The sequence below is a fragment of the Papaver somniferum genome, chromosome 3, assembly GCF_003573695.1.
Source record: "Papaver somniferum cultivar HN1 chromosome 3, ASM357369v1, whole genome shotgun sequence".
Lineage (NCBI taxonomy): Eukaryota > Viridiplantae > Streptophyta > Magnoliopsida > Ranunculales > Papaveraceae > Papaver > Papaver somniferum.
This window is the reverse complement of record NC_039360.1, coordinates 98,129,341-98,201,429: the sequence shown is the minus strand read 5'-3', so window position 1 is coordinate 98,201,429 and position 72,089 is coordinate 98,129,341. Positions and strand designations below refer to the sequence as shown.

At 37.4% G+C, this 72,089-nt stretch overlaps 3 protein-coding genes and 2 long non-coding RNA genes across 5 annotated transcripts; 4 read left to right on the top strand and 1 right to left on the bottom strand.

Annotated features, from left to right (window-relative positions):
- Positions 1-8,397: 8,397 nt before the first annotated feature.
- LOC113361507 lies at positions 8,398-9,561 on the top strand. Its single transcript, XR_003365154.1, has 3 exons — positions 8,398-8,612; positions 8,701-8,832; positions 9,405-9,561. It is a non-coding gene; the product is annotated as an uncharacterized LOC113361507 (long non-coding RNA).
- Positions 9,562-12,182: 2,621 nt separating this feature from the next.
- LOC113361506 lies at positions 12,183-13,360 on the top strand. Its single transcript, XR_003365153.1, has 5 exons — positions 12,183-12,292; positions 12,381-12,429; positions 12,532-12,801; positions 12,880-13,201; positions 13,304-13,360. It is a non-coding gene; the product is annotated as an uncharacterized LOC113361506 (long non-coding RNA).
- Positions 13,361-39,183: 25,823 nt separating this feature from the next.
- LOC113356928 (G2/mitotic-specific cyclin C13-1-like) lies at positions 39,184-41,871 on the top strand. The gene is made up of 8 exons (XM_026600167.1): positions 39,184-39,753; positions 40,031-40,263; positions 40,353-40,428; positions 40,523-40,599; positions 40,718-40,751; positions 40,845-40,994; positions 41,078-41,212; positions 41,316-41,871. Exons 1-8 carry the CDS (start codon positions 39,430-39,432, stop codon positions 41,385-41,387), a joined length of 1,101 nt encoding a protein of 366 aa, XP_026455952.1. The 5' UTR covers positions 39,184-39,429; the 3' UTR covers positions 41,388-41,871.
- A 1,051-nt stretch (positions 41,872-42,922) lies between these two features.
- Positions 42,923-49,628, top strand: LOC113356929 (TIP41-like protein). The gene is made up of 9 exons (XM_026600168.1): positions 42,923-43,139; positions 43,213-43,398; positions 43,906-43,993; positions 44,471-44,584; positions 44,676-44,735; positions 44,836-44,877; positions 45,044-45,172; positions 45,847-45,947; positions 49,302-49,628. The coding sequence occupies exons 1-9, from the start codon at positions 42,988-42,990 to the stop codon at positions 49,306-49,308; spliced, it is 879 nt and encodes a 292-aa protein (XP_026455953.1). The 5' UTR covers positions 42,923-42,987; the 3' UTR covers positions 49,309-49,628.
- LOC113356930 (zinc finger protein 4-like) lies at positions 47,266-48,307 on the bottom strand. Its single transcript, XM_026600169.1, has one exon. It carries the CDS (start codon positions 48,201-48,203, stop codon positions 47,628-47,630), a length of 576 nt encoding a protein of 191 aa, XP_026455954.1. The 5' UTR covers positions 48,204-48,307; the 3' UTR covers positions 47,266-47,627.
- Positions 49,629-72,089: the final 22,461 nt, after the last annotated feature.

Below are 72,089 nucleotides of genomic sequence, written 5' to 3'. Positions count from 1 at the left end.
CTAGGTGATTCCTTGAAATTGGTCTCCACACACTAGACTTAGGTTTATCAGAATTATTTTTATAAACACAGGACATACTTCCATTCTGAGAAAAACTCTTGTGATGATTTCTACGAGAGAGATCATTTTTATAAGCTGCCTGGTTTCTTGTGAAAGGAATCTTCACTGCATTGGTTGCCAGATTATTTACTCCATTAATAGTAGAAAGAAGCAGCATGTGAATCTTAGAGACACGTTCCTTTATAGAAAAACAATGGATTGCAAAGTGATTTCCTTTCCCACATAAGGTACAAATTCGAGGAGGAAAAGTAACAACAGGTACTTGTTTAAACTTCATAGCCACTGGAGAAGATTGTAAGTTGTAAAACCTTTTCTTGACACAATCTTCATCTGGAGAAAATCTCATTCTGTACAAAGGCTCATGAGAGTTAGATTGTGCAGAAGAACTTTTCTTTAAGACAGAGTTTTCCTTTTCCAAGGATTCACACTGTTCATGGGATATGACAAGAGATACATCAAGTTTCTCCTTCTCAAAACGAAGTCTGTCTATATCAGATGAATACGTCTTGATCAAACAATTTTCTCTAATTGAGTCTTCTTTTACCAGCTTTTCAAGATAAAGAATCTTTTCACGTCGTTGGTTGTTTCTTGAAGAATTTTCTCAATTTTCTTAAAGAAGGACCCTATAATGTCATAGAGAACTTGCTCACGATCAATAGACTTTTCAAATTCATCAATGAGTTTTCCATGATCCTGTAGATCAATACGCTCATTAGAATTTTTTGAAATTCTGGTGAGCTCCTTTTCAGCTTTAGCCATTATGTCCAATGTCTCATTGGAGGAAGAATGATACACACAAGATGGAACATTCTTCTTACCTCGGGATTCGGAAGAATCATCTAAGGAGTGACGCTTTGAGGTATTCCCGAGACCTTTGACACAGTTGACAGCTTTAGGAGGCATATTGGTATGCGTATGAGATTCTGTCCACAGAGTCAGATCGCTACAAACACAGACTGATGAGGTCTTAAACGTGTTTACCTGCTCTGATACCAATTGAAAATGCGGGGGTCGAACAACACCACCCAATAAACTCGAATAAACTTTAGCAATCTGTATGGACAAACTCGAATAAACTTTTAAGAGAATCGACAAGACTCAATCAATTAAAAGTATATCAATGAGTTAATATCTCTATCTCTCAAATATATTGTTACTCAAACAAATAGAAATCTGTGAGTCAAATCAAAAAGAGATAACTTGGACGGTATCAAAGACTAATGTCCAAGGATCAATCAACTTCAATCAACAACCAAAGGTCCGATTAGAGAAGTTGATGATCTTAACGCACAACCTGTATTATTTCAATTATATAAAATATAATGCGGAAAAGAAATAACACAGACATCAGAAGTTTTGTTAACGAGGAAACCGCAAATGCAAAAAAAACTCGAGACCTAGTCCAGATTAGATACACACTGTATTAAGCCGCTACAGACACTAGCCTACTGCAAACTAACTTCGGACTGGACTATAGTTGAACCCCTATCAGTCTTCCACTGATACAAGCTACAGTTACACCTCTACGCCTCTGATCCCAGCAGGATACTACGTACTTGATTCCCTTTGTTGATCTCACCCACAACAAAGAGTTGTTACGACCCAAAATCGCAGGCTTTGATAAATAAACAAATGTGTCTCACACAGAAAAGTCTATCAAAGGATAAATATGTCTCCCACAGATAAACCCTAGGTTTTGTTCCGTCTTTAGATATAAATCAAGGTAACAGGAACCAATTGATAATCTGGTCTTATATTCCCAAAGAACGTCCTAGATTAATCAATCACCTCTCAATAATCCTTCCTGACTACACAGGCGGATTATCGAGGAATCACGAACAGTGAGACGAAGATGTTCGTTACTTCTTTATCTTACCTATCGGAGAACTCAGACGTTCTCAAGCCAATCAATCGATTGTACTCGTACGATAGAAAAGTAAGATCGGATCACACAACTACGATAAAAGTAGTATCGGTCTGGCTTCACAATCCAAATGAAGTCTTTAAGTCGTTAACCCGAATTTAGAGAATAAACTCAAGGGTTAATGGAGATCGACTCTAGCGAGCGCACTAGTATCACACAGACGTGTGGGGATTCAGTTTTGCTCTAGATAGATGTCTCTTATAAATGTCCTTTCAAATCAGGGTTTTGCCTTAGTTACAAAGCAATCCATATCCACCGTTAGATGAAACCTAATTTAGATTCAAGCCAATATATCTCAACCGTTAGATCGAAAAACATAGCTTGTCAAACACACTAGTGGTAAACACTTTCCAGGTTCGTGAAAACCGGCCCAAACGTGTACACTTATGTTGGTTCAACATAGTAACCAAAAGGCAACCATATGAGCTTCTCATATTAACCTGGTTCCTCATTCATCATAAATACACTTGACTCAAACGAACTAGTTAGAGAGTCATTCAATTGCTATGAGATCTTATGTAACTACACAAGACACATTTGAAATTAAGATGATTCGATTCGATTAGAATCGGCTCAATGAAAATTATAGCCACGGTTTGCATAAAGCATTTCTTAGTAATTTAATATCTATGTTCGGAGCACATCTTTAGACCATAACCCCTTAAGTACACAAACAAGTTCGCAGACTTAAGTTTAATCGGTTGAGTTTTCCAAACTCAGCAGAAATTCTCGGGTCGAGAACTTCCGCCAGTTCGCGGACTGAGTTCGCGAATTGATCACGCAAACGAGTTAGTGGAAAAAGCCAGCAAAAATTTTCGGTTCGAAAACTTCCGCCAGTTCGCGGACTGAGTCTGCGGACTGGGTTTGCGGACTGGGTTTGCGGACTTGGCAAGCCAATTCCATAATCCACGCGACTCTTCTTGCTCAACAAAGTTCGAAAACTTCGGATCAAGGAATACATAGTTATGTAATCTAAACTCTCATTTCAATCATTGGGACATTCTAAGAGGACGCTATCCCAACCGTTATTCACAGATCGTATTCGCGTCGGAGCAATTCTCAAATATGATTGAAAGATGAAGATAAACCTGATCAAAGCGAGATACTTTACCAACACATGAATTTCGAGAAAAAGATAAGCATTGAATACTCAGCTCGAAATATGAATGTGTTTGATTTAGTCTATATAGCATACGACTTTTTTCTCATAAGAAGTAGGAGATAGAATATATAGACTTTCGAGTGATAGATAAGTTCAAGTCTTCACATACCTTTTTGTTGATGAAGTTCCACGGTTCCTTGGTGTATATCTTCGTCGTTGTCGTTGAATTGCCATGAAGTCCTTGAGCTCAACTATACTTTTCCTATCCTAGTCCGAGACTTAGCTAATAGGCTAGAAATCAAGACTTATAGTTTTGATCACTAACATTAACAAACATGCTTGATACAGCAACGCATGCGAGTTCGACCGAGCTATGCTCTAACAGACTGCCTTGGCAAACCAACGAGTATCGCTTGAAAATCGGCCCTGCGAAAGATTTTAACTACATATGCAAGTGGTAGCACAAAAAACATGTGAACTCATGCTTTCATAAGTACGTGTCAATTAACATTTTTCGACGATCGTATGCTTAAATATTAAAACTTTCAATAAATAATTTAACGGCATTACTCGATAGTAAAAAATAACTTTCTTGTTAAATTTGTATTTTTATTATTGATAAATTTCATTATATCAGTAAGTACTGATACAAGATTCTTAAGGCAATCCAAGACTCATTCATTTAGATTGCTCTACGGGATGAACAAACAACAAAAATGGATATCCAAACCAAATCAATATACTAATATTTAATGGCTTGTACATCGAGTTGCAACATTTATCACGAGATAAATGTTCTCACACAACTTGCACCGCTCAATAGCGCACGCTCAGACGCCCAAGGTGCATGAGTCGTAAAGATGACGCCTCGCCAAAGCCAAAGGCGCAAAATATATGAGCTGTTACACTTAATTAATTCTTTTATAGTCATTTTTCGTGTCTATGTGAGGATAACACCAAAATCCGTGATTTTTCTCTTGGCAAACTGGACGCGGGTGAATTTTAGAAACTCGCAGTTTACACGAATCGGACAGGGAAGCAACATCGCCCATCCAATGAACACCCAACCCTATTGATTAGGGATTATCTTTTCTCTCCAGAGAACTTTATTACCCGCTTCCCCCATCCAACGATTTTCTCTCTTGTTCTCTCTAGAAATTTTGTTTTTCCCACATTAAATCGTCATTTATTTTGTTGTGAGTAGAAACTTTCATTTTTTTTCTATAAAAAATTTCTTAAATTTTGATAACCCAAAAGAGTAGTTTAGTATGGCCCATGCTTGAATTTTTTTTTAGCCACAGATTAAGCCAAACATCCACACACAAAGTACAACCTAATATAAATTAGGTTATATCAAAATATGGACTTGGACTCTTTTAGGGGTGGCTTCAGCCAGGAGAAGCCTGGCTGTATAGTTTCGCCCCTGCTCTACATGACATAACATTAATGCAAACCTTGGATCTCAAAATGGTAAATTTTTGGTACTCCTGATAGTGTTGGATTTTGTGGCCCACTGACCCTAACCCGTTATCCATATCCATTAGACTTGAGTTGAGAGTACTGGCCATTTGGATTTCTATGAGAGTCTTCTTCTGAGGCGGCAAAGGAAGTCGCTGGTATGTCGGCTATGAGGCAGTAGATAAGTTTCGAGTTCCTTTAATGGTAAGGAAATTTACTGCTATAAATAGCCATTAAAGAGGTACTAAACCTATTCCTTGCCCTAGAAAGTAGTTGCTAAAAACACCATCACTTAGGATAGCAACTTGAAAGCAGTGGCGAGAGGAATAAAGTTTGCACTCAATATATTACATCATAACATCCACTCTTTACAGGGAATTGAGGTTTCAAATATCATCCCTGATTTTGTTTTTTAAAGAACTCATGAAGGATGGAAGAAATCAAACTATAAGCAGTTCATGGAGATGGAAAATTTTGATCACGTTCATGTCTTAACCAGGTATGTCACTCGACTTGTCTCCTTGAAATTAAAAGAGTAGCAAACATGAAGATCCTAGATCGTGTTGTTTATGCTAGAATTGTTTACAATCATGCACTACACCATATCCTGTATTTTCCAACCTATCAATGTCAGAGGTGTGCAACGGATATTGGAGTTGCAACACTGTGCAACTTCAATATACGTTGCACACCAGAAAATACGTTGGAAAAAATAAATAATGTTGATTTGTAAAATAAAAATTAATGGAGCAAATATCGTTGGGAATCGTCGGCAATTATATAATACCAATTTTTCAGACACAAAATATTTTATTACTCTCTCTCACTCACTTATTTCCCCAAAATTTCATTATTCTGGTTTTTTACTCTCTCTCTCTCTTTTTTCCGAACATACTCTCGGCTCAGAGAACCGAACCCCCCGATACCAAAACCCTTCTCTATGAATCTAACTTCTCTCACAATCAAATCTAAAATCTCTTTAGCTTTCCTAACCAAATCAAAATCTGAGTTTCAGTAATCAAAACCTAGAAATCTCTATTTCGAGAACCTTAAAAATTCCTAAACCTAGAATCCAAAATCAATTTTGTTCTGGAAATCTGAAATCAGTTCATCTGACAGTTGATTATCATCAGGTATAAACCATTATTTACTAATACTGTTGTTTAATTTTGATGTTGTTGGTTATCTTTTGATCTATTTCTTGACCTAAATCTGTGAAGTTTGAGTCCTGTTGTATGTACAGATTTTGGTGGTTCTTTTTTTTACTTTTGAAGCATGGGTGTATTTAGATTTCAGTTTAATGTGTTTATTGAAGTTGTTTTGGTGTTTTGAAGTTAGGGATTCTACTCTTGTCCTTTGTTTTTTTTTCTGTAGAAAGGCATGGGTGTGTTTTGCTGTTCCTAGGTACTTCCCTGGTTGGAGAAGTTGAGCTCCAACTGCTGCTTGATATGTTGATTGAAACTTGCAGCAGATTGCTTGATGTGTTCTTAGTTTTAGTTTCGTATTTTCCTTTAGAGACTTCACTCTCTAGGTTTGTGGATTAAATATGAGACAATATTGTTGGTGTTCCTAAATTAGGTACTACACTGGTCGGAGTAGTTGAGCCCTAACTGCTGCTTGGTATGTTGCCTAGATAAGAAATCTGAGATAGAAGTACTATTAATCCAACCCTGTGTCTGTCTGTATGCCTGCATCTTTTTGTTTAGGTTCCTCTCTAGGAAGTTGGATGGTTCCTTTAAAATGAGTTGTAGCATGCAGTTGATTTTTTGAGCACTGAGTTTCCCCTCTCTATATAGTGGATAGATGGGACTTCATTAATTTTTTTCTATCAAACCCAAAACTGGAGTAAGCAAAATAACTTCTTCAGTTCAGCTGCAGTAACATGAGTAAGAGCTAATCCAGCAGTTTTCATCTACGCTTTATAAAAATGATGCTTCTATCTTGACTGGCATTTGACGACATTGTTTTCGATCTAAACAAGAACTGTCAATAAAAGAATAAAGCTTCTTTTGACAGATGGACACTTCCAAATCGATTTTAAAGCTTGTCTGTGGGTACCATAACATCGGAGTTTCACCTCTTCGATACGATACACATTACCGATTGTCCAATCTTTGGTGATTTACTGAAATTTTCTCAAGTGTCAGAATTTGGTTCATATAGGGATATTTTGACGGAGCCCCTAGTTATGTTAGTGTTATGTAATTGTCACACATGGGAAAAATAGAATTTGGTACTGGTTGAGTATGTTTCTACTGGTTCTTGTCGTCTTATATGTGATTACATTTCGTCTTCATACCAGAATTTTGAATGATGAGATGGACTATCCTTTGTGAATCTATGCAGAGTTACAAGATAGTTGTGTAATCTTTAGAATATGGACACTAATAGCAATGTTTAGGTGAGAGCTAGTGTTTTTCTGCTACATACTCTGGTTGCAGTATATTGGGAAAATAGAATATGGAACAAATTACCTTTTTTTGTTTTTTATCTACTACCCATCGTCTACTACTCAGTTTACTCTTTTTTTTTTCTTAATATAAATTGATCTTCCCCAGGCCTCGTTTGAGCCTGTTCCTGGGCATGTTACCGCGGTTTTTTGGTTGCTGGAAATCAATAATGGCCGTAATAGTATTAACCTATACCATAGCTATCTTAGATATTGCAACTGTAAGGATTAAAATAATAAATTGAATTTGCTGGTAGTATTTGTGAATTATGTATAGTCACTAGCTTAATTAGATATAATGAGTTGCTTAATGTTTCATGTTAGTTAAATCGTGTTGCACCAGGGGATAAGCCTTCCATTAGTTAACATTTTAATCAAAATAAATGTTTTGTATCTTGACTAATATAATAGGTTGGATACGTGTTGTGTCTTTTTCCTTAAGAAGGCATCTATGGAAACTCTAGGGGTAATTTTTTTTTTTAAAAAAACAAGGGATAAAAAAGAGGGGAAACGTACAGATAAGAATGGGATTATAAATTTGCTTTCCTTAAAATATTTTTGAGGTGATATCTAATTACCATTTTCTTATTTTAGCTGTCATCTGTAACTGATAACGTTAATATGTAAATTCCCGCTGGGTTGTACTCATGTCGATGTCCTTTTTGGTGCCAGGTGAATCTACTACAGCTGAGAACGGAACAGGGGAAGGAGAGTAATACGTCTGGCTCGAGTGAGGGAGAAGGTTGGTATACTCCTGTCATACAATATGGAGTTGCTATTTTCTTTTCTTTTTCAGGTAACGGGTTTCCTTGCACCATTTTGGTACCAGTTCTTGACATTGATTTTCTATCATTCTTACTGGTAAGGGTTCTCTACTTTTCACTGTTTTTCTATATATCGGGATGATGTTTCAAGTCTGATATGGTGATTGCAGTTCAGCTACTTGTGGAGTATTGAAGAGTTGCTGTTCAATTCCACGTTAACCGAACGGTGTTCCTATCTGATTTGTTTTTGAAAGGTATGCATTTGAATCTATAGCAACAATGAACTAACTCAGTATGAAGGAGAGGAAAGCTTTTTTGAGGCATATAAGAGTTTGGGCGATGTCATTGACAGCCCTGCCCAAACCCGTGGAAATAAGAGTCCTAAATCTCTGCTTAAAACTCCCAGCTTTTGTCGTGTTTGTGGCTTGCTTCCTGATTACGAGCGTCAGGAAGAAACAGCGGACTCCATAACTGAAGCTTTGGATAGTTTTGTCAAAGCTCAGATAGTTATCTATGATTTGAACTCTTCACTCTATAATAATATTGACAAGCGGGTGATCACTCCATCCTTTTGTTTGAACTTCTGCCACCACTTCAATATGTTTATAACTGACTAGCATACCTCTTCTGTGCAGGTGGAGGTGACCCTGGCTACCTTGTCATTTTTTTGTTATAGACCAACAGTTCTTGCGTGATTTCGTGGCTGCTGTTAATATTTTGGTGATAGTTCTGATGCTTCTAATGAGAAGTCTGCAGTTCTTTTATTTGACATTGAATATGGCACGTGCAGAAATTTTATTGATGAATGAAAATGGAACTCGGCTTGCACAAAACAATTTGCTCACGGATATCAAGGTTCACTCGAGTTATCATCTATTCTTGAGTCCAGATCCTTAACTTTGTGCTTTTTTTAGTTTTACATATTTAATTTTGTGTTCCGCAGGTGTTCCCGTCTTCCTTCAGCATAAAGGCTGCTTTAGGAAACCTGAAAATTAGCGATGATAGCCTCCCCGGTAGCCATTCGTATTTTTGGATGTGTGATATGAGAAATCCTGGAGGCAGTTCATTTGTCGAGGTATTTATGTTTCTTGTTTCTTTTTATATCCAAGTTTTCAATATGCTATTAAAACAGTATGATCAGTCTGATTGAATGTGCGGTAACCAGACTTCTATATTTATTTACCTAAGTTTTAACATTGTCATTAGTTGAATTCAACCAGTTTTTCTGTTCTTCAACTTGTACCAAAAGCATCTGTCTAGAAATTTGTTCAATGAATGTGTGAAAGTGCAAGAAGTCAAAATTAAACATGCACAGTTGCAGAGTTTCTTATATTAATGTCTCTCGTCTTTCATAAACTTGACGCTTTAGCTAATGTGCGGAGAAGTCTAAAGTTCTATCTGATTTGCTTCAGATAGATTCAAATTGAATTGATCTAAGTTAATCTTTAGTAAATCAGGTCAAACATGCATATATAATGACAATGAATAATCACAGTTTAGATACTAACAGAGAGAACCACAAGTGCCGCACTTAGGACCTTTCTACATGCACGCAGCAAAGATATTATTTTGAATTATTCAGCTTTTTTATATCCGTTTTTTTCTTTCACTTTTATATACTTGACACTCTCAATCGCTCCTCGACAGAATGTTCACCTTGGAGGTCAGCCAAGGCCTGGTGACAAGCAGGATGACATCATAATGACCAGCACCTGACCAACATTCTGAATATCATGTCCATAAAGTGGGAAGCTTATTACTGAAGTACAGGATCCTATGCAGAGGTATCATTTTGAATATCATACTCCCAATCAAACTCATATTATCGAAGTGGCAGTTCCTAGATAGGTATATTTATACAATTGCAAGTGCATTTTAAATATTATGCTCAGTGGCTGCTATTTGATCTCCAGATGTTGTGTTCTTTCAACAATAAGAACTCTTTCCCCAGTAATATAACAAAGTTGTGTATGTGTATACTGTGTATTAGCATGTGCTGTCATGTATACATTGCTTACATGCTTTAGCTGAACCATCTTCCAGGAGATGATCATGATGGGTCTTCAGTTCTAATTGGCACAATGTATATATAAACAACTGAAGGTACTCTTATGAGCTAATATATGTTGATGGATTGTGATGACCAACCATAATATGAAAAATTGGGTCTTTTAGTTGATCTACAATGGTATATGAAGGTGCTGAATATATATTCAGGTGCAGAAATCTGCCGGAATTGTCGTCGGAAAATTTATTTTTTACCTGGAATTATGGTCGGATTTTTTTTAATCTGTAAGCGGGTTGCAACGTATATAAGTGTTGCTCAAATTAGAATAATACGTTGGCTTAGTTATTGTAGTCGTTGCACAAATTAAAGAATCCGTTGCTCCACAAACGTTGGTAAACCAACTTACCAACGTTTATATGCGCTCACAAATTAATTTGCCAAACAGATTTTAACGTTGCACACAAATTTGCTACGCCAAATTCAACGGATATGTGCGTTGGTGAAATTCATTGCAACGCTTATATACGTCCCAAATCGGATGTTTTGGTGTAGTGATGATGAAAGTCTAACAGATAGGTCATAGACTCTAGATGAATAATGTTGTTTTCGGTTTTCTTTTAATTTTCCAGATTTATGGACAGATTTGGGTGCCCTTACCGGGAACAAAGCTTTCTTTGTGCGCTCGACAAAAGTGGATGATGGTTACCGCTGCCAACTTTCAGTATCTAGTGACGGGGTGCTGAGAAGATTGTGACTACTGACCGCATTCTTCATGAGTTTCAAGGGGAGGTTAGCCAAACTCCTTTACCTAAGTCATATGCTGTGTCCAGTGAACTTCCAGATATTGTCCATTGGTTAAGTATTAGAAGGGAGAATGAGCGTTACATGACAAATGTGGCTGGTGTATCTTCTGAAGGTGATTTGTTGAAAGTTAAGTACCTGTCAACAAGAATTGAAAGAAATTTAAAAAATTTGTGAGGGGTAGAGAGGAAGAGCAGGAATGGAAGCTTGATGTTTCCAGTTTTATTCGTATTTTTGGGTTACTTGAATTAGATTGTAGGCAAGCAAGACTCTCTTGTTACGTAAGTAATGGCTTCATTATGGCACAATTTAAGCGTGGTGATCTTCAATTGGCTAAGATTGTGTGTCCACTTGAATACATGGGTGAAGTTTAGGAGTATGATGATGATGATTTTTCTGGTCGATTTGTACAAAGTCCACGTGAAAAAGTAGATAAATATGATGAAAACTTGTTATCTGATGGTAACGGTACACCCGAGAGTCACTATTCTGGATCTGATGGGGAGGCCAGTCCCTTTTTAGACGCAGCAGGTCGCAGGATTCCTAGTGATTATGTGTACAAAGAAGGGTGTTATAATTTTAACGAGGTATGTGATTTACATTAGTTTGTCAGTTAAAGCTACATTAATTCTTTGAATTTTAGTTGTTGAGACTCTGCTTGGTTCAGTTAGTTAAAGTATTAAATGATGATTGTACAATCTGATCTAGTTAAAATGTTGATTTCTTCTGATTCGTTCATGTCGAAACTAGTGAGTCAAAGATGATAGAGGCATAGAGCAATACGATAAGTTATCATTAATTGTGTCATGAGAGAGAGGAGATCAGAAGCTTGATAGTTTATAGATTAGGTAATATCAACCTTACATATAGAACTGCATCCTAACTCCAAATTAGTTTGAAATAGAAGAACTCCAGGAACACACTAGATCCTTAATACCTTGTAATGTCTAGAAAGTTGTGTATCGTTATATATAGCTGATGATCCTGTGGCTGTGGAACATAAGAAATCTTGTGGCTGTGGAACATAAGAAAACCTTCCAGCAGTGTGATCATTAGTTGTCGTCCCTCTTTTGCTATTTAGTGTGATTTCTATATTGAATGTAACAATATAATTTCAAAGTTAATTCTGAACATCAAAGTTGTACTTTTCAAATTATTGTTTCGGGGTTGCTCATTGTCTGGTTTTGCTTTCGATCGGGAAGCAATTACACAATGTTATTTCTCGTAAACCATGCTTCTTCTTAACTGAATTTCAACTGTTCTACGTGTTTCATGTGCTTGATGATTGGCTCCAGGATGATCATAAAGTTAAGTATGCAGCAAAGAAGAATGCTTAGAATGCTGAGGACGCTGATGATGAGGTATGTGAGTTTGATGAATTGTACAAAATAAAGGAATTAAAACATTCACTATTGAATTACCTTTTCTCACTTACAATTATTGTTAATCTGGAATTATGGTATTACGCATTAATTGGTTGTGCATTAACTATTGAATTACAACCATATTCCATACTGCTTTGAATTTAGTTGATGATTTGCAGAATTTATCTGTTTTTTATTTGGAAATAACTGACCCGTCGTTGTTGGCAGGACGATGATCCCGATCAGTAGAAGCTGATGATCTATTTGGAGGGTGAAGAAAGAAAAAGAACTATCTCCTCAGAGTTTGGAAAGATCTCTTAGCATCTAGCTTTTCAGTGTTCTAATCATCTAATCGTCGTGTGGTAATCTCAGTCCCTCTCTAAAACGCACTAGATAATCATGTTTGATGCAGCCTTGAATTCTGGTATCTGATGTTTCTCGTTGTGGCAGCTGGTCGATTAAAGAACGCTGCTATAGCAGTAGCTGCAATATCAATATGGTGAGTCATTAAATTTTGTAGTAACTAGTAACTACTGCAATCTATGTGAAAATGTTAGCTCCGGGTATGTGTATTGACATTGTTCATGAATACCAATGGCAGCACAAACCTGAGTGGATGGGAATTCATGATATTCTTAGGGTTCAATGCTGCAATTAGTGTGAGGATTTCTAATGAACTTGGGGCAGGCAGACCAAGGGCAGATGTCTGCCACATTGGTTGGCATAGCTTTCATGATCCTTATCTTGGCTCTGAAAAATGTTTATGCTCTCCCATTCACAAATAATCCCGAAGTTGTCGCTGTCGTCTCCGACCTTGCCATCATTTTCTCATTCACATTGCTGCTCAACAGTGTGCAACCCGTCTTGACAGGTTATACCATCTCTCTGACTTTCTTTGGTCTCTGTCTGCCTCTCTCCTCTCTAACATTTCTTCGCCTTAATGTTGCAGGTGTTGCAGTAGGAGCTGGTTGGCAATGGCTGATAGCCTATGTGAACGTTGGATGTTACTATATTGTCGGTCTTCCACTGGGATACGTACTTGATTCTTATCTGGACATGGGTGTGAAGGTAAACTCATCTATGATGATATACCAAAAACTACCGCCTATATGTGAGACTGATCCAGATATAATGTTTCACTGATTGGGATGATTTCTGGAGTTGTCTTGCAAACTTTGATTTCTGGAGTTTGGATTGGGATGATTTCTGGAGTTGTCTTGCAAACTTTGATTCTTACTGGCATTACCCTTGGCACAGATTGGAACAAAGAGGTTCTTATCTCTAATTCTTTCCCTTTTCCTCATAGACCCAATCCTTCTTCAATAACTCTAAAGTTAAGAAATCTTCTCTTCTTCTTTTTCATCTTCCTGCAGGCTCTGATGGCAAAATCTAGAATAAATCAATGGGGAGGATCAGTAGCCCCTCAGGTTTTATATCATACCAAGAAAAAGAATTTGATGTAAATTTCATTATATGCATGACTTAACTGAATAGTTTTTGTATTTATTGATGGCAGAATCAAAATTCCTTCAAGCCGTGAGAGGTGGCGTTGTAAATGAAAGTTTATGTCACACCTTCAGGAGAGGCATGACAGTCAATTGTGCCAAATTATCATTAACCATTCTACCATGCTGGAAAACAGAACAACTTTATGGATAGTGGCCACTGGTTTTTGTGCTGCAGATTTTATGTTCTCTAAATAAGAAACTATTATGTATGGAATTGTGAACTTTGAATGAATTGTAACCCTTCTCCAGAAACAAAATATCAGAATTGGTGGGAAAATGAAAAACGAGTTCTTAAGAGGCTTGTGTAATTTTTTCGGGTCAGTGAGTTGTGATATGTAAAGAAATTTTAATTTTCTGGTTTAGATACAGTTTGACCTAATGCTCCCCAAATCTCAGTTCCAACTAGTCCAGAGGTGGGGCCAGGATTTGAGGAATGGGTGGGCGAGACATCAACCAGCTTATATTTAAGGGGTGCAAATGGGTTATAATGGGTTAAACAGGGCTAAAATTGCTTGAATTATGCTGGGCACTCATATTTGCCTGGCTAATTCGGGGCGTAGTGTGATTATTTGGGAGTTGGGACCTATGAATTTCTTTCTAACGAAAAATAAACAATTCAAGTGATTGAGTTAAACCCCTTTAATCCATTCCTTTTAAGAGGAACTCAATAATGATTTAACTCTAAATCTCTTAAATTTAAATTTACTCATCAAATTTTCGGAAAATCAACCCATAATCGATTTAAGTGTGCATTAGCGTAAACCGGTTGTTGTTCATGTTAACATGAATCGGTTTTTATTATACACCTATGTAAATCGATTCTGGGTTGATGTGATGAACATCAACCACAACCGGTTACGCCAATGCATACATAAACCGATTCTGGGTTCAAGTTTGGATTTGTACGGAAATCATGAATCGGTCTTTGTGTGCCTCATATATAAACCGATTATGGAAAGGTATTCCAAATTCACAATCAGACTATATGTGCCTCTATGTAATCCGATTATTACCGCAAACATTTTTTTTTTTGAAATTATAGTCGTTGGTCCCTTGTGTATAGCCCATTCTCTATCATACACTACCTTATTCAAAGAAATTTTTCTCCATTGTTCATTTTTTCATTCGAAGATGTCAAGTTCATCATCATCAATGTTAGAGCACTGCTTGGTCGAACTCGCAAGCGTTGATATCTCAAGCTTATTCGTCAAGTATAGTTGGTCAAAACTATAGTCTTGATCTCTAGTCTACTTATAGCTATGTCTCGGATTATGATAGAATGTGTAGTTGAGCTTTATACTTCACGGCGTTCATCTATTGAAGACGAAGATCTAATGAGGAAAGCTTGTAAGAACTTCATCAACAAAAGGTATGTGGAGACTAAAACTTATCTATCACTCAGAAGTCTATTTTATTATATCTCCTAATGAGACTAAGTCGTTTAGCTATATAGACTTTTATATTATACACATTTGATATCTCGAGACGAGTTTATCTCGCTTATCCATTTCTCAAAATATGTGTTGGAAGTTTTTTGCTTTAAATATTTTCATCATTATTATTGCCGAGTTTAGCCGGAAACAATTTATTTGTTGGAAACTAAATATTAAGTCAAAAGATGATCATGTGAAAATTTCCTTGAAACATCTTACATGATTTGTGTGAGACAATCATTTGATCTCGACTTGTAAAGTTTTGTATTGATCATTCGATCACTTGAAAATTACTTGAAGCTAATAGTTTGTGTGAGACAACTATTGTCGTCTTCTAAGGATGTTTCAATGATTGAAATGGGAGTTTAGAAAAAATAACCATGTCTGGATACAACACGGTATGCATACCTAGTATGCGAACTGTATTGTTATGATTCAGGTCTGGAAACCTTGTTTGTGTACCCAGTATGCGTACGGTTTTAACTGTAAAGGTCTGGGAACCTTGTTTGCGTACTTAGTATGTGAACGGTTTCACCTGAGTTGGGTACGGGACGGCTGGTCGCGTACCTAGTATGCGAACGCCTGGACAAGGCCAAGGTCCAGGTCCGGAGCTGTTGTTTGTGTATCTAGTTAGCGAACGCAGTGGTTAAGTTCTAAAATTTGTTATAAGTATGATTCTCATACTCATGAACTAAAACATTTATGAATTAAGGAATGCATCTTTGCAAACCGTGGCTTAATGTTCATGAATTGATTCTTGTATAAGTACTTTGTACAATTACGAATTAATCTGATTTTGTTTTAATTTTTCGTATATATTTTTATGAGATAGTGGAACAACTCTAGGATAAACAGAATTAAATTCATTTGATTGTCTTTCATGATTGATTGATCTCATATTTAATCTAGAAGTGTTAGATGAACGTGGTTAAGACAAAAGTGTTCATATGGCTAACTTTGGTTCATTGTTATTGAATCCAACTCAATGTACACGTTTAGGTACGCTACCCATATTTAAATGAAGGTATATTTCGTTTGTGTGTAACAAGCTAAGATTATTTGCTTTATTTTTAAGCAGACTTAGCTTGAATCTTAAATCAGGATTTCATCTAACGGTGAATATTAAATGTTTTGTTACTAAGCTATCTTATCTTTGATTATAAGCAAACCCTGATTTGAAAGACTATATAAAGGAGAACTCTAGCAACTGGAAAACCTAATCCCGACACTTTCCTGTGCCATAGTTGCGTACTAGAGTCGATTCACCTTTAACCTAGTTTTTTCCTAAACCAAATTAGGTTAATGACTTGAAGACTTCTTTTGGGATTCGTGAAGCCAGATACAACTATTTTCTCTGTAGTTACGTATTCTGACCTTACTTGTTCTATCGTATTGAGTATTATATTCTCTAAGATTTGCTCGAGATTTATCTCTGATATGTAAATATAAAAAGTAATCACAAAGTTTTTCGTCTCAGACTTTGTGATTTCGCAGTAACTTCTTCTACCACCATATAGTTAAGTTATTGTGATGTGATTTATATTTCTAGGTTGCTCTTCGGGAGTATAAGACCGGTTCCTGTTCACCTTGATTTATCATAAGATGGAACAAAACTTCATAGGTACTTTTGTGGGAGACAGATTTATCTATCTGAATAGACTTATTTGTGGGAGACATATTTGTTTATAAGTCTTCGGCTTTGGGTAGTTGAAACTCTTATTTGTGGGTGAGAAAGCTAAGGGAATCAAGTGCGCAGAATCCGACGTGGTTCTGGAGGTGTAAGGAACGTGACTGTACCTTAATCGGTTGAGACCTGGTTAGGGCTCAAATACATTCCAGTTCGTAGTTAACTCGCAGTAGGCTAGTGTCTGTAGCGGATTAATACAGTGTGGTGTTCCAATCTGGACTAGGTGGCGAGGTTTTTCTGCATTTGTTGTTTCCTCATTAACAATTTTTTTGGTGTTTGTGTTATTTCTTTTTCGCATTATATTTGTTTATATAATTAAAATATCACAGATTGTGCGTAGTTCAATCAGTTAATAAATTTGACCTTGTTTGTTGGATATAAGAGGCGCATTGATCTTTGGTACCGTCCAAGTTATTTCTCATATCAATCGGGCTCACAGATTTCTATCTGTTCGATTTGCTGATTGCATTGAGAAATAGAGATAAAGCTCGTTGACATATATATTGATTGAGCTCGCTTTAAGTTGGTGCTCTCGGAATTATATTGGAGTTTAGTCCATACAGATTGTCGAATGAATTATTGGGTGTGGTTGTCATACCCCCGCTTTTTCAATCAACTACCACCAATTCATTCGAGCGTGTACTTAGAAGATGCAAAAGAACTACTCCACCATCATCAACTACCAATTTATTTGAAGACATACTTAAAAGAAGCAAACAAAGTACAACATCATCCTCAAGTTTTGTGATGGAAGAAGAAAACGTACTCAAGGCAAAGAAACGAGGTAAAGACCAATTCCAATTAAACCATAGATTGAAAAGGATGTTGAGGAAGTGACCAAATGGTTTAAAAATTGTTACATACTCAAGGATCACCCTGAAGAACATCAACATGAGAGTATATTTTGGATCCATGTTTCATTGGGTCCTTTCATTCCAAAGATGGGCGATAAGTACAAAACACCATGCCATCATTATGACCCAACCCACGTTTGTTCAAGGACGATTCACGTTAAAAAATTGTGCTCCAAGTACAACGAGTTTCTCGGTAGGTACAAAGGCGACAGGTTTGCGTCACTTGATGCTTATACCAGGTGGAGAGGAGAGCCGTTTTATCATTTTGAAGCCGCATTGATAGTTGAAATCTCGTACTAAGAAATAGAGAAATTTCTTTTTATGCAATTACAAGATCAATGTGGTAGTCTGGCACCGTATTAGTTTATCGTCGCAATGTACTAAGTTTGAATTTTAAGAGTTTATGCAAAGTGGAAATTGACTACAATCGGGTCATGTTTGATCACATGTAATCCGGTTAAAAATTAAAAGCTATATGTAACTGTTTATGGGTGAAAATCGTTTCTGCTGATTTTGGTAATTTCGGTGGGTGAATGAGAAATAGATCTAAACCCTAAAAAAATGTATTGCACGAGAGCACTTTAGGTTCGATAGATCAATCTGTACAAATCTGGCCTAAACCAAGAAATGGTCGTTCCGGATTTCTTCGGTCACAAAGAGGAGGAGAAGGGCTGGTTTAGGGAGGGAAGCGAAGAGAGTGTTGATGTTAGAGCAGAGCTCGGTCGAACTCGCATGCGTTGCTATATCAAGCATGTTTGTCAATGTTAGTGATCAAAACTATAAAGTCTTGATTTCTAGCCTATTAGCAAGTCTCGGACTAGGATAGGAAAAGTGTAGTGGAGCTCAAGAACTTCATGGCGATTCAACGACAACGACGAAGATTTGCACAAGGAACCATGGAACTTCATCAACAAAAAGGTATGTGAAGACTTGAACTTATCTATCACTCCAAAGTCTATCTATTTTATCTCCTACTTCTTATGAGACAAAAGTCGTATGCTATATAGACTAGATCAAACACATTTGATATTTCAAGCTGGGTATTCAATGCTTATCTTTTTCTCGAAATTCATGTGTTGGTAAAGCTTATCGCTTTGATCAGGTTTATCTTCATATTTCAATCACTAGTTGAGAATTGCTCTGACGTGAAGACGATCTGTGAATAACGGTTGGGATAGCGTCCTCTGAGAATATCTCAATGATTGAAATGAGAGTTAGATTACATAACCATGTATTCCTTGATTTGAAGTTCTTCGAACTTTGTTGAGCAAGAGAAATCGGTAGGATTGTGGAATTGGCTTGCCAAGTCCACGAACCCAGTCCGCAGACTCAGTCCGCGAATTGACGGAATTTCTCGAGCGAGAATTTCTGCTGGGATTTTCGAAACTCATTTGTGTGACCAAGTCCGCGAACTCAGTCCGCAAACCTAGTCCGCGAACTGGCGGAAGTTCTCGACCCGAGAATTTCTACTGAGTTTTGGAAAACTCAAACCGATGTTATATTCCGCGAACTTGTTTGTGAACTTAAGAGGTTATGATCTAAAGATGTGCTCTGAACATAAACATTAAATTATTAAGGAATGCTTAATGCAAACCGTGGCTATAATGTTCATTGAGCCGGTTCAATCGAATCGACATCATCTTGAATTCAATTGTGTCTTGTGTAGTTACATAAGATCTCATAGCAATTGAATGACTCTCTAACTAGTTCGTTTGAGTCAAGTGAACTAGTTATGATGAATGGGGAACCAGGTCAATATGAGAAGCTCATATGGTTTCCTTTTGGTTACTATGTTGAACCACCATGAACGTATACGTTTGGGCCGGTTCTCACGAACTTGGAAAATGTTTACAAGTGTGTTTGACAAGCTTTGTCTTTCGATCTAACGGTTGAGAGATATTGGCTTGAATTTAAATCAGGTTTCATCTAACGGTGAATAAAGTTTGCTTAATTTCTAAGCAAAAACCTTGATTTGAAAGGATATATAAATGAGACATCTAGCTAGAGCAAAACTTAATCCCCACACACCTTTCTTGTGTGATAATAGTGCGCTCGCTAGAGTCGATATCCATTAACCCTTGAGTTTTTCTCTAAATTCGGGTTAACGACTTAAAGACTTCATTGGGATTGTGAAGCCATACCGATACTACTTTTCTTGTTGTTGGTGATCTGATCTTACTTTTCTATCGTACGAGTACAATCGTTTTTGATTGGATTGAGAACTTGTTTCTCCGATAGGTAAGATAAAGAAGTCACGAACATCTTCGTCTCACTGTTCGTGAATCCTTAATACTCTTCTTGTGTATTCAGAATTGAGTATTAAGAGGTGATTGATTTATCTAGGCTGTTCTTCGGGAATATAAGACCGGATTTGTCAATTGGTTCCTGAGCTACCTTGATTATATTAAAAAACGGAACAAAACTAGGGTTTATCTATGGGAGACAGATTTATCCTTTGAATAGACTTTTCTGTGTGATACAGATTTGTTTATTATCAAAGCCTGCGTTTTTGGGACGTAGAAACTCTTTGTTGTGGGTGAGATCAGCAAAGGGAATCAAGTATGTAGTATCCTGCTGGGATCAGAGGCGTAGGGGTGCAACTGTACCTTGTATCAGTGGGAGACTGATAGGGGTTCAACTATAGTCCAGTTCGAAGTTAATTGGTAGTAGGCTAGTGTCTGTAGAGGCTTAATACAGTGTGTATCTAATCTGGACTAGGTCCCGGGGTTTTTCTGCATTTTCGGTTTCCTCGTTAACAAAATCTCTGGTGTCTGTGTTATTTCTTTTCCGCATTATATTTGTTTATATAATTGAAATAATACAGGTTGTGCATTAAGATCATCAATTGGAAATCCAACCTTTGGTTGTTGATTGATATTGATTGATCCTTGGACATTGGTCTTTGGTACCGTCCAAGTTATCTCTCTTTGATAAAGACTCACTATTGATTTTAGCTTGAGTAAAAATCAAATCGAGAGATTGAGATAATAACTCCTTGAGATACTTATTATCTAGATTGAGTCTGACTGTCTAGTTGATTCTCTAGTAAAGTGTTTTGGAGTTTGTACATACAGATTGCTAATCGAAATATTGGGTGGTGTTGTAAGACCCCCGCTTTTTCAGTTGAGACCAAAACAGTTCTGGAAGAGTAGTACTTGACTTGTATCAGAAGGTGAAAGCTTTGAGAAAGCTAGCAAAGTTGCCTTTCTGAGTGTTGTATTTCTCCGTGACCAAAAACTTGTATTTTGGTGGAAATAGGTAAGACCTATTTATACAAGTCTAAATGAAACGTACTCTGGCCTCGTAAGAAAAGAAACGGATGAGTTAAATGGGAAGAGGTGGTAACGCCTAGTATTGATGGAATTTGATGGAATTGATGTTCCATAATGAAAGAGCGTTTCACCATTACTTCCTACATTTACTAACCGTTTTATTCTTAATACACCATCTTGAAAAGGGCATTTGTGTATGCCGCACGCTATAAACCGCCAAACCAAAACCCTAAAGAGCATCCCCCAGTTTGTGACATGTATTGATGTCTCGAGTGTTTTTGTGGAAAACATGTATCTTGTCGCTAGTATTTGATAAGCTGAGCCTGAGAGACGTGTTGTCTCAGTGGCGACCTTCGACGGTCGAGATTTTGTATCTTAAGAGGAATCATGGCCTTTGATGTAGGCGCGGCATGCCAAAGTGAAAGGGTTGCATGACATGTGCCAATGGCATGTGTGGCATGCCTTGGCCTTGGTTTGCGCGGCTTGGCATTCCAGGTTGCAAGAGTTGCTTGGCATGTGCCAATGGCGCGTGTGGCGGTTTTGGCCTTGGTTTGCACGGCTTGGCATGCCAGGTTGCAAGAGTTGCTTGTCATGTTCCAATGGCGCGTGTGGCGGCTTTGGCCGTGGTTTGCACGGCTTGGCATGCCAGGTTGCAAGAGTTGCTTGGCATGTGCCAATGGCGCGTGGTTTGCACGGTTTGGCATGCCAGGTTGCAAGAGTTGCTTGGCATGTGCCAATGGCGCGTGTGGTGGCTTTGGCCTTGGTTTGCACGGTCTTGGCATGCCAGGTTGCAAGAGTTGCTTGGCATGTGCCAATGGCGTGTATGGCAACTTTGGCCTTGGTTTGCATGGATTGGCATGCCAGGTTGCAAGAGTTGCTTGGAACGTGCCAATGGCGCGTGTGGCGGCTTTGGCCTTGGTTTGCACGGCTTGGCATGCCAGGTTGCAAGAGTTGCTTGGCATGTGCCAATGGCGCATGTGGAGGCTTTGCCCCTAGTTTTTCACGGCTTGGCATGCCCTAATTTGCAAGGGTTGCTTGGCATGTGCCAATGGCGTGTGTGGCGGCTTTGGCCTTGGTTTGCACGGCTTGGCATGCCAGGTTGCAAGAGTTGCTTGGTATGTGCCAATGGCGTGTGTGGAGGCTTTGCCCCTAGGTTTGCACGGCTTGGTATGCCCTAATTTGCAAGAGTTGCTTGGCATGTGCCAATGGCACGTGTGGCGGCTTTGCCCCTAGGTTTGCACGTCTTGGCATGCCCTAAGTTTCAAGAGTTGCTTGGCATGTGCCAATGGCGCGTGTGGCAGCTTTGCCCCTAGGTTTGCACGGCTTGGCATGCCCTAAGTTGCAAGAGTTGCTTGGCATGTGCCAATGGCACGTGTGGAGGCTTTTCCCCTAGGTTTGCACGACTTGGCATGCCCTAAGTTGCAAGAGTTGCTTGGCATGTGCCAATGACGCGTGTGGCGGCTTTGCCCCTAGGTTTGCACAGCTTGGCATGCCCTAAGTTGCAAGAGTTTCTTGGCATGTGACAATGGCGCGTGTGGCGGCTTTGCCCTAGGTTTGCACGGCTTGACATGCCCTAAGTTGCAACAGTTGCTTGGCATGTGCCAATGGTGCGTGTGGCAATGATCGCGCGTTTGGGATCTTGGCATAGTTGCCATATATAGCGCAATGATTGTGCGTCTCGGATTTGGCATGGTTTCCGTGAAGCGCAATGATTGTGCGACTCAGTTTTGGCATGGTTGCCATATATAGCGGAATGATTGTGCGGCTCGGTTTTGGCATGGTTGCCGTGGAGCGCAATGATTGTGCGGCTCAATTTTGGCATGGTTGTCGTGGAGCGCAATGATTGTGCGGCTCAATTTTGGCATGGTTGTCGTGAAGCGCAACGATTGTGCGGCTCGGTTTTGGCATGGTTGTCGTGTATAGCGCAATGATTGCACGGTGCATGCAATTGCTATGTATTGCATGATGGTTGCACCTGCAGTGATTGCGTGGTATGTGTGAGTGGCATGATTGCCATTCTTTTGCAGAATGATCGCACGGTACGTGCAATTGCTATGTATTGCGTGATGATTGCACGGTACGTGCATTTGGCATGTTTGTCATGCTTTTGCACAATGGCTGTGCGGTATGCGTAGACTTAGGCTTTTGTGTGTCGAAACCCTAATTTAGTATTTGAAAAAGGGTACCCTGGTAATTTTCACATAAGCGCGTTAATTGTGCTAGTGTCACCGGTGACGTCATGCTATACGTGAGGTTTTACGGTTTTACCCTTTGTCTAAAAACCACCATCAACATTAAGTCCCCTACTTAGCTTGGAACGGGGGCTTTGTTGCGAGGTAAGCATAAGATGGTGACAGACGAAGATAGAACTGAGATAGTAATTCGTAAGAGAGGGCTAAGGAAACTTGTCTGACCTTTTTTGAGATACAAGTAGAATTCGCAATCCTTGCATCTGGTAGCTTTGCACAAATCCTAGTATGATTAGGCGTCTTTGGGGCTAGGATTTGGAACGTGAGGCGGAGCTGCTAGCATAGACTTGGTGTGAAAGGGACTTGTCTGCACCAATGATCCCAGAATGGGTGCAGGCCGTCTGGCAGAGCATGGCGTTGGCAAGGAGGCGCTTGGTTGGCACGGTTTGGCGCTGGAAAGGAGGCGCTTGGCTGGCACGGTTTGGTGCTGAAAGGAGGCGCTTGGCTGACTGATGCTAGTAAGGGAGGTGCGTGTTTTTTTTTTTTTTTGGAGATGGCAAAGTTTCCTATTGCGGGCCCGACTGCCTTCCTCTATGCACGGCTTCGAAGAGGGAATCATTTCCCTATTCGAAGTCCCCAATTATCACGCCTATATATATATAAAAAGGGGTGTCCTCCTTTTATCTTGCACCTTTGTTTTTCCATACCTTAGCGTTAGCGGCAGAGTGATAAGGAGAGTCAGCATTCCAGGTATGTCTTCCGATGTTTCTTCTTTAATTTTTCTTCCTTTATATATTTTTTGTGTGCTAGTGCCAAAACTCTAGCTATATATACGTTTCGCATGAATCCATAGAAAATATTGTTCTTCCATATCTTCGTAGAATCGAGTCATAAGTGTGATTCTCATGAACCCATAGATTTTTCGTCATGAATACCGCGGCAGTATGTTTATGAAAACCTAGTTGCTTAGGGTTTTCTTTTGTTTTGGTGTGTCCGTGTGTAGGTGACCATTTCTTCTCGTCTTTCTCTTTTGGAGAAGATATATTGTTATTAAATCACCATAAAAAACTCTGATAAGATGTCACCTGAACAAAGTCTTGCTTTACCAAAATACGTTGGTAGCTCCAAACCAAACACGGATGATGACTTCTTCATAAAGCCTCTTGCCGCGGCTCCGAAAAACCATCCAAATTTTGTGCCAATTCTCTTGACCGGTTCGGAGAATGAAAGGAGGACCCGTTCAGTCCGACCAGCGAGCATAATACGGTTTTGTCTTCATAAAGGAGAATACTATGCTTCCCATATTGATTTCAGAATGTGTCAAAGCCCGTTGCGCTCTTTTGATAAATGGATTGAGTTTATGGTGAGCCAGGAACATATAAGTTATAATTTGGCTCGAGCACAGATCATTGATGCTGTTAGAGCTTCTGCAAATCTTCAAATTAGGAAGGACATCCCTGGTTTAGTTGCTTTTATCTCCAGATGGTGCCCGGACACTCATACAGTCGTATGCAGGTGGGGTGAAATGACCTTCTCTTTAGAAAGCGTGGCCCTTCTGCTGAACCTTCCCGTAACAGGAAACTTTAATATCCAATTGTCAGAAGATGAGGAAAAGATGCGAGCCGCTCTTGTTGCGAAGTCGAAAGATTTTGTTTGGAAAGAGAACAAAAAGTTTTTCTACGGCTGGTGGATGTCCCAATGGTTCCCGGATGAGCTTGAACCGAGTCAAAGAGTAGTACACTTCATGTTGCGGCATTCTTGGCTCTCTGGTTGTCTGGGGACGTTTTTGATGATAGTTCCGGCAAGAAAGAGATAAGACAAGAGTTCCTGGCGATTGCTATAAGGTTAGCGAAAGGTGTAGTTCTTCCCATTGGCAGCCTGTTCCTTGGTTCTCTGTATACGCATCTGGATCACCTGGTTGCGGATATGCGCGTTTCGAACGGTTTTATGAAAGTGAACTCGTATGTCCATGTTGCCTTCTTTCAAGCGTGGTTATGGGAGCATTTCGAGAAGTATGCTCCGAAACCGTTGCCTTCAATTCCCGCGAGCTGGGGTGGCTCCAGAATACTCTGATGGGTGAACAGGCGCCCAAAAGCCAGTTTGAACTTGGTTGAGTTCCATGATAAGTTGCATGAAGTCGATTTTCGTCCGTGGGCCCCGGTGCATGCGTCTGTAGTTCAGGTTAACACTTTCGCTTCTGCTCCGAATATGGTTTTGCTTTCCGAAGGTAACTTGAGTGTTGGTGAAAAAAATTTATATGGAGTTGCATGCCTGGGTATATGCCGTCCTTCTTTAGGGGGTCTTTCCAAGTAACCTCCTATAATATTGATCGTGTCGCTCGTCACATGGGTTTCGATCAAGGGATCCCTCTTGCTCGTCAGTCGTCTGCTCCAAAGAATTCGTTGCCAGTCGTTCTTAATGCCAGCGTTCTTGGACCGGGTACGCGTCTACCTTTCTTGCCTTCGGAAAGAATTCCTTCGACGACCTTCAAGTATAATGAGTTCTGGCAAGATGAATTCCTTATTATCCGTGGTTTTGTGAACCGTATGGTGGTGAATTCCCGTTATAGACCCACTCCTGAGGTTTTGGCAAAGCACCCAATGTTGAGAAATCCTCCTGTAACTAAGCGGAATTTCCTGGGAATGTGGATAGTCCCCAGGTGAAGGAACAAAGGACGAAGAACCGCGCTGGTGGATTTCAGTCGGTTTCGACAGACCCGGCGACTCCCGTGTCTTTCAACTCCTTCAATCTTCAGGTTCGTGCAAATTTTCATTTCGTTTCTGAATATTCGCATCTTGTTTCCACCAGGGTTTCGGTAGTGTTAACGCCTTTACTGCACTTGCTCGTCGTCAGGAGGCAACAACTCTTTCAAAAGAGGTCGGAAGTGTTGAGCCCTTTTGTGATAGGGAAGAGTCAGAGAAAGAGAAGAGTTCAGAAGATGAAGGTAGTTCTTCTAATAGCAGTACTGGATCTTCTTCGGGAAGTGGTTCGGTTTTTTTTTTTTTTTTTTGAAAACGTCTAACTCAAGTTTGTAGGAAGGATCTGATTCGGGAGACGGTTCTGAGATAGAGGTTCGTGAAGATTTTCCTCAAGATGTGACCGCTACTGGCGCCTTGGAGATGGAAGTTGATCAAACGAAGAGCACGGACACGACTCGAACAGCGGAGGATGCTCTGATGACCGTTAATGCAAGCGTGGAAGAGAACCCTTTGCCAGTCGTGGGTCTAGTTGAAGGCGTCACTTTCGATCCCCCATATTTGGTTCCTTACCCAGGTCATATGCTGGTCGGTGGCTTCAGCGTGCTGTCTAAGTACGAGGTGTTGTATACCAAGATCTGGGAAAAGTATGGACACATCTCCACGTCCAGGAAGATCACCAGTCGATTCGCGCTGGTCAAACGCGTGGAAGAAACTCTGGCTTCAGTCGAGGATATATGCGAAGTGACTGGCCATACTGTTTCTGAGGACGTCGTCATCAGTTGGAAGTATCATCGTGATATGTGCGTAGAAAATGTGTTCAACGTTTCGTGGTTCGTTAAGGGCTTCGCCGAGATCCAGAAATTGAAAACCGTAGTAGTCGAAAGTCTTTCCGCAGATGAAATCGCACAGCAGGAGACAGAAATCGAGGAACTTTCCAAGACGTTAACTCTAAAAAGAGCGGCTCTCGAAGACGCAAGGGAGGCTTTCTCCAAGAATAGCATACCCTTGTTGGAAAACTTTCCTTGAATGTTTCTCTGTCTTTTCCAAAGTTTCGCCTAGTTTTTTTTTGAAAGGCACACAGGGTGTCTGGTTTGAAGTTTGAATGATTTTTGATAGATGGTTGGTATTTTTGAGAATACCGGATTATTTTTGAAATGAATGGTTTTAATAGTATTGTTATGGATATGACTTGCAAATAGGATATTATTGGTTTCATGAAAATGTGTACCGGTAGTTGGAATAGGATGAAATAGTATGATGGTTTTATCGGGAACCTATAAGAATAAATCGTATATTTCTTCCAGTCTAGACTTACTCAGTTTTCTGGGTCTTCTTATGAAAACAAGATCCTTCCCGTGTAAAACCGGATTTGTATGTAGTATTATCGTGACTGCGGAAAGTCCCCAGTCTCTCTGGAGTTTTTTGGTGACTGAATCGTTCGCTTTCAGTTTCTTGTGAAGTCCCAAGCCATCTCTTGCGGTTTGTGACTAGTAACCAGGTTGTCTGGTATTCGAGTATGACATCGAGTTTTGAAAGCTGATAAGAGATCAATCTCCCACTGTGGTCGCAAATTGTTTATGGGTGAAAATCGTTTCAGCTGATTTTGGTAATTTCAGTGGGTTAATGAGAAATAGATCTAAACCCTAAACAAATGTACTGCACGAGAGTACTTTAGGTTCGAGAGATCAATCTGTACAAATCCGGCCTAAACCAAGAAATGGTCATTCCGGATTTGCTTCCGTCACAAAGAGGAGGACAAGGGCTGGTTTAGGAAGGGAAGCGAAGAGAGTGTTGAGACCAAAACAGTTCTGGAAGAGTAGTACTTGACTTGTATCAGAAGGTGAAAGCTTTGAGAAAGCTAGAAAATTTTCCTTTCTGAGTGTTGTATTTCTCCGTGACCAAAAACTTGTCTTTTGGTGGAAATAGGTAAGACCTATTTATACAAGTCTAAGTGAAACGTACTCTGGCCTCATAAGAAAAGAAACGGATGAGTTAAATGGGAAGAGGTGGTAACGCCTGCTATTGATGGAATTTGATGGAATTGATGTTCCATAATGAAATAGCGTTTCACCATTACTTCTTACATTTACTAACCGTCTTATTCTTAATACACCATCTTGAAACGGGCATTTGTGTATGTCACACGCTGTAAACCACCAAACCAAAACCCTAAAGAGCATCCCCCAGTTTGTGACATGTATTGATGTCTCGAGTGTTTTCGTGGAAAACATGTAGCATGTCGCTGGTATTTGATAAGCTGAGCCTGAGAGACGTGCTGGCTCAGCGGCGACCTTCGACGGTCGATATTTTGTATCTTAAGAGGAATCATGGCCTTTGATGTAGGCGCGTCATACCAAAGCGCAAGGGTTGCATGGCATGCCTTGGACTTGGTTTGCGCGGCTTGGCATGCTAGGTTGCAAGAGTTACTTGGCATGTGCCAATGGCGCGTGTGGCGGCTTTGGCCTTGGTTTGCACGGCTTGGCATGCCAGGTTGCAAGAGTTGCTTGGCATGTGCCAATGGCGCGTGTGGCGGCTTTGGCCTTGGTTTACACGGCTTGGTATGCCAGGTTGCAAGAGTTTCTTAGCATGTGCCAATGGTGCGTGTGGAGGCTTTTGCCTTGGTTTGCACGGTTGGCATGCCAGGTTGCAAGAGTTGCTTGGCATGTGCCGATGGCGCGTGTGGCGGCTTTGGCCTTGGTTTGCACGGTCTTGGCATGCCAGGTTGCAAGAGTTGCTTGGCATGTGCCAATGGCGCGTGTGGCGGCTTTGGCCTTGGTTTGCACGGTTTGGCATGCAATGTTGCAAGAGTTGTTTGGCATGTTCCAATGGCGCGTGTAGCGGCTTTGGCCTTGGTTTGCACGGCTTGGCATTCCAGGTTGCAAGAGTTGTTTGGCATGTGCCAATGGCGCGTGATTTGCACGGCTTGGCATGCCAGGTTGCAAGAGTTGCTTGGCATGTGCCAATGGCGCGTGTGGAGTCTTTTCCCCTGGTTTGCACGGCTTGGCATGCCAGGTTACAAGAGTTGCTTGGCATGCGCCAATGGCGCATGTGGCGGCTTTGGCCTTGGTTTGCACGGCTTGGCATGTCAGGTTGCAAGAGTTGCTTGGCATGTGCTAATGGCGTGTGTGGCGGCTTTGCCCCTAGGTTTGCACGGCTTGGAATGCCCTAATTTGCAAGAGTTGCTTGGCATGTGCCAATGGCGCATGTGGCGGTTTTCCCATAGGTTTGCACGGCTTGGCATGCCCTAAGTTGTAAGAGTTGCTTGGCATGTGCCAATGGCGCGTGTGGCGGCTTTGCCCCTAGGTTTACACGGCTTGGCATGCCCTAAGTTGCAAGAGTTGCTTGGAATGTGCCAATGACGCGTGTGGCGGATTTTCCCCTAGGTTTGCACGGCTTGGCATGCCCTAAGTTGCAAGAGTTGCTTGGCATGTGCCAATGGTGCGTGTGGAAATGATCGCGCGTTTGGGATCTTGGCATGGTTGCCATATATAGCGCAATGATTGTGCGTCTCGGATTTGGCATGGTTGCCGTGAAGCGCAATGATTGTGCGACTCGATTTTAGTATGGTTTCCATATATAGCGCAATGATTGTGCGGCTCGGTTTTGGCATGGTTGTCGTGGAGCGCAATGACTGTGCGGCTCAATTTTGGCATGGTTGCCGTGGAGCGCAATGATTGTGCGGCTCAATTTTAGCATGGTTTCCGTGAAGCGCAACGATTGTGCGGCTCGGTTTTGGCATGGTTGTCGTGTATAGCGCAATGATTGCACGGTGCGTGCAATTGTTATGTATTGCGTGATGGTTGCACGGTACGTGCATTCTGGCATGTTTGCCATGCTTTTGCGCAGTGATTGCGCGGTATGTGTGAGTGGCATGATTGCCATGCATTTGCGCAATGATCGGACGATACGTGCAATTGCTATGTATTGCGTGATGATTGCACGGTACGTGCATTTGGCATGTTTGCCATGATTTTGCACAATGGTTGTGAGGTATGCGTAAACTTAGGGTTTTGTGTGTCGAAACCCTAATTTAGTATTTGAAAAGGGGTACCTTGGTAATTTTTACATAAGCGCGTTAAATTCTCTAATAAATGTGCTAGTGTCACCGGTTACGTCATGCTATATGTGAGGTTTTACAGTTTTACCCTTTGTCTAAAAACCACCATCAACAGTAACTTATTTTATCAATAATCCGATTACATATTCGTCCACACAGACCGATTCTGAATGAATTCCCAGGTACGCTTTGTTCAGAATTGGTTTATAGAGACACCAGCGTAAACCAATTCCTTATTGAATTTAGAATCGATTCTTAGCGCATGTAAGGAAAAACGATTCTGAAGAAGCTGCAGTATATTAGTTTCAGAATCAGACTTTAATAACATATAAGTTGACCGGTTGTATAACACATTTCACGAATTAAACATAACCAAAAAAGACAAATTTCACGAACTACAACCTTAAACTCATTCCTTTCATCCTTTCTATCCATGTTGGTAGGTGGTATACCCGTTGGTGGTAGTATCGTTGGTTTTCCAACTGGTACCATATGGGGGTTAGCGACGAGTTTCAAGTCATGCATTAAAACTTTTCGTGCCAAACCATCTTTCTTTGCGAATTTCTCGATTATTTGTCTTCCAATATCCGTGTCTACAAAGGATTCGGTCAGAGCTTCGGTTGGGGTGGTTTGAAACTTAGTTGCTTCCAAAACGGATCAATGATATCAAATGAAATTCCTTATTCATACCTCGCAATCATGTGACAACATGGAAATCCCAAGGCCATCATCGTCATACATGAACATACAATACTCTTTCTTCTCATCTCGTTATCCACATAATATTTGTAATCCTTCATCATATAAATAATTTCCTAGTGAGACACCCTATAGTTTAAACCTCTAATCAACCAATGGTAATCCTTGTAGCCGATGGTGATTTTCGTCATACTATCTTCCATTTGCTTCGTTATCTTGACGATATCAGCCTTGATATATTCATGGATGGCTTCTTGTACCGTAACCACACTTTTGGCTCTTACGGAGCAATCTCTTCAGACGCCCATGAGATCCTTCTGAGATACTTGCCGCCTCATTCTCGTAATGCATATATTGGTAGGTGTAAGCATAGACAAACTTTTCCTTGTACAAATACAACAATTCCTCCAAGCAATAAACCACACATTTCTCCTAATCCTTCTTCCATAGCCCAATAATACTCTCCAAATAAGATTCGAACTCGACCATGGACATTGAGTGTATCATTAAATTCCAATGATGTTGAAAATCCTTCCATTGTAACCCATTCTCTTCATATTCTTTTTTGTTTTTGTTCTTCTCCTCCTTTCGTTGTTCCGGAGTTAGTTTTTGAAGACGCTCATCTTCGGCCTTCTCACGAGCAGTACCTTTTTGTGGCTTTGGATTTTGGATATGACCCCTACAATTACTTCTAATATTGCATTGTATATGTCATATGCATAGAAAATGCTTAGCGTCCTGGAAAACTACCCCGATGGCATTTATTAGTGCTTGATCCTTCTCCGTTACTATGATCCTTGGAGTTTCATCACCATGGTATATCTCCTTCATGGTCTCTAGCATCCAAGTAAAACTAACATCATTACCCCGATCCATAAAACCCCATGCCACTATGAAAGTTTGCTTATCGAAAGTGTGGCAAGCAATATTTAACAACGACATGTTGTATTGTTGGTCTTGTACATACAATCTATTAACAAAACTTGATAGAAGCATTGCGCCAACTTGATCATCTCCGGATGCAAGCAAACACTTTTTCGGTTTAGACGAAATTCTTATTAGAAATTCATGCAATGATCCGGAAAAATCTAGAGTCATGCACCATTACGGTTCATAGTGGCTCGGTAACCTTTGAACTTACTAGTAAATGGTGGTGTTCAATAACACTCATGACTTAATTAATGATCCACAAACACAAAGTGATTTAATGAGTAAAGTCGTATTATAAGTGTCTACAAGAATCTTAGAAGTGCCTCTGAAAGTTCATGAAGTTGATCTACAAGGGTTTGCAAACCTTGGCAGTTTATCGAAGTCGGGACACAAGGTTTGCAAACCTAGGAAGTTCGCGAAATTCGGATGGTAGTGGTTCGCAAACCTAAAAAGTCTGCAGAATTCAGACTGAGTTTTATAAGCCATAAAGTACGTTTACCTATCGCAAAGCAGTTTTTATTTTATTTTTTATTTTTCACAACATTAATTGGGAATATTCCCAAATAGCAATATGCAAAATGCAATTTTGCTTGGGAAATTTCCAAACGATTAACTTTAAACAAAAATAGCTCTCGAACAACAATTCGTTTTTAACTAAGATTTTCAAGGATCGATAATGATAAATTATTTTATGTGTTTATTGGTATTTTTGGTGATAAACTTTTGTAGAAAAGTTGGCCGAAAAAGTGATAAAGGCACCAGAGAGATTTTCTAAAGGTACCCCGTTCTAGATAGGGTACCCCACCTTCTTCACTTGAATTTTTGCGGGAAACTATTTCTTTACCTGCGTGATTTTCTGGAGAAGATTCCGAGGAGATTTAACTTATAGTTGGATTGGGATTATCCCGATTCATCAAAACAGGATTCTAATTAGTTAGGTTTCGAGAGAAAAAAAGGAAAATGAAGTTACGGAAATATGGAAGATACATGGGACTGAAGAAGAGATATTCTCGAAAAAAATCGATTATATCGATTACTTGACAGAGTTTGAGAAGTTTTGAACAAAGAAAACAAGAGATGCATAAAGAAGATTTGCTGAGATATTTTACGCAACTTCTAGTTAAAGAAAAAATATAAGGTGAGAGAACCTAAAGAGGTTAGGCAGAGTGTTTTGGGATCTTAGAATCGAAGAAATAAAAGTTGCATAAATTTTCTGCACTTGCATGGAAGAAAAATATAAAGAAACGACCACCAATCCAAACAAAGCCAGGTAACTGTGACTTAATCTCAGCATCAAAAGACTGTCGTTCTCTTAACAGTCTTATCTTTTGTCACTGTTCATCTGCAATGCTCATAAACGTTGCAGTTGCTCTGTTTCATTTTTTTTTCTTTGTAAACACCTTTTGAGCCACGTATCAATATTTTGAAGTGTGTTGAACATGACGAGCTAAATCCAATCACTGGGACAATAGAGGAAGCCATATTTCATAATTGATTGGTAATTTGATTGTTTATGACTTTTTGCACTAATTTTTTATCTATGATTTTCATTAATTAGTTGTGATTTTGTTTGATGGTGCATGCTTAAACTTAGATACTTTGATGAGTCATTCTTACGATTTACAATTGATTTTTTAGAAATCTACTGTTGGAAAAGAAACAAAGTCAATAAAAGAGCTAGAATTATTAAGAATCATTATATGTATCACTTAAATATGATTAATGGTGGAATAATGAGATCCAGTTTATCTTAATATTGTTATCATATTTTACTTAGTTGCTAGCTTAAATCATAGTTTATGTTTAAAACGAATTTTCACAAGTTTGAATGAACATACTTATATTACCTCTTTATTAAAACGACTAATCTAGAACATCCATTGCTTGAATGATATTGCGAGAGTTTAATCAATATAAGTTTGAACTCGAAATTTCTTATTTGTCATATCAAATCTACCAAAGTCATACGACATAGTCTCATAAGATAGAATTATAATTGTCGTGAATAAATAGGATATGTCAGTCTTCACATACCTCTTTGTTGATGATGTTCTCACAAACTTCTTTGTTTGTTCTTTAGTCTTCAATCTTGGAGGATTATTTCATGATGTCTGATACTCAACTGCCTTACTCTAATTCCAGTCCAAGTCTTGACTTCAATAGACTTTAAAATCAGGATATAGTTATGTACATCTAATATTGACAACAAGCTTGAAAACTTGCGAGTTCGATCGAGCGATGCGCTAACAATTTTTTCATAGTTGAAAAGATGATTCAAGGATTTATTTTGAGGAACGATCCTTAATAAGGATCTATTCTAAGAACCGATGTCATGTAAAAATCCCAACTAGGACCGATCCCTATTAAGGAACTCAATTAGGACCAATCCTAAGGATCTAAGTCTGGACTGGTCCTAAATTGATTTATATTGCTGACACCAGATCTTTATTTGATTGATACTTATATGAATTCTTATCTCTGCCAGACCTGACAAGCTATTTATACCTATGCCTAAAAATTCGATAATACTACCAAAATACTATTATTGCCTCGGCTGACACTATAGTATGGCAACACTACAAATACAAAATTCTACCAGAATTTTTACGTTTATGATATACTAAGGGTCACTGCCTTGTCTGGGCAGGCATTATACATGCTTCATATAAAAAAACAATCAGTCTATACGAAGCATGCCAAACTCACGATTAAGAAGTATGCCAGATTCATCAACGTGCTAGGAATGACATTAGTCGAGCTAGGTCAAATAAATAACTTTATATAAATATATAGACTTAATTTTACCCGAGACATCAATTATGTCACATGGGGATATTCAATAGGGTTTTGGTCTAGTGTCTAACAACAAGTGCGGTGTAGCAATACATCCACGATGAGAAAGTAACTAAGTCGGGTTAGAAGTTGAAAAATTAAAGGGAGTAGTGGTCATACAACTACTAAGTATCCATAACAAATCGGAACTGGTTTCACCACGATTTTCACTTCTCCACTTTCCCACACCTTGACAACAATTACCACTTACGATATCAACATGTTTTCGCTAGCACTATTGCCACTGGCACAAATAAGTTCTCCAACCTAGTTACAATCAACCCCAGACTTATGCAAATAATCTGAATTTGATTCTTACATAAGTTTTCTCTCAATTTTAACACGTAAAACTCTCTTCATGCAATTCAAACACATCCTACTACAAACAATCAATTTCATTGATCTCAATACTTTTGTTGCTTCCTTCCCAAATATCAATCCTTCTCCTCATTTGTGAGCGAAGTAAGACTGGAATAACCATTTCCTGATTTAGTCCAGGATTGTACAGATTGATCACTCGAATCTGAAAGTACTTATACAATATATTTGTTTCAGAGTTCAGACGAATTGCTCTCACATGCATCATCAGCCTAACCCACACATTTACCATTTCTACAATAACTCATCTTTATCCCAACATCTAGAAAATTATATCAACATACAAATAAGAAATTGTTCACTAGTCATAATTTATAAATATTAATTTTTACTAGTCTAAGCTGGTAAATTATAATAGCTAACCTAGACATTTAAAAATAATCTTATCCCATTGTTCATGGACATTTTACTATGAATTATCTCTATCTACAACGTATGATGCTTCGAAAGAAAGAAAAAACGTCATTCAATACATATGTTTGCCGATTTCCTTCGCGTAAGGAATTTATAATAGTTTCTTTAAAAAGATATCGATATATATGCATTGGCTAAGGTGGGAACAACAACCATGGTTAAAAACAACGATATCTTACATGAAATTGTAAATTCACGTGAAATACATATACGATCAATAATATTTTTAAAAATATATATGGATTTAAATGTTCGATCACTGCTAGAAATGCAAATCCAAAAGTCCTTTTGCATCGTTACGAGAAAGCAGGATATACAGCGACATGCCTCACCATGCACTCATAACATGAGATTTTTGCCTCCAATGATTTCAATCGCGTACAAAGAAAGGCCTTATAACATCATATGTTTTCAAGCGCATGTTACATACAGATGCATGATGAAACTTAATGTGCACTACCGTAACCCCAAAACTTATAAGTAAATGTACCAAACATTTTTTACAAACTGAATCTGCAACTGATGCATGTCGTAATTAGTGCAACAAATAACTTAATATATTTCATACTAATTAAATAGTAACATAATGTAGTGCAAAGAGTTGTGAAATTGAGTTGTTATTTGGATAAGCAAAACTATAATAAACGAAAACACAAGGGGTGGGAGTGGGGGTGTTGTTGTTGTTGATTAATTAACTAGAATGAATAAAAAGACAATAAGAAGAAGGAGATGATTACAGAGTTATTCGTTACAAAATCTTAACTCAATCAACTTATTTATATATCATTCGAAAAACCATTTATCACTAACCGCAGAATAACACATAACATAATGTTATCCCCAATGTTCCTTGTGTAGCCGGATACTTGAATGCTCGAATGTCATATTTTATCCAACAGAGCCACCAAGAAGTAGCGCACTCAAGATGTAACCCAATAAAAAACTTTAAACTCTTAGTACAAAAGTTTTACTTACTAATGTTGTCTTCATGCACGATTGTTCTACAAAATATCAATGCAAGGATGAATTTAGTGTGTTGAACTCCTGGATGAATCCATACCTTTGGAAGAGTTTAAGGAAGTAGACTTGCGAAACTTTGTTTTGTATTTGAAAAGAGTATGTATGTTCTATCCCAGGAACGATCCTAAGTATATCGATTCCTTGTGGCAAAGATCGATCCCAAGACCGATCTTGATTATGCTTGGCTCTTTTATTGGTTTGGTATCTTCAGAGTTTTGCAAATATCGAGATGTACACGAGTTATACTAAGAATATTCATAAGTGTCCACACGGTGATTGAACATGTGCTAGACTCTAATATCTTATTGTTCAAGTATATTCCTTTGATACCCAAGGAAAGATCTTGGAAACCATTTTCTCTTCCTTTTTTTAATCTTAGTGAGAGCATTAACAAGATCATCTTTTGAAATTTCAAGCTTAACTTTTAATTAATTTTCTTGTAAGAGGCTCTCTTTTAGTCTTTCATGAGAATAACATTGCTTCGTGATTTTGATTGAAGTGGTTTCTCAAAAAGACTAATTTTCTCTAGAAGTAGAGAATTGATTAGAGATTTCTTCTTAGTACTAGAATCATTAACTGTACACAAGGAGAGTTTGTGCTAAGTTTATTATAGGAGTTGAAAACTTATTATGCAATTGGCCAGTAAGCTTGCTTGGGGAAATACTAGGCCGAACCAACTTCGGAATGAAAATAAAATTTCCAAAGAGGGTTATTTTTTAGCCATATGTGTTCTTAATTTTGGGCAGTACATAAAGTAAGTCCTTTCTTCGTACAAAAAAAAAGTGAGTAATTTCTTGGTAAGTTGTAAACCATACTTTGACTCATTTTTTCACATGTCATATCGCTACAAACACATGCTTATCAGGTATTTATTGTGCTTGTCTGCCCAGACCAACTGAAAACGAGAGGGTATCTAATAAACCGTCAACTTTTTTTTGTACGTGAACCCTATGGACATTTCCTTGTGCATCAACACGCTAAAAAACTAAATATGAGACTGTTTAATAAGATAAACCTAATATGTAGCTTAACTTTTGAGTTCTGCATTCCAACAAGACAAAGTCTTTTAATCTATATTTTAAGACACGAATTCAACAAGAACGAGTATGGTAGGATCTTTACTATGGAGCCAAGACTATCTAAGTTTAACAATGTGTAACTTGTGATATATTAATTAATCAAACAATATAATGGGAAAAAGAAATAACACAAGACATTATTTACTCATTTTAACAAGGAAACTAATACTTTAGAAGCTCCGAGACCTCGTCCCCTTCATACATCGTATTGTATTAAGCCGCTACAAGCATTAGCATATTAACAGACTTTAGATTAAAATGTAACTGAGACCAGATTTAAGTCCCACGAAACTCAGTTGCCCTTATTCTCCTTACGTCTCTTGGATTTCGCAAAATCCTCGCTCGATTCCCATAAATGACGTCTTTTACAAACCCGAGAGTTTCTTCGTATATGTTTTAATCAAGGTACATGAAAATCCTACTTCGAGGGATCTTTTAGAATGAAAAATGTATCATGTAAATCTCAACAATTGGATTAATTTACTATATTCAATAGTTATAGAGATGCCTAAATGATTATACCTCACAAGATCACATGTTATTAAGGGCTAAACCATATACCTCATATATTTTGAATGAAGACTATTATTGGGACGTCACACTCCTTTAGAGGGGCTTCACTTGGATTTTTAGTGTCTAAAAAAGTGGTTATGGGATATCCTTCACTTAGGTATAAAATGTCTAGAATACCCTTTAACTAAAATAAAAACATAAAAGCCTAATCTTTTCTAATCTAATCCTAAAAAAAAACTGCTCCTCTTCCTTCCTTCATCTTTCTTCTCTTCCTCTCCTCCACAGTTAGTGTTACGTCTAGGTTCGCCAACCGTAATATTGGTTTATGAAGAACTTACGTCCAAGTTGGATAAATTCCAACCGTATAAATAGTTTGCATGTTGATTTACGTTCGGGTTCCCTTAGTTCCAACCGTAGAATTGAATTTACGTCTAGGTTTATCTTATAGGCTAACCTAGACGTAATTGTTCCTGTATCTTTTGAGAGTTTCGCTCATATTTGATTACATCTAGGTTTTGTGAATTGATTTTCCAGACGTAATTGTGTACGTCTAGGTTCGTGACTTATTTTTTCTGGACGTAATTATCTACGTCTGGGTTTTTGAAGAAAATCTAACCCAGACGTTTTAGATTACGGTTGGAAATCCAAAAATCTAACCTAGACGTAAAACGGGTAATAAATACCCATGGAAAACATATTTACGGTTGGGTTGGGGAACCCATACGTAATTCAATTTTCGTCTTATTGGAAACCAGTTACGGTTCGGAGTTCTTCCAAACCCAGGCGTAAAATTGAATTACGGTTGGAACGAAGCCCAACCCAGACGTAATTTTCCATGAAAGCCTAAAAATCTGAATTATTTTACGTACTTAAGCTAGTTTTGAGCGAAATTGAACCCATGGGAGATAGTTTAGAGGTGTACATGTTGATTTTCAACCATTGGTTCTTCACTTTGTTGATTTATTTCTTCAATTGGTGGAGATTCATCATCATTTCATGTTAAACCCTCTCTACCATCTAACAAAATTCATCTTTTTAATTTAATTATTATCTAATTAAATTAAAATTAACTACATAAGGGTTGTTTGGTCATTATAAAATTATTTGAGATAAGAATTTTTTAATATTACTTGTGGGTGACCTATTTTTGTCTTATTAGGTGACGCCCCTTTAATGAAATGTGACGCCCCAATAATAACCTTTTTCTTGAATTTCAAGCGGGAAATGAGGAGTTATGGAGTCTCGACCATGAGCTTGTCATTCTTTTAACTAATTAATCGATCAAACTAAAATGTCAAATCTACAGCTTAGAATATTGACAAGCTCAAAAATAGAATGACAAGCTCACGGTCATGGTCATAAGTCATAACTCATGGTTCATACTCGTCATACCATTTCCATTTTCATTATGACGAATCTAGGGAAGAACATTAATCCGCTCCTCATGAGATCCACTTTATTAATAGTAAGCAAAAAAACGACAGCAAAAAGCTTCTGTCTTGTTCCCATGAATCATGTAAGTGGTCCCCACCAAATCAAAAGGGACCAAATTCAGGAATAAAATAACGTAAATCCAATTGTAAGCGCGGATTCTGATCATACGGATCGCGCATCCTTTTATTCCCCAAAATTTCACTAAATCACTGCCCGCGAAACATTTTGACTTTTTCTTTTGACCCATTTTTCAGTCACTGTTTGAAATCAAAAAGTTTTCCCAATTTCAAAATTTTCAGAAAAATTGGCTCCCAAAACCAAAACCTAAAAATAGAAAACAAAATTCTGCAGTTCTGTCTGTCTCTCAAAAAATTGAGAAATGCGCGGCAATCCAAAACTTGTTTTGAAAACCTAATTAGAATTTTTATTTTTATTTTTTTTTAATTCTTTACCCTTTCTCTCTATCTCTCAAGCACAGTTGTGAACCCTAAATTGAAGATCATGGGCGGTGGTGGCGATCAAGAAAGTAATGTTCATTTAACTCGTGCAGCATCAAAGAAAAGGGCGTCTACTTGTACGGCTTCAACACAACCTCCACCGGCAAATAAGAAGAGAGTTGTATTGGGAGAGTTAACAAATATTGTTGTTAGTTCAAGATCGGATTTTGGAGGAACTCAAAAGAAACCTAAAAATAGGTTAAAGAGAAAGGAACCAGAAAAGAAAGTGGTAGAAGAAGAAGAAAGAAGGGATGGGAGGAATTCTATTGACCCACAAATGTGTGCTCCTTATGCATCTGATATCTATAATTATCTTCATTCTATGGAGGTATGTTCTAAGTTTATTAGATTCTGCATTAATTAGGGTTTTTTACTGTTTCAAAATTTCTAGGGTTTTGGTTCATTTTTGATATCGTTGTGTGGTCTTTTATTAATTCTGAATTATGGGTTTTGGGGCATCTATTAAAATGAGATGTGTGGAATCATTAATCACTAGATTCTGCATGCTAGGGTTTTGTTTTTGTGTTCCAATTTTGGGGATTTGATTACTTTTGTGTTTTGATGTTTATTCTGATTTCTGAGTTGGGTTTTGTTCATGAATTTAGATTGAGAGTAAGAGAAGACCGATCCCGGATTATATAGAGAAAATACAGAAGGATATCACAGCAACGATGCGAGGAGTTTTAGTTGATTGGTTAGTCGAAGTGGCTGAGGAATACAAACTTGTTTCAGATACCCTTTACATGACAGTCTCTTACATTGATAGATATCTTTCTTCAAATGCACTCAACAGACAGAAACTGCAGCTACTTGGAGTTTCTTGTATGCTCATTGCTTCGTAAGTACTCGAATTACATCTCTCAGTCGCATACACTTCTGTTTTTGTTAATGGATTGGATGTTTATTTTGATTTGTTGCTTGCTGCAGAAAGTACGAAGAGATTAGTCCTCCTCATGTAGAAGACTTTTGTTTTATAACAGATAACACTTACAATAAGGAAGAGGTGATCTTTCTTTCCAGTTATTGGTCCTGAAATTGTTTATGTTTAGTCTTGTCTTCGTTTGACTAATAAGAGCTTCTATATGGTGTCAAAACAGGTAGTCAACATGGAGACAGAGGTACTGAAGGTTCTTGAATTTGAGATGGGTTGTCCAACAACAAGGACTTTTCTTAGGTACGGTGTCAAAATATTATTTCCTTTTTCTACATTTCATTTTGGTTCTAACTTGACTCTCTTTAACTTTCATGTGACTGATTTTAGTTTGTGTATGCTATTGTTGTTGACTGTTCAGGAGGTTCACTAGGGCTACTCAAGAAAATTGCAAAGTAAGCAGCGTTAATCACTTAGTTATTTCCAGCATTCAACTGCTTCCCATTTTGGTTAGTTTGCTAATAATGTATTTTGTGTTATTCTTACAGTCTCCCAACCTGCAAGTGGAGTTCTTGGGTTATTACCTGGCAGAGCTGAGTTTACTGGACTACTCTTGTGTACAATTCTTACCTTCAAAGCTTGCTGCCTCAGTTATTTTTCTTACAAGATTCACAATCCAACCGAAACTGCATCCTTGGGTATGTTCCCAGATTAATTTTAGCTTTGACCTGTATCAATGCCCTGAAAGACAAAATTAAATAGTTATTAGCATTCCTCGCAGAGCTCAATCCTTCAGCAGTGCTCTGGTTATAAACCATCTGATTTAAAGGATTGTGTCTTGATTATCCATGAGATACAATCATGTAAAAAACTGGGCAGCTTGGTAGCAGTAAGAGATAAGTACAAACAACATAAGGTGTGTTTCTTCTGTTCCTTGAATAATCTGCATCTGTAACCCAGTTTTTTGCTATAGAACAATCTGATTTGATTCTGATTTAATTAAAACTCTTTTGAAACAGTTCAAGTGTGTGTCAACATTGACATCTCCCTCGGAAATCCCAGTAGCTTATTTTGAGGACGTTGAAGTATGAGAAAACTGTTGTTTTGTTTCTGGACTTGATGTAATTAAGAACCACCAATGGATTCTTTGAGGATTTGTAAAAAGCTCTTGACTGGGATGTGATCTGGATGATTTTTTCAACTGTGAACCTCTTGTGGATTGGAAATAAGGTATGCTTTTTTAATGTTTTGGAATTCTGGTGAACAAAAGATATGATCAAGAATATATAGATAACTAGAGTGAAGTCTCGGAAGGTCATCTCTGCCAGAAAAAAAGCATCTCTTGTAAATTGGTGGAGGTATCTCCTGGTTGAAGAAAAGAGGATTTGGTGTTTCTAATCGGAAACTTTTTCAGGTCATTTTTGACGGAAATTTTGCACTCGTACATGTATGACTTTAGTTCTTAGATTAGAATGCTAGGAAAGAAATTGTAACTTTGTGAAGGTTAGCTCCTTCAGTTTAGAGCACCTCTGTATTGACTCTACTTGAACGCATAAATCCAACTTTCTAATCGCACCATTTTGTGTATTGATGTTGTGTTTTCTGGGGCATTCTCTCCCAGCACTTTGTTTCAGGGTTTTCTCCTTGTATTATAAAATCAACATGTTTTTGACCACCCTCTTTTAGATATCTTTCTAATTTATGGTATCAGCGGTAAATCAGGTGGTTCATTACTTCATTGTATGTTTTATATGCAATTAATGTTCCCGAATCTCACTGATTCCTCAAAATCTGCTCCTGTTTACACTTGAAGATACTGGGATTTCTCCAACCATATATGAAAAGCTCATCTCATCAGTGGTTCACAGCAGTTGATTTTGATGCTGCTTTAATGAGGATTTACGACCATATATGAGATTGGCTTCAAGATGCATTTGCTATAACTTAGACTAGTGTGGGAACTGAACATTTTGCGCTTTTCATTTGAAAGTCATGTGTCCACTTCCACACAATGCACTTGAATTCAAGGAGTTTAGCTGAAACCAATTTAGGAAGCTTATGTCTTAAGAATCTTTAAATTTCTAAACTGGCATGGAGAGTAGTCAGTCAACCAAAACTGTTCTACAATCCAAATAATTTCACAACAGAAATCACTGCACTCAACTTCAAGCAGGTACGAAACTAGGATTGAATTAAGCCAAGCGCAATGCATCCTACAGGTTTCAGTACTGTAGTCAATACATGTCCACACCATTGAAATACTCAAAACAACAGTAAATGAACTCAAGGATCATAATACTCGAACAATTGGACATTCTTCAACCTACAACTACTTCCTCAAAAAATCTTACAAGAACTTCACCATGTACCATATTTCTAAGACAAGGAGAAGTTACCCTCAGATGGAATCCGGATTAAGACATAGGACTTGGTGGTTAAATTAGCTTACTTAAGGCTTTTACTTGGTGTTTATAGCTATGGAGCTAGAGCTCTCAGCTCTCCAGAGTCGAGCAGCTTCAGCCTTGCTTGCGTTTTGTGAAAAGGTTGGGTGGAAATAACTACCCAATCACGACTGTTATTTAATTTCCATCTAAAAGACGAACCGTACACGTACTCATTAAGCGAAGATTAAAGCAGGTCAACAACTCCAAATCAAAACGAGTCTCTCGAAAGAGCTTTGCAATCGGAAAAATGGAGAACGAAATCGAAGAAGCGGAGAGAAAAACAACACTTAAAGCTGCAGGAGCAGAGTCTCTTCCACAAGGAAGGAATGGAGTCAAAATTCATGGTTGGGAGATTGAATCAAAGAACCGATCCATTCTTTCTTCTTTGACCTATGAACAGTAAGTAAATTTACTTTTTCTTTTTGGCTTCTTAAAACTAGGGTTTGAATGGATTACTGCATGGGTTTTACAGATGGGGAGAAAAACTGAAGACATCACATTTACCGGAGATGGTATTTGGAGAAAGCAGTTTAGTATTATGGCATTTACAAAGTGGTGTTAAAATTTTTTGTAATGCATTTGATGCTTTGGTTGGTTGGAAGAAAGAAGCTTTACCTCCTGTTGAAGTTCCTGCTGCTGCCAAATGGAAATTCAGAAGGTTAGTAACAAAAATTACATCAATAGTTGAGTGTTTTGAAGCCATGTTTTTTTATTTTCCTTGCACATTTTAGCAGCACCCAGCTAAGGAAGTTTGGGGAGTTACTTTGACTTGTTGTTTATTATGGAGTTAGTGGTTAGAATTAGGGATTGGAAATGAGAACCAGAATCAATATACTGATAGAATACAAGGATAGCAGCTGCAATAAGATATGTGGGCGAAAGAAATGAGGTTTTTCTAGTTGAGTGTGAGAGAAAAACCAATGACATGAATGGTGTACTAGGAAACTAATAATGTGGCTTAATGTATGAGTTAAACGTTAAAATAGGTTTTATGTTGCTGATGTTAAGTTAAGATTTTAAACATTTGAACTTAAAATATATGAATGTTAGGACAGATGTAGAATTTCACTCATATCTGGTGTGCTGCTCTTGCTGTAATTTTTTCATCTACTGCACCCTCTCATGGAATGGCTATCGATCTCATATTTCATCTGTGGATTTGCAGCAAACTTTTTCAGCAGGTCATATTTGATTATGACTATACCTTTACTACTCCATACTGTGGAAGTGAAACAGTTGAAAAGAATACAGAGGTTTGTCCAGATCTCCTCTGTGAATATTATTTAGATAGTTTTTTTTTTTTGTAGTTTCACAACAATGATTGCAAGATCTTTCTATTGATTGCTAGGCAGCACGTTCTGCTTCACTTTAACTTTCATATTTTGGGAGTCTGAGAAAGTGAAAATGCCAAAGTATATTATTAACTGGTGATACACACATTATAGCTCTCATATTGTTTTGTAAATGCTGGAATAAAGAGCATGCACAGTTATGCATGTTTTAATGAGAAGTGTTGGCTGGTTAGTAAATTGTTCAACATTAGGTACTAGTTCAGTAGTAGTGCTAGGTAACTTGTAAGTTATGTTTGTTAGACTACATCCTTCTTTCAGAAAATGAAATTAAAATTCCCATTATAGGTTTTGCTTTTCTGAGGAAGGTGCACCATCCTTTCTCTTCTTTATCAGCCTATTATGCTTCATCTGTTGTGTTTTTACCTTTTCGATTAACAGGGGGAAGGGAACATCTTAGATCAGGAAAACTGTAATTTAGAATGGGAGGATTCAGAGGAGAAAATCGACATTGTTGCACTGGCATCAAAAGAGCCTATTCTTTTCTATGATGAGGTATACACGTCACCGTAGAGAATATTGAAGTTCATGCTCATTTCTGTCCAGCTCTTACTTATTACTGTGGTGCATGGATTCAAATTAACAGGCCATTTTATATGAAGATGAACTAGCAGACAATGGAGTGTCGCTCTTAACTGTAAAAGTGGTAAATAATCAGCTATGGCTTTACATCTTTTAACAGTTTCTTGGTCTCCACATTACCTTAATGGTCAGACAGGTATTTTACCTTCCTTCTGATATTGCAGAGAATCATGCCGAGTTGTTGGTTTCTTCTGCTTCGTTTCTGGGTGAGTTGCTCTCTTACATTCCATCCATATTTCTGCTAGGTAGCAGTCTATACCCTGGGATGTTTGACTATAAACTTGTACCATATTACAACAATAAATAGAGAAGTTTTGCCCGTTCAATTTTTTCTGTTACCTGTTTTCCTACTGATCTACACCTCAATTGCAGCTTCGAGTTGATGGAGTACTTATGAGATTAAGGGACACCAGAATGTATTGTAGCTTTGAGAAAAATGCTAACCCTTTCATTCTTCGGGAGAGCTGCTGGAGAGAAGCTACATTTCAATCTCTATCTGCCGTAAGTCTGTGATGTCCTTGTTATCACCTTTTCATTTACACTGGTGCCTTGTCATAATTTTCATAGTACCCTTCATTCAAATGTTTCCATTGTATTGGAAGTACAAGTGAAATTTCAGTTTCACATTTGGTGTTTTTGGGGGTGGATGAGTTTTCTACGTTGCCTTGTGTAGATCCTCCACTGTTCTAGCAGATAAAGAAGCCTCAATGCTTCATAACTATTCCTTCGGTTGACGTTCCGACAGAGGGTTTAGTTCTTCAGGATGTTTAATAAAGAGTTGTATTTTAGATGAATGGAATAGGAAGAAAGTGGCCACATGATCTCAAGTGGAGGAAATATGATGGGTTCTGTAGTCTTGTCTCTCATGATTCTTATGTTTGGGCCTTTAGGTCATGATGAAAAGACACCAGATTTTGTTAGGTTGTGACTGTGTTTGCTCCATATTTTTAGCGCTTATCAGTTTCAAACTGCAGAGTATTATAATTAGGATTGAGATTATGTTCATCCATTCTCATGGATGCATAATCGACGGCCATGCTTACTGACGAAAAATGGGAGACAGTTTGGTTACACTGTGATTCAACCCTGCATGTGAATTACTTTTATATAATTATCTGCATTCGAAATTTGCAGAATAGTTTAATGATACATTTCCATCTTCTTGATTGGTGCAGAAAGGATATCCTTCTGATTCTGCAGCTTATAGTGATCCAAATCTCATCAGTCATAGGCTTCCCGTCGTGATGCAAAAGACGCAAAAGCTTAAACTCCCCGGGTAATCAAAACTAGTATTTAGTTATGCTCATTTTGTAAGAATCAATTAATTTTACTTCATGCAAGAAATCAGATCTTTCTCCAGTAGTCATGCCTTTGTAAAGTTTGAAACGAAAAAGCTATTTTAACTTTGGTGCTGAGAAGCTTCTTTCTTCACCAAGTTTGGAAGGAAATACCCAGTTTGAAGCTGTTGATGGAACCATGTTCCTGCTAAACTTAGTGATCGCATGTTTCATATAGACTATAGAGACATATCTACCATGATCTATGCGTAGAAGAGCTACCCTTATCTGATGTTTTTAAAACATGAGTCCTCGGTCCATGTGAAGCATAATTATGATACATGCATAACTGAAAATGATTTTCGGTCGCAAGTAGGTGCCATTTAGTATCTCTTTTCCTGTTGCTTTCTTGGTTAGTAATTTTTCAAAAATTTGAGGAAGGTTCCATTTATAACAAAGCTACCACAATTGCCACCATAATCCCACAAATCCCACCTCTGAGTAAAGACCCATATATGCTCCATTATTCAAAATGCTGTATTTTGAACACAACCTAAGAGAAGAGACTCTATAGTAATTTTGTGAGGTGGGGTCTTTCCAAAGGAAATTAGTCATGAAACGTTAAGCAATTAGTTTCTTGAAGATTCTACTGGAGAATAAAACATAACCTTGAATGTGTGTTAACCTGCTCTCTATTAGGGCTCAATTTTTAAGGTGGGTAGTGATACTCTCTTAGAACTGTCTGGTTTGACAAGTGGTTAAAGAGTTCAGGATAAGCAGTAGCATAGACACGGAGAGAAAGGTGATTCTTCTCTGACAAACTAGCACTTCTTCGTTGTAAGATTAGATGGGGTGGTTACTTGTTTTGCTGCAAAGGCAGCAGTAACGCGCATACCTTTGGGATTGAGAAGATAGGCTTACAGAGTTATGTTATTAGAAGGAATCTGTTTCTATATATGACTAGCATTCTTCTTGCCATATCGCATATTGGCTTGGACGAATGCACTTTGTCCGGACATGATCTTGCCAATGGCACATTTGCCTAGGCCAGTCATGCCCAGGCATAACCTGGTCTTTTCCTGGCTAAGCCCCTGGAAAGCCTGCTTATGGACAGTGATTAAACTTAAGAGTACATGTTGATAGAACAAAATCAAGCTTATTCTTGAATAACTACCAAAAAATTTCTGTAAAAAATTACAGGTCCCTTTGGCGATGTTTATATCTATTGTAGGAGATCAGGCTTTCGTTTGTTTCACCGTCAATCAGTAGTTGTTTATTTAGTTAGAATTATCATCATCAGCCAAGGGTTTTAGGATGAAAAAAAAATCATTAGCTGAAAAATAATTTATGAAACTTGGGATCTTGCGATCTTTTGGGACAATAAATTGTAATATCGAGGTGGAATCCTGAATGGAAATGAAAGTAAGGTGTTTCTTGTAGTTGTACAAGATGCAAAAACCAACTGTACAAGATGCAATAGTAGGAGAAATTCTGATTGTTTCTTGTAGTTGTATTATGAAGAATCCTCATCTCCTAGATTTAGGATTTCAACCTTTTCCTTGGGTCCATCTTGGAATTTCTTTTCCCCATGGTTAAAAGAATGGAAAAACCATACAGTAGAGAAGGGATTAATGAAAGCAACTTTTCATGGTATATAAACTGGATAGTAGATGGATGGATCAAAGTCGGAGATTCAAGTCGAGCTTAAGTAGATCAGGTGGTTGCTCATCCAGTTGCGCTTCTACGCGAAAACTTCCAGGCCACATCATATCTATTGCTTCTTCTAGTGTGAAGGGTACCTGTCTCATCCCTATTCCAGAGGTTGCATCATTAAACCTTGCTACCGTACCATTCCCTTCTCTGCTTGGCTTGTGCACTAGTGAGTGGGACCGGACTCCTAGAGACCGGATGATTGGACCGTCTAAGGGCAAACCTATCATGGTCATCATTCTCTGAGATTGGTACTTCCTAACTGCTCCCCTCTCTCTCTTGTGGGCATTCTGATGACCACCCAATGCTTGTGAGCTGAAGAACTTCCTCATGCAGAAGTTGCATGAGAAAACCTTTTCACAAGACTGCCTTGATGCAGAGTCGGAATCTGCAGCTGTCGATGGTTCAGTAGTTCCTAGTTTCAAATCCAGCCACTCTCCTGAGTTGTCATGATCGATCTCTGTATTGATATTGTTGCCGAAGTTTGATCCGATATGATGGTAATCTACTGGCGTTTCAGTAGGGCCTTCATGCTCGAAGATCATCTTCGCTGCTCTCAAATTTAGAGTGGTGTGTCAAAGGGAAGTGGAAGGCTAGAGGATTCTTCTTGGACTGATGGTTGCTGCTCTTAGAATGGGGGTATATAACAGAGTTAACAGAGTGAAGTAGAGGGGAATAAATGGAAATGAGATGTGTTGAAGGAAGTGGCCATGTGTCTTTTTTTAATTTTATCTCATCTTTATCAAGTGGTCCCGCATAGTGATGCTTGTTATTTCCAGGGGCATTGCTTATGTCATCTTTTACTGTTGTCAGTGTCAAGCTAAGAGTTCTCTACTTATCCTTTTACATTTATTGCGTTCTCCTCATATAGCAGCAACTTTACATGGCTCTCTTTTGAGTTACTATGCATACAAGGTTGACAATCCTGTAAGAATTCAATCTACAGTCAAATCTGAATCATGTGGTCTAGTGACACTAGCATGAACTATTTGCATTGAAAGACCTTTTCTTCCAAATTCTACAAAAGTAGTGTGTTCACTACTAATCTGGTGGTGCTTTCACTCAGTTACATCAACTTCAACTGTTCAATTGGTGACCCACCTTTTTTGATAAATCACAGCCTAAAATCCTAGCTTGATTTGGATTTGAAAGCCGAAAGTTGCACAACTAACTGCAAGAAAAAGACCATTTAAAGGTGACTTGCATAGACGATGAAAGCCAGAGTAGCAATGAAGAGTTTTGGCACAACCAACTTTCTTTCTTGATTTGGCATAAGCCAGTACTTGTCCTGCAATAGTTCATTAGTATGATCTCTTTTTTTGTTGAACATAAACTTAGGAAAATGAGTACCAGGGGAGAAAGATGCATTTACAGTATGAACAAGTCTTATCACGTCCCAAACTAAAGTGATTGCATCAGACAGTGGCAAAGCGACTTACCGTTCTGTTTCATGGAGTGGGAAACGACTCTCTAGTCTGGGATTCTTATGGAGATTTTACCAAATTTATGTCACCAATAACAATCTTGTGGACACTAGGATTTGGTGACTAGCCATTTTTCTTGCAGATATTGAAAGTGAACAGAGATTACACTAAAAAATTATTATTATGATTTTCAATCTAATTTTTTTCATATCATGGTAGGGCCTAGAGAACTGGCAATAATGGAGTTAAAAGCAGGCAAATTGAGGTGGATTGTTTTATTTTATTGCTTTTGTTTTTTCATTGGCTTTCCTTTAAACAAGAGTATCTATCTGGGTGTCTTCATGAGGGTCTCTTAGTCTCTCCTTTCATTCCTTGGGTTTTTCCCAAGAGTAGTGGGCATTGCATATGTACAGTAGGATAAGTGCATGAGAACCACTTGTTTATGTCTATTCTTAGAATCTTCTTGTTTTTATTAACCAAAATTTGAGAAGTCAAGAAGAGAGCTCAGTTCCCCAAGAAGGGTGCTTGTCTTCTCTCTTTACATTATGAGCATAATAATATTACTTTCTGTTTTATTGATTAAGCTTCTTTTAGATAAAATACTAGAGATATTGGATTGATGAGTCAGTGCTTGTTCAACATACTTGTCTTATACCCCATGTCTTCTCAATCACATTCACATTAGCCCATTAGGAATAGTACTTGTATGAGCTGAAAAAGAGAGGGAAATGAAGTCCCTTGCTTACTTCTACGTAGCTGGGTAAATTTCTATGAAATTAGTTACTAGGAATACCAGGAAACTAAAACAAGAACAAAAGATTCTAAAGCTGTCATTTTTTACTGGAAATTCATTGAAGATGGTGTTTTTGAAATCTATGGTGTTGTTTCATTTGGGGGAGACATCCATCATCCATGACTGCAGTCTGTAGAGTCTGATCTGCTTATTAAGTAGTGGAACCATGGCAGGTTTTCTATATTTGTATGGGCAGGTGATATTGTTGTCCATATTGTCTGATCATGTCCTCAGGTCTCAGTTTTTGTCTCTGGCACAACAGTATCCACTAAATTTAAACTGCAGTTTGGAGATCATGTTGTATTATATTTTATGTGTACAACCTAATCTTTAGAAAAGAAAAAAACCTAATCTATTTAGATCTGCTAATCTTTTGATGAAAATACAAAAAAAGAGAATTAGATGTTTGAAACCAATTGGTGAACTTATATTATACTGAATTTTGAACTCAAGAAAGGAAAAGACTCCAATCGCGAGTGATGAGTATTTTTATGTGGTGTTGTCTTTTTGATATGCATGGGAGTGGTTGACATTACTTAACACCCACTCTATTTGGCTATTTCCTGGCTTTTTTTACTTCTAAGTATATACTGTGCTAGTTGGGTGGAGATTAAATATGCCTTTGTTTGGTTGATAGATATAAGCTATGATGCAAAGTACTCCAAGTTGAAGCCTAAATCTTTCCTTTTCAAATGGAGTTTGCCTTCTTTTTAAGCTGGGTTTCCAAATTGGTTTTATCACAGAACAAGAATTTTAGATAGACAAAAGAATCTCTAAAGTAATAAGCTCTCTCCTTTTCCCATAAACAATGCAGCAACAAACTTTGCTTACTTGCTTTATATATATTCTTTTAGATTTTCTGTTTGGGTTTGATGTTTAAGTTAGTGAGATGAATAAAATAAGAAACTATTATGTTCATCATGTCAATTCTTGAAAGTGAAAGAAAGAAGCCATTAGTTTCAATTTGTGTGGTTTTAGTGGTGGTGGATCTGGTTCCCATGATGAGTGAGATTAGGGCTGCACAACGGGTAGGGTGGATAGGATATGGCCTATACCCGCCACCCTACCCGTTTATCAGCGGTTAAGAAAATCTTTACCCGCCACCCTACTCGCCAATAATGGATAGGATAAGATACGGTTAAAAAACTAGCGGGTAGGGTAGGGTTGGCGGGTAGGAGTAGGGTATGTGCACTTCTAGGTAGGGTGGGTAGGATATGGCCTATACCCGCCACCCTACTCGTTTACTGACGGTTAAGAAAATTTTTACCCGCCATCCTACCCGCCAAATGGTGGATAGGATACGGTTAAAAAATTAACGGGTACAATAGGGTTGGCGGGTATGGGTAGGGTATGTGCACTCCTAACTGAGATAGATAAAGAGGTAGGGGTTTCCGTAATATTATAACCTGCAAGATATGCCATTCATAAATGAGGGGGTTTGTGTTGTAATAATCTTTGTTATTAGCTTTATAAAAATTCATGTTTATCATCACATAAAGAGCAGTCCTGTTGATTCCATAAACCTCTACCATTTTTTTAAGGAGATGTTCATCTTATTAGCATGGTGGTCTGTTTCCTGCACGAAAGAAATTCTTCCAAACCTAGATAGACAGACTTTTGTTTTGTTGATCCTGACACGTCTTTGGAACGTAAGTGGTCTGTTTTTTGTGTTAATCCTGATGCCACCGGGTTGAGCTTATAAAAATAATGATACAGGTTAGAATCAACCAGTCATAGTATTTCTTTTCCAGAAATAGAGGTAGTAATTCGAGTTACATGGTAAAATTGAGCACAACGGAAACTAGTAGGACTAAAATGAAGTATAAATTATTAATTTTAAATTTTTAAGCATTCAACAATTTTTAGTTCTCATTTATCCAGTATTTCATCGATTTTAGGTTCTATCAAATTTATAACCACTATCTTCAACATGCATGGACCTGGAATGACTACGCTCTAGTGCAAAACTTCATTCTCAATAAATCATGTTTGTTAGATCTATGTTAATTTACACTCTCCAATGCAAGTGAAAACCATCTCTCCTATTTTTTTTTAATTGTTTTTGCAATTCCAATGCAATGATTGGGTGTTATTTTGTGCATGGGTGCACAAGATAACAAAACCCATATAAGAATTAAGGTCCCAAATGTAAATTTGGGATCAAAGGGCAGCTTTTAGGTCATGGATCCGGGTGATACTTTAAACCACGAGGTTGATTATGTCACCAAGCAGTTTAGCACAAGGTTTGAAAAACGGCCGTTTTTCCCGAAAAACGTCCGTTATAACGCTCACGCTCATATACCGTGCCCGTGAGGCTCACCAACACGCTTACCTAAATAACACCGATAAATAAGAAAAAATGGCGTTATTTAGACCCGTTATAACCGTTTTCACACATGTGATTACCGTTTTTCTAAAGTTAATATTTCAGTTTTTTTCTTCTAAATAACATTTTAACACACGTTTTTTACACCGTATTTTCCGTTTTCATACCGGTTAAACCCGTTTTTAAGGAAAAAAAATTTGAGTTGGAGAAATTCTTATACAATTTTTAATTTCAAACTTACAACTAAAATTTCATAAATAATCATTAAACACTTCAAATTTTATAAACTTACAATAAGTAACCTAGTGACAGTAGTGCTTGAAATTTTAAACTTAGACAAACCAACTTGTACCGGCATTTTTTTCCGACTTATTCAAGTATTTTCTGTTTCTCGACGATTCTCAGTTGATTCCTCCTCCTCTTCCTCCGCCTCATATTGGTTCGCGTAATGCATTTGGCTGTCGTAGTTAACAGTATCGTCATCTTCATAACCATAGTCTTCTTCCTCATTATCATTACGATTATCTACTTCATTATTGATATTAATATTGGAATTATACTCTTCATTAATTCCTCGGGTATCTTCTTCTGGACGATCTTCAGTGTAATGAGAATTGTATATGGGATTTTCATTTTCATGACCTTGTGTATTGTCTCCAAATGTTAGGTTACCAAAGTCATAAACAAAGTTACTCACTGGCAACCTTTGATATGAGATTTCAACTTCTGGATCATGCCATTCGTATGGTGGAGGGAGAGGCTCTGGATTATTAGCTGCTTCCTCTTCCAATTCATTTAACCAATGTTCTTCCTGGGTAAAACTGGTGTTTCATCATCCCCTGCTATCCAATCAAGCATATTTTCATCTGTCAGCAGGCTATGAACATCGTGGACATCGATGTTATGTCGCTTTGCTTTACCTTGAACTCTTTGCTGCTCCAATCTTAAATTGTACTGAACATATACCAAATCGTTTATTCTTGACGAAACTAAACGGTTGCGTAGTTTGGTGTGAATTCTTTCAAACACACTCCAATTCCTCTCGGATCCAGACGATGTGTTTGTCTGGCTTAGTATCTTTACCGCGATCCTATGGAGTGATGGAAACTGAGCACCGTATGACAACCACCAGCTTACAGGATCACCTTGCAGAGCAGCCAATCTTGCTGATGGTGATGCAAATTGGCCTTGCATCATTTGCATTCTTCCCGCCTAAAAATATCAAAAACTGTGAATAGAAATTCATATAATTACGAAATTAATTGTTAATAAAAATTCACACCTCTAGCATGCATGTCGCTTGTTCTTGAGGGCTACTAATCATTTTTGATATAACTTCACTGAGACAAATTTGGGGCTGAGAAATTTCATTGTTGATGAGATTGGCTGCTGGGTTGTAGATATTATGGATTCAGAAAATGCGCTGCAGCATGAAGAGGAGAACTCTGATCTTTCCATCGTCGGTTAATCACACCTACAATAGAATTATTTCGAGTTTTACCCAAACCCCTTTCTATAGTTTCCACACATGTAGCAAGTGCATGAAACAAATAACCCATGGTAGGTTTATCTGAATCCAAGAAACGGATCATTTTCAATAAAGGACCAACCATCATGCATGCATTTTGGCATGTGTGCCAAAACATCTCATTCAAAATAATGTTTTTCACATCTTTAGCCGTACGAGTTTTTCCTTCTGGCGAGTTCACAAATTCTTGGTCTACAAAAAGACTCTCGATTGCATTACGTTGATCAATGATACTTTTGATTGCGATAAAATTTGTCGCAAACCTTGTTAAGCCAGGGCGCAATAGATTGCGTCCCCCAGAATGTTGTCTGAATCTAGCAAGAACCCAACCATGATTATAAATAAATTTACTGATTTTTCTAGCTTCTGAAATCACACCTTTAACAAAGGGAACTTTTCAGTATCTTCCAACATTAAATCCAACACATGAGCTGCACAAGGTACCCAAAAAAATGTACCATACTCTATGGCCAATCTCATACCTATTAAAACAAAATGAGAAATGAATTAATATATAAAAATAAACAACTGTAATTAAATTAAGTTGTAATAGTTACCTGCGGCTTTGAATTGGGATCCTTGATCAGTTACTATTTGAACAATATTTGTCGGACCAATATCTTCTATAACCGGTCTGAACAAACTCATCAAATACTCTGCTGTCAACCGATTATGCTCGATGTCAACGCTTTTCAAAAATGCTGTCCCATGGCCACTGTAAACTAAGAAGTTTACAATCGTATGGTTATTTTTGTTTTTCCAACCATCTGACATGAGTGTACACCCATACTCTCTCCAATAATTTCGTTGGACCGACACCACATCCTTCTGAATCCTTTGTTTTCCTGTTTCCTTATAATGGGTTCGACAACTTATAGGAAGACGGAGCTCTGTATGATTTTCCGAAATTTGCAACTGCATTGAATGCCTCGTGGTACTGAGTTGAGTTGGCCACATTGAAGGGAATATCATTAGCATAGAAAAAACGTCCAACAGAAGAATCAACTTTTTCCCGGCATGTTTTACTTCTCCCAAAATTCGCCATGCTAGGTTGAGAATCCCTATTAGTATTATATTGTCCTCCCATATCTACAGACATCCTAGGTGCTTGGTGTGGTGTACGCATTGAAGAACTAGGTATCCGTGGAACCTGTGGACGCTGTGATGTACCTTCTCCGGCATTAGTATTCTTACTTTTTCGTCCAAAAAGGTTCTTCAACTTCGATAACCCGCCCATTTTTTTTGTGTTACCGGCGCTTGTTCTTCTTCATCTATATCATGCACAGGGTTCCACGGTTCATTTTCATACATATCTTGAATTTCTGTATCTTCATATTCAGTTTCTGGTACTCGTTCCGTTTTGCTTTGTTTCTGTCTTGCACCCATACTTTTGCTAAATTTTTAATCTCAGGTGGCACATGCATGCAGGGAGTAATTGTACCTCTTTGTTGTGCCAAATGCATTTTGAAACGCGAAATTCCCGCAGACACTTTTTTTCACAAAAATTACACTTCAACTTTTTACCATCACTCATTACAGTACAATATGCATGAAAAACATCTCGTTTTGCAGATGTTGATCCTTCCATTATATTCTGTAAGTAGGAAATTTCACATACAATAAGTGACATATAAAATACAAGTTAAGTGGACATATTCCATCAATATAAAAATGGTTAGAGTAGCATTATAATTAGAAATCACAAGTTGCATTAGTCATTTACTCAACTTGAATATTAAAAGTTGAAATTAAGGATCGTGTAGCCTCTCAAGTTGATGGACTATTTACTTGCCAACTGATTTTTATAAAGAAACAATGATTTTTTACGTGCCAACTGATTCAAGTTGATGGACTATTTAATTATGAATATTAACATTTATTAAAACATTTCTTAAATAAATGATAATAAAATGAACAAAAAATCTATATTTCTTAAAACATTTCTTAGATAAAAATGAAACATTTATTAAGTAAATATACGTTAATAGAATGAAACATTTCTTCACTTAACATTTCTTAAATATTTCTCAAACATCATGAAAGAAAAAAACATTGATATTTCTCAAACATCTATACTCACTACTCTAACATCATGAAAGAAAAAAACAGTAATAAATAAATTAATAACTTATTAATAAATTATATCTCTAATTGAATGAAAAATCTACAAAAAATAATTAATATCACCTCTTAAACTTGTATTTGAGAAATTCAAAATGTAAAGCATTCCTTTGAGCAAGAAGCAGAGAACCAGAGAACCAGAGGTATTGATTTCATTTCAATTCTCTTCTTGTCCTTTTAGAGCATTCCTTTGGGCAAGAAGACATAATAGCTAGCAAATCGAAATATTCTTGAAACATTTGGAATCTCGTTGCATGCGTATATAAGCACAGGCTAGCTATGTCTTTGATCATGAAACCAACTACTCTTTTTACTTTTTTGTTTTTGTTTTATTTCTTTAACTTTTGAGTCTGAATTCTAAAGTACAGACCACATGTAGCATATACTGTACACACCTCCAAATGCAAAAGAAAAAGATAAATCGACTCCCTGACTTCCCTCTCTCACTCTCTTTTTCTCTAGCTAGTCTCTGACTCTCTTCCTGTTGCATTCCTTGTTGGTTAGTCTTGTAGCAAGTAGCTAAGCTAAGAGCCTAGGAGTATTATTTGACAACAAAGTTTTGACTGCTTTTGAATCCGAATATGCATTATTGAAATATTGGGGAATGCATTGAACTATTCGAGTGACAACTTGAACATATCAAGTGGATAGTGATAGTATGCGTGTATAAATATTGTCGGTAGACGATAACTACAATGCATTGTTATAAGTCATAGACTTAGGGTAGTGAATTTTACTAGATATCCATAAATTTTTATGTTAAAACCCATAAACAAATAAATAAAAAATCAAATAAATAAATTAAACCAAAAAAAATGAAAAACGTAGTAACAACGTTATTTAGACCCGTTGTAACCGTTTTCACAGCTGTAATTACCGTTAAATAGGAAATTCAGATCACAAATTATTTATTTTTCTTATTTAACCGTTATCACACCCGTTATTTTAAAAAAACGTCAGAAAAACGCGTTTTATTCCTGTATAACGCGTTTTTGACCCAAAACGTGCTTACACCCATCAAAACACGTTATAACGGTCACGCCTAGTACCTGTGACCTGGGCCGTGACCCGTTTTTCGAACCTTGGTTTAGCATCAAAACGATATTTTGCGTAATGGCAGAAATTTCAGGTCACATGAGATATGTTGAATCACATGGCATATCTCACACCACCCGATACATATTTAGGTAGTTAGGTTGAAGTTGAGTCATGAGACACATTTTAAGTCATCAGACTAATATAAGATGATATAGATGTTTTATGAGACATTTCAAATTTTGGGTTACTTAATACATTTGGATTGTCTAGTAGAAGAAAGAAAAAAAAATATGGATCACCAGGCAAATTTGGCTATAATTTTCACTGATCAGACTTTGATTCAGAGTGGCAGATTGTTACGATACAAATTTTATAAAGTTTGAATTATAATAACAATTTTGAAGTTAATGAGTAGGTTTTGATTTACGAGACAATTCCGTTGCTAAGTAAACTTGGGTTATGGGGCAGATCAATCATCTCTATATATGTTTTTTTTCCCTTTTAAAGTGGACATCTACTTGAAAAATTAAACTGCACATCTTAATCTCCAAAACATAATACATTTAAACTCCTGCTGATTTTAGATCTATAAGTTCATGCAATTATAAAATTATCTCAGAATAACTTGCTAATAAACTCAAACTAATTCTCAAGAAAATTATCTAACTTTTCTGAGCAGCCAATGTTCCATAAAGAAATATTCGTGATATGTAATAATTGGTTGATCACATGGAAAAAGTAAATCCAAGTATGGTGAACTTGGTATTAAACTAGACATATGAGAAGGTTTTGATATAAAATAATGGAATTACCTAATTGATACCATGAAATACTTATGGTTCAATGAAAAATAGCGTCAGATGATAAATCGACATGTTATTAATAATATTGTTTCATTAATGCTTAATTGTTCTTCTTGTAAACCTTTTAGTCCTACTAGTTTTAAGGAAAATGGATCCTTTATCTTCTTATCTTTCCATCCTATGCATAGAAGGATTCTCAAGAATGTTTTGCAAGGCTAAAAATATAGAAAATTCAAGGCATAAAACCAAGCATTAATAGTCCGAGCATATATAATTTATTATTTTGCAAAGCTAAAGATCAGCATGTTAAGAATCTGCTATATGTTATTCAAAGCTTCAGTGAAGCTGCAAAGCAAGTTGCAAACTTTAGCACATCAAGCATTTTCTTCGGTAAATACATATGTCAAGACAGAGATGTGAACATTTAACTGGAATCCTGCAAATGAAGAATATGAGTCCCAATGAGAAGTATCTTGGTCTACCTCCATTTCTTGAGAAAAATAAACAAGAATTTGTTTCAAGTCTATTGTTGATAAAACTCAAACAAGATCAATTAGCATATGGAAAGGGAAGCTGATTAATCAAGATGGCAAATCTACTTAAGCGCAAGAAGTGACTAGTACTATGACAAATTGTCAAATGAGTTGTTTCAAAATGCCTAGGAAAACAGCGTAAGCTATTGACAAAGCTGAAAGGATATATTGGTGGAACAAAAATGAAAACAAAAGGTTATATAAATAAATCCCAGAGTTTTTTTTGCAAACCTAAAATACTAGGAAGATTAGGATTTATAAATACTGCTTGGAAAATGATCATAAACAAACTCTCTCAGGTCTAGAATTATGAAGGGTCTTCAAATTATGAAAAATGCTATGTGTCTTCAATAAGGACCTTTTGTACGATAATCTAAACCCACAAGGCTCTTGGATATGAAGAAGTATTATGAAGGGTCTTCAAATTATGAAAAAATGTTATGTGTGAAGTACTGGAGATGAAGCTAAAATCGAAATCTGGAAGCATAAATGGATAGATAATTTCACTCCAAATCAACTTGTCAAATCAAATGTATACAATCAAGATAATTCTACAGTTGAAAGTCTGATAATACAAAACAATAGTCAACGGAATCAGGGAAAACTGCAAGTCCTTTTCTCTCCAAATGAAGCCTCTGCAATCAAAATATCAGTATCCTTTATAGTGCTCAAGATACTCTCCAATGGAGCCTAACTAAAAATTGAGTATTTTAGTCAAATTTACTTATAAAAAGCTGATTCATAACAATAATGACAACAATATCAACAAGGAAGATCAAAGATTTTGGTTCAAGCTATGGCATTTAAAGCTTCCTTATAAGTTGAATCTCTTCTTATGGGGATGCCTGAATGATATACTTCAGACCAAATGCAGGATTAGTATATATATGTACCTGGAAAATTACACATGTCCTTTATGTCAATAACAAACTGAAACTGACACTCATATTTTTATGCATTGTGATCTAACCAAAGTGATATGGTTTTCTGTTTTTACTGAAGCTATTCGTACCCACCAACAAGTTACTTCTATTCAACAAAGAATCAAATCTTGGAATCAGGATCGAAGATACTTCGAAGTATCCTTATCGCTACTGCCATAATGTGGCCAATTTGGAAACATGTGCATCTTAAGGTTTATGAGTATAAACCCTGCTAGAGCAATGCTTGGTTGAACCCACACGTTTTGTTATCTCAAGCTTGTTGTCAATGTTAGATGATCAATACTATGTCTTGATTTCTAGTCTAGTAAGTCAAGTCTCGGACTAGGTTAGAATTTGATAGTTGAGTATCAGACATCACTCTCGAATACGAAAGATCGACGAAGACATTTGAAGATCCGGTATGTGAAGACTGAACCATTCTATTTTATTCACTATCTCACCATTCTATCTATTGAGACTATGTCGTATGACTTCTAGTAGATTTACAAAGAAGAAATTTCCAGTCAAGCTTATCTTGTTAACAATCTTGAAATATGATTCTAACATAGATGTTCAAAGGTAACAATATTAGTTCGAAACAATTTATTGTTTGAAAACTAATTTGTGGATCAATTGAAAATGGAACATACAATTGACTTTATCATTTGGGAATGTTTCAAACATCAGAAGAGAGAAATTCATGAACTTATGATATTTCTGCTGAGGGTAGGTTGGCAAACCACTTTGCAAACCATAATATCTGAGTTTTAGAAATATAGGGAAGGTTGGAGAACCAGTTCATAAGCCATAAATTCAGTATATAACAGTTCAAGAACCTGGTTGGCGGACCGTGGGGAATTGATTTTTTCGGTGTTGGTATAAAAGGCTTAAGGTTGGCGAACTGTGTCCATTTGAGTTCTCCAGCCGAGTATGGGTTGGCGAACCTGGTTCACGAACCGTAGCTCCCTAACTCGAACTAGCCCAACGGTTTACGAACCGTCTCAACAACTGTACCAGTAAAATCTAGCAGATGCTCAAAGACTTATTTTTTTAAATATGTTTAGCATTGCTATGACTCGCTTAAACACTTATAAGACTTAATTGATCACTCAAACTCTTAGGTGTTTTATTAAACATCATATTGTTTAATGTTCACATGGCATATTTACCAAACCGAACAAGTCATTATACACGGTTCCAAAACATAACCACTGTGTATATTTTTATTTTGTATTTTCGAGACCTAAATGGTTGGCTTGATTCCTAAGAAAGTTATCTTAGATTTAATTCTAAGAAAGCCTTAGTCTTGAAAATCTATAAATAGAGATGCTCTTTCATCTGGGAGATTCAATCCCTGACACTTTGTGTCCTAGTTGGCAGCTAGAGTCATCCTCCATGAACCTGGATTTCCCCTGAGAAACATAATTAGGTTTACGACTAAGATACTTCACTTTGGGAATTCGTGAAACCAGGCCCGACTATCTTTTATCTTGATAGTTCGTGTATCCTGATCTTGCTTTTATGTTATCGAGGTTCTCGTAATCTCTTTCAGGCAAGATAGATAGAAATCAAAAAGTTCTTTTCGTATCAGACTTTGTGATTCTTCAAGATAAATATATGAAAAATTGATGCAGTGCACGATATGGCCTTATGTTGGCATGAAGAAAGGGAGCGCCGAGCACGCGCTCGCAACTGATATTGGTTGTTTAATCTAAGTTTGGTTAGTTTTGAGTTATTTTTAGTTTGAGAATAAAGAATATATTCCTGCTTTATAGCTTGAATGATATTCTCTTTAAGTGTTTAGATTTTTGAGATCTTTAGCTTTAATTTTTAGGATATTTATTGATTTTTGAAGCCTATATATAAAGGCTGCTTCACGTATGTTGGGAGGCACTGGAATTGAGATTAATAAAATTTACTTCCAGAAGAGAAGTTTCTATCAAAGTGATATGTTCAATTCGTTTCTATACTAACATCCTACACCATTTGGTATCAAAGCGAAGATTCCCACCTTCTAGAGTCACGTTCATGATGCAAGTTCCCCCATTCACGATCAACAAATGGGTTTTCAACATCATCATCATCGGTTCGCTCAATGTATGATTCATCAGTAGGAAGCCGACGACGCTCTTGTCGTTGCAGCAAAGTACCTACTTGACCGGCGAACATCTCAACCACGCATGAGAGTTCATCGTACCTAGTTCTCTCCATCACCTCATCAACCAAAACTTCGCGAGGACCACCCCGACCTCTACCACGAACCATGTTTGAAGGATCGGTACCCAGATTCTGAATACCAAATGGTGTAGGATGTTAGTATATAAACGAATTGAACATATCACTTTGATAAAAACTTCTCTTCTGGAAGTAAATTTTATTAATCTCAATTCCACTGCCTCCCAACATACGTGAAGCAACATTTATATATAGGCTTCAAAAATCAATAAATATCCTAAAAACTAAAGCTAAAGATCTCAAAAATCTAAACACTTAAAGAGAATATCATTCAAGCTATAAAGCAAGAATATATTCTTTATTCTCAAACTAAAAATAAATCAAAACTAACCAAACTTAGATTAAGCAGCCAATATCAGTTGCGAGCGCGTGCTCAACGCTCCCTTTCTTCATGCCAACATAAGGCCATCTCGTGCACTGCATCATTCTCCCCTGGAAGGAGGAAATTCGCCCTCGAATTAGGCGGGTCGTCAAGCGAGTCTTCGTAAGTAAGAAAGTGACATACATGAAAGACATATGCAGCTTGAGTATGACTTGGAAGCTTCACACGGTAATCATCAAGATTAAGCTTTTCAATGATTTCCAAAGGACCAACCTTGCGAGGACCCAAGTCATGAGAAGTTTCAGCTAAAAACTTACCTTCGTGCAACACCACCCAAACAAAATCACCAACAACAAACTTCGATGTGGTGAAAATGACAGTCCCTAGTTGACTTATACTTGCTGAAAATGTCATTCCAGTTATGGGCAGTTGCATCGGCAGTATGCATGGTTCCGTCAGTAGCATTAGCAATGGGAACCAGTGGGGACTTCTAGACATCTGACATATACTTGGTGACAGAGGTGTCTTAAGTTCTGGGACGTAACAATCGGGACTTCATGGGGATTCTGAACTAAATTCTCGTCAGTAGTGGGCATTGGTTGCAAGTCAGGAAAAAGTTGGAACAAATTTTGATCCCATTGGTTAGTATGCAAATCAATATTCATAATCTCTGTTCCAAAATTACGTCCAGAAAGCAAGGTAGAAGCAACGGTAAAAGTGGTTGCCAAAATTAACTCTTTTGTGGGAATTAACGTAATACGCGTAGATTCCAACAAAAAAGAATAAGAATTTTTCTTACCATCATGATTCACCTCCCTATAATATTGCCATGGTATTCCTAATAGTAGATGACAGGCATCCATGACCACAACATCACACCAAACACTATCATGGTACAAAGAGCTGATCGAAAATTTCACAAGACAACGTTTAGATATCGTTACCTCTGAACCTTTAATAATCCAATGAAGAGAGTAAGGATGTGGGTGTTTTTCAGTAGGAAGCTTTAACTTACGCACCGCTTCCTCTGAAACAACATTCTCACAACTACCCGAATCAATTATCATACGACAAATCTTGCCACCAATGGTACAAGTTGTCTGAAAAATATTCTTTCGCAACCATGGCTCATCATTTTTTGGAGTAAAAAATGAACGACGGAGAACCCTTAAACACTCACCTTGATCTCCAGGCAAAAATACTTCTTGTGGTACATCCGTAGTCTCTTTAGTGTCAGCGATCGATTCATCATTGTCCACTAGGAAGGACTTGCCAGGCCTGCCAGCTTTGCGACAATCCTTCGCAAAATGACCAGACTCTCCAAAATGATAACATGAGTTAGCAGAAGACTTTGATGACGAACTAACAACCTGTACTGCAGAAGCATACTGTGACTGGGCCATAGGAGGGTGACTAACATCGGAAGTAATATTCTGACGGGTCCATTATTTTTCCAAGCGCAAAGCACGCGGATGGACTTCAGAAACAGAAAAATAATCAAACAAGTTCAGAGTATCTTGAAAAATTTGACGCAAACCCCCTATGTAGTGATAAACAAGTTGTTCCTCAGGTTCCAAAATACCCGATCTAGTAACCAAATCAATAAATACCCTATAAATTAAAACTAAAGATCTCAAAAATCTGAACACTTAAAGAGAATATTATTCAAGCTATAAAGCAAGAATATATTCTTTATTCTCAAACTCAAAATAACTCAAAACTAACCAAACTTAGATTAAACAACCAATATCAGTTGCAAGCGCGTGCTCGGCGCTCCCTTTCTTCATGCCAGCATAAGGCCATCTCGTGCATTGCATCAAAAATGATCTTAAGTGGCCTTTTGAAGATTGTTCTTGAGAGGAGGTTAAGAATCTAGGCTGATTTTCGGGGGTCGTAAGTTTCATATTTGTGAGGTTTGCTAGCTTGTTTATTATAAACAGATTTACACACCTTGATCTCTCGATCTAAACGGAAATCAAATAGGCTTATCTGTTAGAGGCATATTGGTATCAAAAGTCTTCACTGCGACTGAAGCAACTCTTAGGATGTAAATGACGTTAGTTAAGGGAATCAAGTGCGTAGAACCTTACGAGGTTCAAGAGACGTAAGGAGCGCGGTTGTAACTGAATCACTTAGAGGGTTTGATTCGGTCTCATCTACATTCCAGTCGAAGTCTAATACTAGGATAGTGTTTGTAGTTGGTTAATATAGCTTGGTGTTCAAATCTAGACGAGGTCCCAGGGTTTTTCTGCAGTTGTAGTTTCCTCGTTAACAAAACTTCTGGTGTCTTGTGTTTTTTCTTTTCTGCATTATACTTTTTATCTTTATAATTGGATTTACGTAAGTTTTACGTATTCAATCTTATTAGATACATCCATATAATTGAAATAGTCTTGTTTCTTGTAGAATTTTCATCTTGAAAGATTGTTAACAAGTTTAATTAGTTGGTAGAATTCTGATTAGATTATTAGGATATGACTAGACTGATCTTGGATATTATTTTTTGAGATCGTCCAAGTACTCTTCTTAACAATCAGGTTCACGGACTCATTGTCTTATACATACTGATTGAGAAGATATAGAGACATAAAATTTATATACATATTGTGAATGATCATTAAGTTGGTCTACTTGCAATTGTATTAGGTTTTGTCCATACAGGTTGTCGAACGAAAAAGTTGATGGTGTATTGTGTACCCCTGCGTTTTCAAGCCTACTCATCCCAAAAACATAAACAATGTATCAAAAATTTCTACATGATGTATAACATAAATGTTACAGATTTTAAAAATGGCTGCAGATCAAGATCTAAGAACAAGGATAAAGCAAAATATATTGATTCTCCGCTGAACTGAAGGAAACCTAACCTTGATATTGCATTGACTTGATTTCTAAAATTGCTGGATTTGGTCTAATCTTGAGAGACTCTGCAAGGGGGTTTATGAGGGTAACTATGAGTTTTCGAAAAGCTAAAGATGTTGAGAAATCTAAGGAACCCGCTCTTTTAAAACATGCAAAATAGTAAAAACAAGCTTAGCAACACAATAGTTGAGGAGATTGTGAGTTTATAATAGAGGCAATAACCTTAAATTTTGCTCTGGCTAGAAGCAAAATCACAATATTTTTTCCAGATATTAGTAGGATTTTTGAGTTTGTTATGGGTGTTAAGTGTGTCCATGTTGTTAGATCCTGTTCTAAAGCTGTTGATGCTCTTGCCAAGCATGCTAAGGAGTATGAAGTTAGTCAGTCTTGGAAGGTTAGGTCTCCAAGTTTGATCTTCTCCATTATTGGGAAAGATAACTCTATTTTATAATACCTTATTCATTTATTTATTGAATTTTCCTTTATGATAAGAAAAATAATAAAAACCGGTCACAATAATGGATTTAGTCTTAAATATATATATTTTTTTAATTTCATATCCTGTGTATTACAACCCTTTTCAGTCATAATGGTACATCTTGGCTGGCGTACATAATTTCAAATATCTTGTATCCATCTCCTCTTATATATTGCAACCACTTTTTATTTCATCTTAAGTAAATTACAACCATATTTTAGTCATAATGTTGCGCTTTGGGCCAATCTTTTTTTGAATATTAGTAGGATTTTAGAGTATGTTATGAATTTTAAGTGTATCCATATTGTCAGGTCTTGTGATGAAGATGTATCATATATTTACCAAGCATGCAAACAAGTATTAAATTAATCAATCCTGGGAAATTAGTCCTCCTAGTTTCATCTTCGCCATCACGGAGAAAGATAACTTCATTATGTAATGCATGTTTTCTTTAAGAATTCCCCTTTATGATAACAAAATAAAAAGATTGGCCTCCGTGGCAGATGTAATCTCATATATTTTTTTTATTTAATTTCATGTGAATTACAACCACTTTTTACCCGTAGTGGTACATTTTGGCGAGCAAATTTAATCTCCAACATTTATTTAGTCTCTTGTGTATTACAAGCTCTCCAGTTTGAGGCCCACTCCATTTATTCGAGGCATATCACTAAAAGACAAAATCAGGTCATTTTGAAGTAAACTCAAAACCCCCTTAACCAATTATTTTCTTTAATGGCTATTTTACCCCTGATTAATTAGTGTTAATTCGATCAATTAATAATGTTTAACCTTGTCAAACGGGAAAGCAACTAGTGCTAATTCATCACCAAAACATAAAAAAAAAAAAATTGATTCTTTTGTAAGAACATTAATTAAGAATCAGTGGATGTTCATATCCTCGTAGACCGATTCTGGATTGATGTTCTTCATTCACGAAGAACACCAGGAACCAGTGGATATTACTTATTAAATAGACTCTTTATTAGAATCAGTGGTTGTGGATGTACATACAGACCGGTTGTGTTATATAAGAAGAATACCCAACCGAACTATATAAAAAATAACTAGGTTGTAGAGTAACATAAAGTCCAATCATATTATTAATAAAATAACTGATAGGTGTCTAAAACACCTTAATTATTATCTATTGTTTATGCTTTCTTTGCGAGTTTTCATGTAAATTATGTATCTTATGGTTGCTTTTGAGTTTTATAGGTGTTTTGGAGTCAGTTGAGTAAAAGGAAGTGGAACTCGTCTAAATCCAAGGTTTCTTCTCAATCATCTCGAAGAGAACGAAAATATGGAGCCAACGGCGAAAGATCGAAGCCAATCCAACGCTGTATGAGAAAGTTGCGAGCAAAATCAGATATTAAGCTTGTCAGTTCTGCAGAACTGACAATACATTGAGAATGAAGCAGAAATTTGTACTGTCAGTCTTCTAAGAATGACAGTCGGAAGCTACCAGGGTGACCCTTAACTGAAGCATGGGTGTCATCAGCATTTCCCAAAGTTATATCCTTATGTCTAAAATATGGGTCGAACTGAAGAAGAACACATTTTATGTTGTTCATTTCTTCGTTCTGCAGCCGCTGGAGACGTTCATGGAGGTGATTTTGATGAGGAATTTGGATGGAAGATAAGGAGCCGAATTAGTAACAGAAGAAATAGATGGGTTCTTGAGCTCATTGTTGCAGTAGGTGGTGAAGAATAAGCTGATGTTGTTCGAATCTAAAAGGGGATCTGAGGCTGTTATAATTGAGATATTAGGGTTTATTTGAACCAAAAACACAGGGAAGAAGAGAAGCGCTCACCGTCGTTTTAATGGGTTGATGAAATAAAAGATTTGAAGGGTTTAGAGGAGACATTGAAAATGGGTTTTGTCCGAATTGATGATAGAAATCATGGCTTGTTGATGCCGCGAAGAACACAAGAATGAATTAAGGGTTTCTGCTGGTTTTGATATTGAACTGAGATGAAGGATCTGACAAGTTTGAGATGTTGCTGCTGTGTGTTTGGCTCAAGAAAGGGTTGCATCTGCAGCTCAGTTTTGGAGACAACCAGTGATGAATTCAAGTTGAGTTGTTGGCTGGAGGCAGTTCAGGTGTTGATAGTGGTGAAATCAAGATACAACAGCCATTGTAACTGATTGGTCAAGGAACTGAGCTGTGAAGCTGGAATTTGGGTTCTGGAGAATAAGAGCAATATCAGATGAATTGAAGCTGGTGTTTAGCAGTGGGTTTAGTTATTTGCAGCTGCAGTCTGGTAGAATGGATTAAAAGGAGATGTTCAGGGGTATTGATTGTTTGATGATTGAAGGGTTTAGTGATGTTGTTACAGGTAAGGCTGAAGTGAAGTAGATGAGCAGTTCGAGCTAAACTCGCACAAGGGTTTGCTGTTGGAGATTAAAGACAAGATGTTGTCAGTTCGCAGGAGTGGAGAATGGAAGTGAAGCTGCTGCTATGAATGCACCAATATTGCAGGTAATGAAAGTACAGGGAGTCGGTATTGCAGCTGGAGATGGTGGATGGAACAGATACACAAGGTTAGTGAGCTCAGATGGATGTGAAAGTTTTAGTCTTTGTGTGTTGATTTGCTGAGAATGGCGTGAGGCAAGCTGGAGAGAAGATGATAGTGCAGTGGTGGTCGTAAGCTCAGGTTGCAGGTGATGGTGCTGACTGCATTGGCTAGGAATGTACAAATGATGATGGCCTGGTATGAATTCATATGGGTTACTAATTCTGAGTTGTGAAGGCCTGGGAAGCTTGCAGTTGGTGGAAGGAATGCGTTATAAGCATTGACAACAAGAAGATGCAGCTGGTTTGAACAGCAACGGAATGCTTGAGTTCTGCCAAGGATAGATGGAACTGGTGATTGTGCTGGGTGCAGTTGTAAATTGTGAAGAAGAGAAGATGTTGTAACTAGTTATCTCGGAACTTGTCGAGAATTGGCTGAAGAGTGATGGTCTCTATGAAAGCCATGGGATATGAATTGATGCTGAAGCTGCAGTTGTGGGCTAGAATGTGTTGTTCTGCTGCTGGAGTTCAGTTAGCTGAGAAACCAAGAAGTGGGATTGCAAGGGGTAGCTTGTCATTTTCACAAGACTGACGGGCTTAGCAATACTTATGGGCCTGTGGGTTATTAGAGTGAACTGTGGGCTTGGACTGAAAACATGCAGAAGGGTGCGGCCTAAATTTGGACTTAGAAATCGACAAGGCACGGACTATAAAAGAAGATCTTTTTCTTTTAATCTTATGATCTCTTCTTATACTTTTGTTCTAGGGTTTAGACATGAAAACTCTTTTCTTTATCCTTGTTATGAACTCCATTAACATGAGCTAGTTTTTATTATTGGTTAAGGAATAGGTTGAATTTCCAAACATGGGTTTTGTTCAATAAATTAGTTTTGTCTCACAATTATCGATTATGATTCATTAGAAATATCGCATGTATGATTGATTGTTAGTTTCATCAAGTTGCAAATTGGTAGAACTCGTAATCATATCTATTGCTAGTTTATGGTTTATTATACGTAAACGTGATACACCTTGAATACAAGTAGCATAATTGTGATTATTGCTTGTAGTGATACATCCTAGTAGTCACATGTGAGTCATAACCTTTGTTAAATCGGATTAGTGCTTTTACACGTTCGATTGCTTTGATTGGCCTGATTTCATAAAACTTAGTGCATCTAGGGAATTAAACTTGATATTGCTTTTACACGTTAGGTTGCTCACTTAGGTAGAATTCATATTCGCATCTTTTAATGTGTTTGTTGATGATAAGAGGAAATTAGCGGGATATTATTGCGATCAAGGTATCCTAGGGCCTTTGATAAAAGTTGAGATTAAATATCAATTCTAGTTATTGTTGAAAAACATGTTTGTGGATGAAAACGGATCCTTAATCAATTTCTTTCATCTTGATTTGCGTGTTTGCTTCGCTTTATTTGTTTTGTTTGCTTTTATTTTACTTTTATATTATAAAAATCAGAAAATCCCCCCATTATTTTATATAGGAAACCGGAACATATTGACAACCCAAGACCTCTCTGTGGGAACGAACTCTTTCTTATCACATACTGTATTTATATCTAGTTGAGCGAGAAAGTGAATTATATTTGTCGTCTGACAACAACCGGTCAACAACCAGACATGTAATTCACTAAAAGTGTTTTTCTTCGTCCCGACCATATTATTAACCAAACTGCCAGACATATTCTTAAGTAACTTAACCATCAATCGACAGTTTCCATACACTCACATCATGACACTTTATAATCAGCGGATATTTGTTGATATATAGGACGATTCTAACCTAACAACCACCAAGAAAAATGTTAACAAGAATCTCTCGATATGAATGTTCATATCGACCGATTCTAGGATAAAAAGCCTCATAACAAATTGGCATTTTATTAACCAGGAATCGGTCGATACGAATGTCAACATCAACCTGATGTATCCTAAAAAACCACCATAAATGTTGGAGAGTTCCTTCAACCAGAATCACCTTTTTTTTTGCGACCAAACAAACATATATTAATGAAAGAAAAAGGAGGGTAAACCTCAATGCAGATCCAGAACCGGGAGAATAACCCCCAAAATAACAGGATAAACCAAACAAACACACAAATTAGTTATCCTTTAAGAGGATATGGCTAATAATCCACCAAACTTGGAACCTAATACTTGATATAGAAATTTAGCAAGCCTATCCGCCACATGATTTGCCGATCTTTTCCTAAACTGAATTACACAATTATTCAACTCCTTAAGAATCGACCAATACTCTTGAATTAAACCTACGACTAGGCATGTCGATATCCGGAATCCGTTTCCGAGTATTCGAGATCCTATAGGATTTTATCCGTTTTATCGGATATCACATCCGATATTCTATCAGATATTTCTTCCTTAATGTATCAGAGTCGAATTAGGCTCCATCTGATTTGTTAATATCCGATATCCGATAGAACATGGACTTATTTGTGATTTACCCTAACCATATTAGAGTTGAGTAGAAGAGTAAGGAAAAATACCCGATATGAAATGTTTGTGAAATTGAACTTAAATTTCAATTATGAACATGTTTTATAGGGTTTTTAACATTTTTTGTCAGAATCGGATATTATCGGATAAATATCCGATATCCGATAGCTTAGCCTATCAGACTCGATATCTGATTTTTGATATCCTACAGGATACTATCGGATATCGAATATCCAATAGCGCTTAACCTATCAGATACAGATTTCTAAATATCCGACGGATATTCATCCGTTGACACCCTTACCTACAACTTCCCACTGAGGGGAAGTAATAAAACCATTACAAGATTTAAACACTAACATATTGTCATTCTATACTATCACATTTGAAATTCGTTGTTCTTTTATCCAGCAAAGAGCTTTAAACAACCAGCATCTCAGCTTGCAAGATATCTCTAACTAACTTTGTGTATGCCATTGCCCCCATAAAAGATCATGCATGGTCACGAAGAATCAAAGCAAACCCATCATTAGAGAAGTTTTCAATAATGGAAGCATCAATATTTATCTTTACCCAGTTTTTAGGAGGTTTCACTTATCCTTGCCTATGAGTAATCTTTTTACTATTTCATTATCAATTATTATGTTATAGGAAATGCAAAAATTTCTAATTTTATGAATGATGCTGATAGGTTGATGCATTTTGTTTTCAAAGACCTTCTTACATCTGGATTTCCAGATATGCCACACAGTTTTAGCTACAAGTTTAAGCAAGAACTGATTTTCAGCTTCTAATGAGTTGGTCTGGCTAAACCATGACTTTATCTATCTTTGAATATAATCGTGCAAGTTTCTAGAATGGTGCAGAGTAGTAGAGATTCCAAACCAAACAACTTAAGCATACTGGCAACTCATAATTAGATGAGTTATAGTCTCTTCTTCTTGACCACACATTTGGGTCGGATTTATCAATATTTCTCACATATTGAATCAATTTGCTGTTAACATGGAGGATATTATGGCAGCATTTCTATACAAATTTATGAATCTTGTGTGATAACTCAGTGTGCCATAATTTTTGCCAAGCTTGATCTGTCATCTTGAAACTTTTGTGTTGAATATATACCTTTTCTTCTTGTAGAACTCTATAAACTGAGTTTGTAGTAAACATACCTCCTCTATTTAGAACCCATTTTAAATTATCTTTTTCTCATGGATTAATTCTTATCCTAAGGATCTTCTTTATATCATCTTGATCAACAACTCATATATCTTCCATGTTTGTGTATGTTGGTCAAGAATATCCTTGACCCTCATGTTTATATTGATGTTTGCAAATTTCTGAAGAAGAGTTTTACTATCAGTTTATGGGATCCAATTATGCTGAAGGACTCTTATATTTTCCTCATTTCCCACCTCCCATATATGAAATATTTTTATAATTTCCAATCATTTCTTTATGCTTTGCCAGATCCATAAACTATTTTTTTACAACTTATCAGTGTGCGGGTCCTTATTTATGAAGTATCTTGCCTTTAGTATTTGAAAACACTTAAGAGTCTTTTTCATTTAACATCTTCCAGGCTAATTTAGCTAGGAGGGCAAGATAATTTTTTTTTGTGTAACTGGATCGCCCTTAGGTTTTGATATTTTTACAAAAGTTGTAGTTGCATCTTGTTTCATAAATATATGTACTAACTTAGCGGTGTTACGTCAGGTGCTATTGCCGGCATCGGTGATTTCCTTTTAACCGGCGTTACGAGTGTAGCTGAACTTCGTTCTTTACTTCATAATGATGTCACTGATTTGAGGGTACCCACTGCAAATATTTTAATTTTTCTTTCTTTGGTTAAGATAATTTTTTTTTTGGATATCTATCTTATACACTACAGAAAGGTGATAGTGTATTCTCTATTTTTTTGTGCGAATAAATACTTCGATTTAGATGCAAATCAATATAACCAAACAAAGCAATCCCGACGAGAGAAACTCACTTGAAGAAAGAGATACTTCAAGTAGGATCTTATCTAAAGTTTAAGTTATGGGATGTTC

Coding starts and splice junctions, on each gene's coding strand:
- LOC113356930 (XM_026600169.1), bottom strand. CDS start 48,203: ATGATCTTCGAGCATGAAGGCCCTACTGAAACGCCAGTAGATTACCAT.
- LOC113356929 (XM_026600168.1), top strand. CDS start 42,988: ATGGAGAACGAAATCGAAGAAGCGGAGAGAAAAACAACACTTAAAGCT. Junction 44,736..44,835: donor CGCTCTTAACTGTAAAAGTG/GTAAATAATCAG, acceptor CTGATATTGCAG/AGAATCATGCCGAGTTGTTG. Junction 45,173..45,846: donor CATTTCAATCTCTATCTGCC/GTAAGTCTGTGA, acceptor TGATTGGTGCAG/AAAGGATATCCTTCTGATTC.
- LOC113356928 (XM_026600167.1), top strand. CDS start 39,430: ATGGGCGGTGGTGGCGATCAAGAAAGTAATGTTCATTTAACTCGTGCA. Junction 40,600..40,717: donor ACAACAAGGACTTTTCTTAG/GTACGGTGTCAA, acceptor TTGACTGTTCAG/GAGGTTCACTAGGGCTACTC. Junction 40,752..40,844: donor CTACTCAAGAAAATTGCAAA/GTAAGCAGCGTT, acceptor TTATTCTTACAG/TCTCCCAACCTGCAAGTGGA.